General features: G+C 42.7%; 1 protein-coding gene across 1 annotated transcript; it reads right to left on the reverse strand.

Moving 5' to 3' along the window:
• Window positions 1–32,998: 32,998 nt before the first annotated feature.
• On the reverse strand, window positions 32,999–45,058 carry LOC144682903 (G-protein coupled receptor 83-like). Its single transcript, XM_078545775.1, has 4 exons — window positions 44,100–45,058; window positions 42,600–42,725; window positions 40,233–40,366; window positions 32,999–35,405 (listed from the first exon to the last, which is right to left on the reverse strand). The coding sequence occupies exons 1-4, from the start codon at window positions 44,475–44,477 to the stop codon at window positions 34,781–34,783; spliced, it is 1,263 nt and encodes a 420-aa protein (XP_078401901.1). The 5' UTR covers window positions 44,478–45,058; the 3' UTR covers window positions 32,999–34,780.
• Between the last annotated feature and the right edge of the window lie 27,031 nt (window positions 45,059–72,089).

Consider the following 72,089-nt stretch of genomic DNA (forward strand, 5'->3'; position numbering starts at 1 on the left):
ATTGAATTGCTTTATCCCACCCTTAAAATCCATGTTTTTGTGTGTCTTGTGTCTTGTATGTGTGTGTATAGGGATTTAAGAAGGGGTAGAGTTTAGGCTATAGAGTTAGAAACTAGCAGATCATATTTCTTTCTTTTGCCACTGGTTACTGACAGTTTGTTCAATAAACAGTTATTTATTTATTAAGTTTACAAACCTGGTGCTCGTATTCTGTTAACCTAAATTAAACAGTCAGGTAGAATTTGGGCAATCCGGTGGTTTGGTCAAACTTTGCACATTTGTTGCGGCTCTGGCAGCAGTGGGGCTTGATATTACAGCGCACTATTCCCAGTGAGTCGTGACAGTAGGAAAACAGTTGTTGTGGGTGAAGGCAGTGTTTTCACTCTGAAAGGATAGTTTAGGTGGTTTCAATAACTGTAGTCATATATCAGGGACTATTGTAGGATTCCCTCAAAGATACGATGTCCAGCAGCTCATGAAGTTAGTCACTTGTAGTTTCTTCTTAGCAGGAGATCAAGTTACTTTACAGGTGGGCTTGGAATAGAAATCAGGCGGGACACTTTTTAGATGTAACTTTCTCCAGATTTGATAAGGCCTGGGTGCACTGCCTTTTGTGCTGCAGACGTCTTGCAGCTTGTGGTCTGTGTAGACTGACTGACTAGTTTCTTGCTGGTTCTTGGAATAATAAAGGACTTGATATCAGAAGCTAGTTTCAGTCACATGATGGCAATTTTCAATATTTTTCATTATCCACATAATGGGTTGGAGCCATTATGGTGACTGATAGATAATGGGGGAATGACTGACAACCCATCAGCATACCAGCTATTATTAGCTCACTGGAAGACCTTATTTGATATTCCATCCTCATAGCTCTGACACATCTGGCAGCCATTGTTTGCTAGATTTCTTCCATTGAGCTGGTAAGCATTTGCACCTGAGAACATTTGAGAATTTGAGTATTTGAGAACTTTCCAGAGGTATTTTAAGACATGAGTTAATCATTTGTCTGTGCAGAAATTGCAAAAGTCACCTGATCCTTGGCAGCCATCTTAACTGTATTATTGGTGTCCATTTTCAAGTAAAATACAGTTCCAAAAAATTAAATGCTGAGTGCAGTTTATGTTTAAAGTTATGAATAGGACATGGCTTCACTGAGCATTATATAAGGTAGGAAAGAAAATTGGAGTAGAGTTTGAGTATGTACTTACCATTTCTTCCATTTCCTGCAGCAAGACAATGGACAGACTGGCCAGCTGCTGAGGGAGAAAACCACCAGCAGGAGGCCATGGTCCTGTGGGAACATTCCCTGGCAATCCAGTAGTTGGGGGGAAGTGAGAGATCAATTCTGGGGCATGGGCAGAAGAAGCCCATCACAGGAGGAAGAGAAGAAGAGATCGGGACTGCATGGAGGAGAGGTGACTGTGGAAGCAAGGGAGACATCGGGACATCTGGGCAAATGGGGAGAGATGTGTGATCATGGCAGCAGATGTAAGAAGCCTATAAAGAGGTAGGGTTGTTTGGAAATAGCTTTTAGGGAAGCTATTTTTACAGGCTTTTTATTTTTAAACCATTTTTGTGGGGCTCCTGGGCCTTAGGAAATCCAGCAGATAAAAGGAGGTGAGAGAGGCTGGATGCATAAGGTAATGCACTTATAGCACTGATTGTGGGCCAGGAGGAGCAGGAGTGTTTCTTCCCGGCTCAACAACCTTACCTGCTTTTGGCGTCGTGGCCAATGATGTTTTGAAAATTACATTGTGCATTTTGTCCACTTGAGGCTACCATACACATGCACCAGCAGGGGGAGCCATAAAAGAAATAAAGAAGGATCCATGTATTCACAGCACACGCAGTTATGACCCTGAATGCTTCCTACTTAAAATCTTACGGTTTCTTCCCAAGAACTTCGCAATGGCAGCAAGGATGGTGAGAAATAAGAAACATTGCTTTCAAGTATGAAACTTTTGGAAGGTGTTTGTCTATTCTCTGTAGACAGCACTGCATTTTAAGTTGGAGAGAGGCTGTGTACACACACAGGAGGCACTTCAGTTTGGGATTCACAACAGGGAAGCTTGCACAGTATATACACACACACTAGTCTCACCAAACTAATCATCCAATCCAAAAAAAATCTCAGATCAGTACAAAGAAGTTTTCTTTGAAAGGAACGCAATCCCAGATCCTTCATCATGCAATTTCACTGCATTTCTGATCAATATGGCATTGTCCATGCCCTATCTACCAGCTTTTTTTGTGCATTCTGAGCCATCATTTGTATTCCCACGTTGGCAAAAGTGGCTGTGACATTTCGAAGGTGCGATGGCAGTTTTTGCAATCACGATAACAAAAGAGGAAAGTGAAGAATTAGAAGATATTTTTGAGACACTTACCCCACAGCAAAATGACTACAACTCAGTAAAAATTGCTCTAACAACTACTTCATGCCCTAGAAAAACAATCTACAAAACAATTGTCTTCTGACCTGCTAAGCAAGAAGCAAATGAGAGAATTGATTAATATTGCACATGACTGAGGCAACTAGCAACCAAATGTGATTTTGATGATGTTGAACATATCAAACAGGAAATCAAAACACACTTAACCAAAGGTTGTCTCTCTAGCCAACTACACTGTAAAGCACTTGAGAAAGACAGAAAGTTGCCAGAGGTCTTGGAGTTAGCAAGATCACTATTGGTTTCAGAGTCCAAAGCTATTGAAGTTGAGGCTGCCAACATTAACTGTCAAACTCCAAGTTCAACTCCTGTAAACACTGTTCATTGCACACGTGCCAGGAAACTACCTGCAGAGCAACAGTTGCGACTTGTCCAAAGACTGTTTCCACTATGGCGATTCATATCCACACTGGACAGAGTGTCCTGCTACTGGCAAACAGTGTAAAGCCTGTGGATAACTCAACCACTTTGCTCAAGTTAGTCGCTCGTCAGCAAAATCAACTACTAAGACCAATACCAACAGAAGAGTGCCACGTATCCATACCACAGAAAAAAGGTGAGTGAAAGTAGCCAATGTAGATGCAGATGACCCTGATTATACTTTTGTGCTGTCTTTTGGACACTGCAAGCAATCACATGTGACAGTAACCATTGGCTGCTTGGGTGTAGATGCTCTGATAGATACAGGAGTGTCTGTCACTGCCATGGGAGGCAAAATGTTCAACAAACTTCAGGATTCCCCAATACTCTGGAAACTAGGGAATACAAAAATGTTCCCTTACAATAGTGACAAAGCACTAAAAATACTCAGGACTTATGAAACGCCAATCTCATTCAACGACATGAGAATGAATGCTATATTCTATATCATATCTGAAGAACGTGACACACTTATCAGTTTCCACACAGCAAAAGACCTGCACATGATTGCAGTCACATACACAATTCCTAACCATGCCAAAAACATTCTTGAATTGCATGCTTCACTGGCATAGGCAGTCAGACTGAGGTGGGGCTGGGGACGGTGGTGGTGGGGAAGTAGGGGTGACGGGGACAATCCTGGCAGAAACACCTAGAAGATATCTTTCAGTTAATATCTGCAGGATAAGTGGGGAACTATTACTCTGGGTTTCTCTCCAGAACTTCTCCCCAACCTTGCACCAAACGTGCCTCCCCATAAATATCGGGTCATAGTAAGCATTATGATAACACAAAATAGCAGATCAAAATTATTTGCTTTTTTTTTGCATTTTGTGGCTTTTTTACCATCTGATTATTAAGGGCAAGAATTTTGTGTGCCTGGGAGCTGTGAACATTTCTGGTGGAGGTAAACAAGAGGAGAGATGCCATGGTGCCTCAAGGCGCCAAGGGGACCTCATGTACCACCAGCAGAGGGAATTGGGAGCAGATGGCCAGGAAGATCAATCTCCAATGTATGGTGTCAGGAAGATATAATAATGTCCATAATGCTATTGGAATTTATTGTAAAAAAGATTCTGTGTCCATGTGTCTATATATGTCTGTGTCTGTGTGTGTGCGTGTGTGTGAGACTTAATTGAATTAGAGACAGCTAGCCTGGGTGCTTTGATGTAAGAAGAGAAGTTAGGTTTGAAATGTTGATGTTAAAAAACATGTCCCCTCATGTGACTCTCACATGAGCAGAGATATGTTATTAATGAAATGTTAACATTTTTATTTACTTTTTAATAGCTGTTGGAAACCTCATCCTGCGTGTGTTTGTGCATGCATACGCGCATGCATGCGGAGGTAAAGTTCAAAAGATATAGTGAAACAATGGGAATTTGCATTCAAAGAAGAAAATATGTATAAAGGAAGGCAGTCGGAGATTCAACAAGTGTGAAAAGCCTTCAGCATCTATGCCTCAAACTGCCGCCTTCAGGGACTAAAGTTAAGAGAACTCCCTTTCAATTCGACTGTTCAGGGTATTGTTTACTTTGCATGGGCCTTTTAAAAATGTGTGTCTTGCTGTTGCCTTAATGAAAGTGTATCTTGGCGTCAGATTACATAGGGGAATTTAGAAGTTATCATATTAGTCATTTGTCGATCTATGTCTGTATTTAAAGTCATTTCTTCTATTAATAAATGTTTAATCTAGTTTTGTAAAAACCTATAAGACTTGGTGGTCTTATTACGACTGAATTCAGGGCACGCATCTTGAAATTTATACAAATTGCGTTACAAGTTGTGGCAGTTGTTTCAAATTTCCCTTGGGATTTGAACAATTCAGCATTTACCATCAGCTGTGCCATAACCCTGGACTCAAGGAAACAGAATGTAAATGTAAAAATTTACAGTACTGAAGGAGGCCATTTGGCCCATTGTGTCTGTGCCAGCCAAAAAAGAGCTATTGAAGCTAATCTCACCTTCCAGCTCTTGGTCTGTAACTCAAAGTAAGTTATGGCACCTCATGTGCATATCCAAGATAGAAACACTTGGCAGCAGTGGCACAAGAAGTCTAATGACCTCGTGTGGGTAGTCAATGTCAGTGAATGCACCTTCACATGATATCTCCTACCCACTGCACCACAATCTCTCACAGTACTCAATATACCAACCCCCTAAAACTCACCCATCAGCAGCCCCTATCACTCTTTTCCTAACATCTAAATACTCCATCCCACCCTCACATACCTACCAATGATGTCAGCCTCACTCACACCTCTCAATGTCTCCTCATATCTCCAGCTATTCAACAAAGGCAGACACATCATGCAAACACACTGATGCAAATTCAATTACATTATCTCTTGCAGGACAGGTAGTACACAATAGAAGGGAGTAGAGCAGAGCCAGTGAGAGATAAGGACATCTCCATTTCCTTAACCTTACAAGGAGATGGGTCTCAGCATCATGGGTCTGGCTGTGACCAATCCCATGGTATCCACTGTTGCTGAAAGCATTGAGAATGACCAAATGTTCCTTCACAGCTCCTATCTCACCCCCAGCTTGCCACCTGGCATGATGAGCTAGCTGCAGATGGTGTGACCATGAACATCTTGCTACCCACTCCACCACAATTCCCACAGCCCAACCTTCCCCTTTTGATTCTCTTCTTTCAGCCACCCAAGAATTGCGACTTGTCCAGCTCACAGCAGCAGCAAGAGGAGGAATCGAGCAACAGCACAGCACTAATGAGGCGGCTCCATCCCTCGATTTGATATTTACAGCCAGCAGAACAGGTACTGGCACTGCACTTATCCTGGAGGCTAGCATAGAGTTGGGATCAGCACATGGTGAGTCAGTGCGCACAAGTGGACTGCAGCCAGGCCAGGAGATTTTTCATTTGCCAGCTTCCCAGAGGGCAGAGGATTCAGGTGAGGTCTTCAATGGGGTAGTATACAAGAGTACACTTATAGTCATGTACACCAAGGTGGCTGGCCTGCCAGACAGCCTCCTGCCACTTTCAAGGAGCATAAAAGACTCTAGCACTAAACTGGCAGAGGGCATTGCAGAGAGCTTGCCCTCTCCACAGTTTTTCCTCCATCTCTCTGTTGTACTGCAGCCTTTGTGTGGATGGGTCACCAAATCTGCTGCCCTCCCTATCAGGGTGCAGCAATACACTCTGCCAAATCCAGAAACTCACCACAACATCTCCAAAGAGACACCAAAGTACTTCCAGACACTTTGCAATTGCAGAAGTTCTTAAAAATCACCTCACAGGCAATTTAGGTGCCTGGTCCTTTATGGAAGGCTTATATAGGGCCCACTTTGCAGCTCTGCACATGTTGTTTGCCGAATGATTTACGCATTCATTGCCAGTGCCTGAGTGGCCCATATTAAGTGTAGTGGTGTCATATCTACCAGTTGGACCGTGTGGCATCAGGATAACACTTCCAGCGCATGCTAGTGATGCCCACATGGGTACCATTTTGAAGAGGCCGCGCTGCACTGGGCATTCCAGAAGCAGCTGGCAGCGCTGTACCCACCAGAAAAGCAGCATTAGGCCTCCATAGCACTACCTCCAGCAGCACCATGGAAATGAATGTAATTTCCTAAATCTTTTGCTGCAAGTGTTGACATTGGCACTGATGTTCCTTTGTGTGATTTACCAGTCCCATTCAAGCTTTAGCTACAGAAAATTGTTGCACAGGGGTTAGACCCATTTAATGCTTTTGGCATTTCACCACCTGATCAATTCTGAGATTGGCAACTTGCCACTGAGGGAAAGTCTGAGTGTCAGGAGAGGATGTGTTTCAAACGCACTGTTGTACAGTACAGTATATGAATTCATTCTTCCATTGGACCCACTCAATGACAGATGAACTGTACTTATTCTACGGAGTACTGGAAGCTGAGAACTAGGATAGTCTTTCTTTAATTTACTTTTTATGTATTACATTAATGTGTTGGGTTTGAAAGAACATTAGTTTAAATAAAACATAGTTAATGATGTTGATTGTGTCTCTCTTGCTTCCCTGAAATGTATGCTCTCAATAACCGTGTGTACTTTTTAAATGAATCTAGTTTGGGGTACCAGCAGATCTCTGTTTCATTTGTGCTTCCTTCCGATATCATAAGTGGTTGTTACTGTCACCTCCATTGTGTTTGGAAATTTGGTTCACTTTTTTAAGAAAAAGTATGGCCTACAAGTTCAATCATGTCTCAAAACAGGAACCCAAAGGGTAAGGCACACATTACACACGTTTGTTCACCTAGTGGCAAAAAGCACATTAAATTGGTGCTGGCAGCTCATTCTACTGAATGGGGTATGCAGCCAACACTGCCCATACTGCTTACTGGCTACATGCACATTTGAGGGTAAGGAAATTAGCATTTGTGATGCCCCTTAAAAGCAGACTTCAATATTTAAAGGAGTTCCCCACTGTGGCTGCAGACAGCAGGGAATTTTGTCAAAGGAGTGAATTGAAGGAAAAAAAGAAATTCTTGAATTTATATGGCATCTTTCACAGCCTCAGATGTCCAAAGCGCTTTACAGCCAATTAAGTATTTTTGAATTGCAGTCTATTATAATGTAGGAAACACAGCATCCAATTTGCGCACAGCAAGCTCCCACAAACAGCAATGTGATGATGACCAGATATTCTGATTTTAGTGATGCTAATTGAGGGATAAATATTGGCCCAGACACTGGGGTAGCTTCTCTGCTTTTGGAAACATTTACATCCACCTGAGACGGCAGACAGGACCTTGATTTAATGTCGCACCCGGAAGACGATACCTCCTACAATACGGCACTCCCTCACTACCGCACTGGAGTGTCAGGCAAGAGATCTATCAACTGAACCACAGCCCATAGGTTACAATGGACCCAGACTGGTCTTCTAGGTTCATTAATGCAATTATGGAGTCCCTGTTTCAGGTGGTCAGCAAGAGGATGGAGATGCTGTGCCTCTCAAATCCAAAAACCCCTCCAGGCAGCAAATCGGAAAATAATAAGTAGAGGCATCTGAAAAGGTCGATAGCTTCCAGGAAATGGCTGCAATGCTGAGAAAAATTCAACAACTTCACTAAAGTTGTCACGATAGGAATTCTAACTCTCGCCTCAATTGCTAGCTCCTCACACCTGCACAATCTGCACACTCACTACTCAAAATACTCCCCTCCCCTACTTCCCTTCATACCCCTAAACTCATTGCACCAGACTTCAAATCGCCCCCTCTTGCTCATAGATACTCTGCACCTCCTACTCTTAACATCACTTTCAGCACTTCTTGCAATCCCCACTTCCCTGAACTTCACATTGTACTCACACATCCATATTTAGCCATGCGCATTCTCAAAACAGCTTACGAGGCTATGACAATCATATTCTCTTCTTTAATATTGCTGATAAAAAAGGGTCATTTTTGTTGAAGCTATTCATCTTGCATTCATCACAATTCGCAAGAATTCCAAATGTAAAGGGAGCAACAAATTATACTGCATGAGAAGACAGTGCTGATTGGTTGGCAAGTGGACTCTGATTGGCAGAGGCATTGCCTCAGAGTCCATTAGCCTACCAATCAGCACTTCAGGGTCAGAAGGTGGGTCTTCCTGAAGATGGACTTGATTTGACTCGAGAAAGCACCACTTTGGAGATTAGGACCACGTGCACATTAGAGGATGGGCTGTGAAGCAGTTTCCCATAGTGAATCACTTGACACAAATGTGCAAGAAGTAGGGTAGGGGGCTAGAATGGCATAGATACCCACTTACTGGAGAGTGAGATTGGATCTTAGTCTTGAGCTGAGGACTCAGACCCTGACACTGAGAACCCAGACAACAAATAAAGCTGATAAGCATAAGAAATGCTAAGTGCACTGGGCAAGCGGCCAGTGAACTTGTGCTCAATGGTTCAGAGGGGAATCCAGTTTCTGCTTGTGTCACTGTTTAAAGCAGAGCATGGGGCCAATGGTCAGCTCCATGAACAACCTCTTGAGCCTGTTACACCATTCAAGAAGATCATGGCTGATATTCAGCCTAACTCCATATACACCACCTTTGCCCCATATTTTCAAATGCCTTTGGTTTGCAAAATCTCTCAATCTCAGTTTTAAAATTAATAATTGATTCAGCATCAATTACCAATTGCAGAAGAAAGTTCCAAACGTCTACCACCCTCTGTGTGTATAAATGTTTCTTAATATCACTCCTGGAAGGCCTGGTTCTAATTGTTTGTCTATGCTTCCAGTCCTAGGCATACCAAGCAGAGGAAATAGCTTCTCCTTATCTACCCTATCTGTTCCCCGCAGTAATGCTGTATTGGACTATCAACATAGATTAGGGCCTAAATTCTCACAAAGACGTGAGCCTCTTCATCGTTACAAAAAGAGCAGTGGTGGCCTGGATCCAGAAGTCCCATCCATGGACAGAGCACCTACTATTTTTGCAGTTGGGGGAAATGGGGTAGGGTTCTAAGTGTCACATCGGTGGTTCGCGAAGGCAGCTGCCTATATAACCAGCAACTGCCTCCAGTCATGTTGGATTTTTGTCAGCGAGGAGTGGGAAACACGATGTGTGCAAATTAGACCTGGAGGAGCATGTCTAAGCTTTGTGGAGTTGCTTGTAAATGTGGGGTATCCTTTTGGAAAGGTAAGGTACTCCTTTGGATATGTCCATGGACACCATTGGGTGAAGTTAGGTGTGCTTTGGGAGAGCTCATGTGACATTTGGGAAAGGTAAGATGCCCTTTGGGGTTGTTAAAATTAGACATGAATGTGTATAGAAAATGCATAAAGTCATTGCAACTGTTAAGCTCATTGGAACTGGCAAAAGGAACTGTCAATAGGAAGTGTCAAGCTGTCATGACATTTAAAACTCCTGCCCATAAATATTTGAAAAAAAAGTCTGCAGATTTAAAAAAAGGTGCTTGCTATTTCACTCTTTCTGTTGACAAAAGTCTGAGGGTTATCATTACTGAATTAGTACTGCATGATTGGTTTCCATTATCACAGTGGGGTATTTCTCAGTTCACAGTTTGATTGACAGCTCAAAGTAGTTGTAAACTCTTTGAAGTAGGTCTATGAATTCCAATGTTTGCTTTTGTAAGGGATTAACCGAAGTTAAATGTAGTGAATCTTTTTTTAAATTAATTAATGCGTTTTTTTAAAATAGTGAATTCTTCAATAGACTCTTAGGGCAGGATTTTTCGTTCAGCAGGCAGGCACATGCCCGACCCGCTCGAGCGTGAAATAACGGGTAGTGACGTCAGCCAAGCATACCAACCTAAACGCACATGTTATGACACAGCAGTTTAGTAAAGCTGAGTCATTTAAAAATCCCAGACGGAAACTAAACAATTGTTATAATTTATATTTTTAAGTGGTATGTTTGAGATGCAACTCTGAATTCAGGAAATGACCATCAGTTCTCGAGAGGTTTTTATATTAAACTAAATGAAACATTTTATTAAGTTACAACACATTAGACACATACACATGGCTACAAATTACTACTATCGTAACTTTTAACAAATTCCCAAACTAATCTCCACTAAGGCAACAGCAACCCATAGACTTTAAGCAGACACCAGGCGAAGCATTTTCATCCTACAAATTCAAAATGAGGTTCCGTTCACTTTGGTTCCTTTGCAGACACAGCAATAGGCTTACAGTCTTTGATCTTACATTGCCTTTGCTCTGCACACAAAAAACTGCTATCTGTTATACCGAGCACATCTCATTGAATGTAAATTCTCATTGTATCACCAGCCCCTTTTAACTCCACCTCTTCTAACAATAAAACCCCTTTCATAGTACCAATTTTATTAGTAATATAAACATTGCTTGGTCTCTGCTAGCTAGGTGCCAGATTTCACTCCCCTTCTTAAATGCTCTATTCAACAAAATGCAAATGCACTCTATCTGTCTTATATCTCAAAACTAGTATACATCAAAACACCCAGACAAGCTGACTTTAATCCAATTAAGACACACCCACAGACTAAACTTCTATTTAAAAAAATAATTTCCAATTATATACATTAATAGCTTCATGACATCCCCTTCCCTATCAAAAAACGAACTGTCATAATTCTAAAAGATGGCTTCATTTTAGTAACCCACCTCACATTATCCCCAAACTTATTACACTATTACATTACCACATGCATACATTAACATAATAATATATACATACACAAGTCCTTGGTATCAACAGAAATCACTCCAGTTCAGTGCTCAGGGTTTTAATAATGTCCAATATTCCTTTAAGCTTCAGATTCTTGATAACGCATCTGCAAACAGGTTTTCTCTTCCAGCAATATGTATAATACACAGATTAAATGGTTGTAATAATAGATTCCATTTGAAAAGCCTTGCACTTTTGTCTCGAAATTTGTCCAAAAACTTCAAAGGACTATTGTCCGTATAAACAATTGTTACTGATGAATTCTTTGTAACATAAATTTTAAATTGCTGCAATGTTAACACCAAACCCAAGGTCTCTTTTTTGATCATTGAATATCCTCTCTGTTGTACATTCAGCTTCCGTGAAAAATACCCTATCGGTTTGTCAATTCCAGTTTCATCTTCTCGTAACAGTACAGCCCCAATGCCTATATCGCTTGCATCAACGGCCAACTTGAATTGCTTGGCATAATTGCGTACTGCCAACACTGGTGTCGTAGTCAATACAATTTTCAAACTATTGAATGACTTCTAACACTCCAGTGTCGTTCAAAACTTCTTGTTCTTTTTTAATAGTTCGCTCAGCTGAAATTTGGTACAAATTCCCGGTAAAACCCACTCATGCCCAGAAATCTCAAAACTTATTGTTTTGTTGCTGGCACTGGGAAATCCACAATAGCCTTGACTTTTGCATCCCTCGGAGCCACCTTACTGTGTCCAATGGTATGGCCTAGATACGTAACTTGCACTTTTGCAAATTCACTTTTAGCCAAGTTAGCTTCTTGTAGCCAAGTAACTAATTCTTCCAGATGCTGTAAGTGCTCCTCCCATGTCTGACTGAAAACGATTAGATCATCAATATAAACAGCATAATTGCTTAGGCCTGCAATTACTTTGTTTATCAGTCTTTGAAATGTCGCAGGTGCATTCTTCATACCAAATGGCATGACTTTAAACTTATACAGTGCACTTGGTGTTACAAAAGTTGATATCTCCTTTGCTCTCTCCAACAATGGTACTTGCCGATAACCTTTTAGCAAGTCAATCTTTGTGATAAATTTTGATTGTCCAACATTCTCAATGCAATCTTCACCACATTCACTTTTCGATAATCCACACACAGTCTTTGTGTTCCATTTAGTTTCAGTACCAGTACAATAGACGAACTCCAATTACCACAACTGGACTCAATGATCTCATTTTGAGCATGAAATCATTTTCTTTTTGTACTTGTGATAACTTTGCTGGATTTAATCTATATGGTTATTGCCTTATTGAAGATGAAAGTCTATACATGCATCATGTAGAGTTAAATTTGGCTTTCCCAACTTATTTCCACAAATAGGTTTCTGAGACTGCAATAGCTTTTCAAAATCACTTTGAAACTTGCTTGGAAGGTAACTCAATATTTCATTTAAACTTTCAAGCACCCCCTCAATATCCAATGTCATTAGAGGAAAATCAATTTCAGAGTTCCGCACTTCTACCTCTTTCTCATCATCCACAATCACTAATATATCTTTTTGTTCCCCTTCCCTGTCAAAGTACTTTTTAAGCATATTTACATGACACCCACTGTTTCTTTCTTCTATCTGGAGTATTTATTAGATAATTAACTTCACTCAATTTCTTTTCAATCCTGTAAGGCCCACTAAATCTTGTACTTAATGAATCACCTAGTACTGGTAAGAAAACTAGGACTTCCTCTCCAGAAATAAAACTGCGAGTTTTAGCTTTTTTATCTGCTTTCACTTTCATCATTTGCTTGATGTCTAAACATTCCCTAGCCAACTCATATACTCTGTTCAATCTTTCCCTGAAATTTGATACGTAATCCAGGAGAATTGTTTCTGAATTTTGACCCATCAATTTCTCATGAATTAATTTCAGTGGTCCCCTTACCTCAGGACAATAAACTAGTTCAAAAGGGCTAAAACCAGTTGATGCATTAGGAGCGTCTGTAATAGCAAATAACAAAAATGGAATTCCTGTACCCCAATCCTGTGCATAATCCTGACAGTATGCTCCCATCATAGTTTTTAAAGTTTTGTGCCATTTTTCCAAAGCTCCTTGTGACTCCGGATGATAAGCTGTTGACTTGAACTGTTTTATCCCCAAACTGTTCATTACTTCTTTAAACAGCTGCGACATGAAATTTGACCCCTGAAATGATTGTATTTCTTTAGGTAAACCATATCTTGTAAAAAATGTAATTAAATCCTCCACAATCTTCTTATAATATTTCTTAAAGGTATCACTTCAGGAAACCTGGTAGACATATCCATTATTGTCAGTAAATACTGATTTCCACTTTTAGTCTTAGGGAGGGGTCCTACACAATCAATCATGACCCTGGTAAAAGGTTCTTCAAATGCTGGTATTGGGATTAAAGGTGTCGGCTTAATCACTGCTTGTGGTTTTCCTGTTATTTGACATGTATAACAGGTTCTACAGAATTTGACTACATTCCTATGCAATCCTGGCCAAAAAAAACCTCTGTATCTTTTCCTGTGTTTTCCTAATTTCTAAATGTTCCCCCATTGGAATTTCATGAGCAATCCTCAGAATCTCTTTTCTATACCCTAATGGGATAACAATCTGGTGGCACCTCCCTCCAGCTTTTATTTGCTGAGACACTTTCTCATTAAAATATCCTCCCGAAGATAATGACATAATAGAATACATTTTGCTTCTGTTTCTGAGTAAGCTTTCTGATATAACTGTTTTAATTGCAAATCATTTTTCTGTAACTCCACTAACCTCTTTGAGTTAAATATTTCAGCTGAATTTTCCTGTATTCCTTTCTCCTGAACAATGTTATCAAACACAGTGCCAGACAATTGGTTTTCAAAATCTTCTTCTTGCCTTTGAACTGCCTGCTTATCTTGTTTGTCTTGTACTTCCCTATGAGCCTTTGATCTTGTTACAACACAATCAGGAAACAATCCAGGATGTTCCTTCTGTAACACCTCTGTTGAAAACACTTCTACAGGCTGCTCAACTACTATAAGCATCACCCACATTTGCAATCCAGCTATATCATTACTCAGAATAAATTGAATCCCTGCAATGGGCAATTTTTCCACCACTGCAACTATAACTTCATCTGACTTCCATTTGCTCTTTAAATTTACCTTCCAGAATGGAATTGATTTAGCATCTCTATGAACCCCACTTATTATTACCTGCTCTTGCAATACTCCCTTTGAACAACAAATATCACTATCTCACAACATCAATGATTGACTAGCCCCTATGTCTCTTAAAATGTTAACATCTTTACCTACTCCACCCTGTACACATGGAAAGACTTTCCCTTTACACACAAAGTCTTTAAACATTTCTGCAACCTGCTCCTCAGAATTCTCTTGAGTAAACTGTGAACACATTCTGACTTCTTTACCTATCACTGATTCTCCCTATTTCACCTGTACACAAACCATTGGTTTCTCCTGTGCCTGAACCTCAGAACCCACAGTACTTATACTTCCAGAGCGTTTATATGCCTCAAAATTTCCAACAGATTTTTCCTGTAATCTCCCACACTGACTTAGTGTGCCCCATTTTATTACAATGAAAACACCTCAATTTTCGAATGTCACTTCTACCTTCAACACCTTCCTTTTTATTTTGAGAAAAAACTTCCTGGGAACTTCCAGCTATTCCTTCTCTTACCTAACTACCTACCTTCCTTTCACCTTCCCACTTTTTAACATTTTCCAATTTGAAAGGGTGATGAAAAAAGGGTTTAGCTTTATGAACTAACTCATAATCATCAGCTATCTCTACTGCTTGTCTTACAGAATTAACCCTCTGTTCCTCCACACGAGTTCTCACTACTGAAGGGATTGAATCTTTAAATTCTTCCAAAAGAAATACTTTCCTAAGAGCTGCATAGGATGTCTCTATTTTTAATGCCCATATCCACCGGTCAAATTTACTTTGTTTTATTCTTTCAAACTCAGTATAGGTTTGCTCAGGTTGTTTTCTCATATTTGTAAATTCCTGCCTGTATGCTTCAGGAACCAATTTATATGCACTTAAAATAGCCTTTTTCACCACATCATAATTCACCGACATTTCTTCTGATAGTGAAGCATATACTTCATGAGCCCTACCTAACAAATTAGACTGTAATGATAACATCCAGTTTTCCTGTGGCCATTTCATCTGTCCAGATAGCTTCTCAAATGAAATAAAGAATGCTACAATATCTTTTTCCTCAAACTTTGGAAGAACTTGTACAAATTTAAACATCTCCTCACTGGCCTCTACTCTGGAGATAAGTCCCTCCTCACCTACTGGTGTCTCTTTTTTAACTGCCAACATTTTCAGTTGGAATTGTCTCTCTCTTGTTTTCTCTTTCCTCCTTCTCTATCATCTTAATTTCTATTTCTCTTTTGAAAGCCATTTCTTTGCCCTTTGCTTCTAATTTAAATTTTATCAGTTCCCTTGCTTGTTCAAATTCAAGCCTCTTCATTTGTATCTGAAGTCTCACTACCTCCAGCTGTGACTCACTAGTGTCAGGTTTCACTTCAACTGTAGATGCTGTGTGATACTCTTAATCATATTTGATTTCCTAGCACCCTCAGGTAACCCCAATTTTAACGTATCTGCCAATTCTGTTAACTTACTTTTGGTTATGTTCTCCAACCCAAGCAGAGTTATCTCTTCTACTCCCAGACAAGTCAATTGCCAAAGCCATCTTGCAGTCTCATCACTTGTAAAATATCTCATCAACTCCTGAATTCAAAGTGCCTCTCAGACTAGTAACCTTAAGATTCACCAATTCCAAACCAATCAAGGAATTAGAATTTCTTTAAATGCCGGACGAGTCCCCAATTGTTATGACACAGCAGTTTGGTAAATCTGAGCCATTTAAAAATCCCAAAAGGAAATTTTAAACAACTGTTATAACCTATATTTTTAAGTGGTATGTTTGAGATGCAACTCTGAATTCAGGAAACGATCGTCAGTTCTTGAGAGGTTTTTATATTAAACTAATTGAAACATTTTATTAAGTTACAACACATTAAACACATACATATGGCTACAAATTACTACTATCATAACTTTTAACAAATTCCCAAACTAATCTCCACTAAAACAACAGCAACCCATAGGGAAAAATTTTCTCCCTGTCGGCAGGGAAGTGCAGGAGCGGGCGCGGGCAGACGTGCCTCCGAAAGAGCACACTGATCTCCCTGAGGCTAAGTGCTGCCAAATTTTAAAATGTTAAAGAAACTATAGCAAAATTTCCCTGGCATGCTCCCTCATGTGACTCTGTCACATGAGTTGGGGCATGTCCATCACTTTTACTGAAACCTTTACTAAATATTTTAAAATCCTCATGAAACCTCCTCCGCTCCTGGATGAGGTTTCATGCTTTTTCTTAAGCCCGCCAGGGCTCCCGGCCTGCCTACCAACCCTAAGGTTGGACGGACAAGTCCATTAATTATGTTAAGTAATTTTTAAATGGCCTCAGTAGGCCGTTGACAGATCAGCGGGCGCACAGCTGATTCGACTGTGCCCCTGCCGACCTGAAAATGAAAATAACGTGGGGTGACGTCAGGAGTTCCGCCCGACGTCATCCTGTATCATTTTACGCGTCGGCGAGCGGGCCCTGGCCCCTCCCGCCGACCGGAAGATCCTCCCCATAAACTTTAAGCAGACACCAGGCAAAGCATTTTCACCTTACAAATTCAAAATGAGGCTCCTTTCACTTTGGTTCCTTTGCAGACACAACGGTAGACTTACAGGCTTTGATCTTACATTGCCTCTGCTCTGCACACACAAAACTACTATCTGTTATACTTAGCACATCTTATTGAATGTAAGTTCTCATTGTCCCTTTTAACTCCATCTCTTCTAATAATAAAATCCCTTTCATAGTACCAATTTTATTAGTAATATAAACATTGCTTGGTCTCTGCTAGCTAGGTGGCCAGAATTCACTCCCCTTCTTGAATGCTCTATTCAACAAAATGCAAATGCACACTACCTCTCTTACATCTCAAAACTAGTACACATCAAAGCACCAGCCTAGTTGGCTTTAATCCAATTAAGACACACCCACAGACTAAACCTCTATTTAAAATTTTTTTTTCCAATAATATACATTAATAGCTTCATGATAGCGCACTCTCAGAATATTTCGCTAGGCGGGTGCACGATAGAGACCGAGGTGTGCCTGCCATTGATTAAGCGGCCAGTTAAGGCCCTTGATACACCAATTGTCTCTGACTTTACGTAGCCTATGTGATTTTTTGGCCATTGCACGGGCAAAATGGGCAGGCGGGCAGGCTGCAATTAGCAAAAGCTCATGCACAGGCGGGATAAGAACGGTCAGTGGCATTGTCAATGCGAGTAGTGAGGAGTTTTGGATATAACTTGCTGCTAGTTGCTTCTGTGAACTGGACAGCTTCATCTTGCTTCAGAGATGCATTCTGAGCATTTCTAGGCTTCATTTCAGGACTCATTGTTGTCTTCCAGGCCCCCGGAGAATTCAGACTGCAAGGAGCCTTCCAGGCATCAGACAGCCTTCCATAACCCTGGTAATGGGGATTGTGGTCTCAGCTGATGGCACCTCCTCGCGGTGAGGTTGGGTTGCACTCTTACCTTCGCCTAGCACCCCAACCTCACCGTGGCCACTTGACTGAGGTGCATGGCATCTCTCCAGCTCCACAGCCTCCTGCTCATAACACTTGAGGAGTAGGTTTGGGGGTCCCCCGCCAGCCTGCAACCTCTCAATATTGTTATGGGATGTCTTCTCCGAAAGGATAGAGGAGCATTTATTCTGGTGGATACTGGGTGAGTTGGCACAGTAGGTGTAAGGGCAAAGGGTGATGATTTTCCCATTTTTCACACGCACCCACCACCCCCTCATCCCCCATCCCCAAAATAAAAATCTGACCTTCCGCGGCACTTTCTCCCAGGTCGGGTTTGTGGAGCTGGGAATTGTCGTGACTCTGTGCTCCTGAGCTGGGAGCAAAAATTCAGGCCAATGTTTTATTGGCATTGCATTTTCTATAATAAAAACAAATGGTCTCAATAGCATTTGAAGGCTATTTTAGCAACACTGTTGAAGTGGGGTAATGGTTGTGTTTAGTGAACACCAATTGAATGCGTGAGTGGCTTCAATAAACTGAAGATATGTTATGCAATTACTCTTCTATTTGTAAATGTGTAATGCATTTAGTGGATAACCAAAGTAGCACAGAACATCAATCCGTAACCATTTCAGTGTACTGACAAATTTATCTCATATGGATCTATTTGGTTTGAATGCCCAGCTTCTCCAGAAATTTAAGTCCACGTCTTTGCTTTGGGATTTGTTGGAACTAGATTATTATTGATCTTATCTATGTAAAGCCCATGGGGCCTGAATCCTTTTCTGAACCATCTGTACAGTTTGTATACTGTGCGGCCAAATTATTCAAGGTCAGTTTCTAATTGGTTTGGATAATAGAATCTAATTTTAAGGGACCCAAATGTCACTGACTTTGTGACTCACTGGCACTCTACATGGCAAGATATACTATTTCATGGTGCTTTCTACAGTCACCTAAATGATGTTTGATGAATCGATCATCTTTCTTCAACAATTTTGGCTAATTGTTTCAAATTGTGCCAAAAAAATGCTAAATTATGCAATTGCCCAAAGTTATTTGCTGATCTTGAACATTTTCATAAATATTCTGGAAAAGGAATTTGGACATTAAATGCCATGAGATGTTTTTATAATCACCCTCTTTTGCCTATAAAAATCCCGTAGCAAAGAAGTTTGTGCCTGCAGTGACCTTCACCATCTGTCAGAAGCTGTCAGAAAGGCAGTTTTCAAGTCTGTAAGCCACTGGTGACATATATCAATGCTACTTCTGCACTGAGGTGAGAACAATGCAGGCACGTCTGTTCAGTCAGTAGCACTACATTATGTTTTGGACAGGGAATTCTCTGAAAAGTATAATTTGTCATCATTTTGGGTCGTCAATCTCTACTCCCCAGCTATCAGTTACCACCAAGCCAATGCCAAATACCACAATAAGATACAGCTTTCAATAACATTCTTAATATAGTTTGGGATTTAAGCTTATATCAACTGTGCATACATGAAGTTTATTTAAAAAAATAACCAGATTAGTCACATTCAGCCTACATCAATAATTTAACTGGCTCTTTAACTTTTTGGCTGTTAATCCATACAATTAAGTTTAGTTCACTGTGGAAAGTGACAGTGGCACTAATTATGTTAAAAGTAGGACCACTAAGAAGATGTACTGTACCTGTATAGAGTATGGACACATATTGCCTAATTCATTGAATCATGGATTGGTTATTGTACAGGAGGAGGCCATTTGGCCTGTCATGTCCATGCCAGCTCTCTGGAAGAGCCAATCATCAAATCCCACTCCACTGTCCTTTCCCCATAGCCCTGAAAATTCTTTCTCCTCAGATAATTTTCCAATTCTCTTTTGAAAGCAGCAATTGAATCTGCCTTCTCCACATTTTCAGACAGTGCATCCCAGATTCTAACCAGTCACTGCGTAAACAAAGTTTTTCTCATGTCGCCGTTGCTTCATTTGCCCATCACCTTAAATTAGTGTCCTCTGGCTCGTAAGCCTACCTCCAATGGGAGCAGTTTCTCCTTATCTACTCTGCTTAGACCCCTTGAATACCCTTCCAGACCCCTCATGGTTTTGAACACCTTGCATAAGTGCCATTGAGAAGGTGGTGGTGAGCTGCTTTTTTAAACTGCTGCATTCACTGTGGTGTATGTATACCCACAGTGCTGTGAGGTAGGGAGTTCCAGGATTTTGACCAAATAGCAATGAAGGAATGGTAATATATTTCCAAGTCATGATGGTGTGTAATTTAGTATCTGAATCGAATATTACCATAAGCAATATGGTAAGAACCTCTCCTTTAAGGAATTTTCTCAGGTTAGAAGTTAAAGAATTAGACAGAGAAGTAACAGATCGCATCATCTTAAAAATGTTTGCATTTAGGATTGCCATATTTTTGGGATATAGAACAGGTATTTCAACATTTGTACCAAATATTGCATGAATATCAAGGGTGCACAAGCCCTCTGGGGCACGCAATGCCAGAGGTCACTTCTGGCATGGTCCACACAGTGCACCATCTGAAGAAAAGCTCCTACGTACACATCCTCTGCAGGCGCTGGAAGCAGCAAAACTGATGATGTCCTTACACCACACAGCCCTATTTATTGAAGCAATGCCTATTGTCCAAATTTGGACCACAAAGATTCATTGTATGAGCTTGCATGTCCCTCAACAAGGATCAGGCATTCAGCTGTAAGAGGGGTCCAGCACTCATGTTTCTTAAAGGGCCAAGCATCCAACTTGCAGGTAAGGTGATTTTTAAGAACTTTTACCTATTATAAAAGCCGGGAGTACTTTGGAATGTTGGTAGAGGTGTGGTGTATTCCTGGATTTGGCACAGAGTGTTGATGCATTGTCACAGGAAGGGCAGAGGATTTGATTTCCTGTCCACACAAAGCCCGCAGCAGTTATGAGAGCAGCAATTACAGTGACTCTGGTCTGCAAGATGACAAGGGGATGGAGCAGAGGCTGCAGAGAAAGCCAGCTCTGCATGATGCATCTGCCAAATTGGAGCCAGATTCCTTTCTGCTCCTTGACAGTGATGGAAGGATGTCTGGCAAACCAGCTGGTGCACCCAGCATCTTATTGTGCATGCTGATCAGTTTTCCCTGTATGCCACCTTATTGAGGTACTCATCTTAGTTATCTGTAGCATGACTGGTCTGCAATCTCACTCTCCAGTGAGCCGGTGCAAAAACCAGCCTTAACCCCTAGTCTGGCTGCTGATCACTTATGCCTGCTGATTCACCATGTGCTGAACTCAACTCTAAACCAGCCTCCAAGATATGTGCAATGCCAGTATCCAAGCTTATGGCTGCAAGTGTCAGATCAAGTGACAGGGTCTCTTCATCAGCGCTGTGCTGTTGTTCTCTCTGTCTTGGGACTGCTGTGGCTATGTGCACATGACAGCCCTTGGTTGTCTGAAAGTAGAAAATCAAGAGAGGAGTGCTGGAGTGAGGAAAAGGGAATGGTGGTTGGGAAGTGAAAAATGCATGGTCACACCATCTGCAGCTTGCTCATCATGCCAGACAGGAACATAAGAACCTAGGAATAGGAGTCAGCCATTTAGCCACTAGAGACTGTTCTACCATTCAATGAGATCATGGCTAATCTGTGGCCTAACTCCATGTATCTGCCTTTACTTCATGTTCCTTAATACCTTTGGCTAAAAAAAAAATCTTTCAATCTCAGTTTTAAAAATAACAATTGGTCTAGCATCAATTGCCAGTTGTGGTGAAGTGTTCCAAATTTCTACCTCCCTATGCATGAAGAGATGTTTCCAATTTCACTCTTAAAAGACCTGATTCTAATATTTATATTATACCCCCCGACCAACAGAAATAATTTCTCCCAATCTACCCTACCTGTTCTGTTTAGTATCCTGAAATTTCAATCAAATCACTCCTTAACTTTCTAACTTCCTGGGAATACAATCCTAGTTTGTATAGTTTCTTCTCATAATTTAACCCTAGAAGTCCTGGTATCATTCTGGTAAATTCTTGCTGCACTCACTTCAAGGCCAATACATCCTTCCTAAGGTGTGGTGCCCAGAAATATTCAAAGTACTCCAGATATGATCTAACCAGGGCTTTGCATAGCCTAAGCATAACTTCTACCCCTTGTATTCTATTCCTCTAGATAGAAAGGTTGGCATTCCATTAGCCTTTTTGATTATTCTCTGTATCTGTTAATGTGATACTAATGATCTATATACCTGGGCACCAGGTTCATTTGGACCTCCACTGTTTCTAGCTGTTCACTATTTAGAAAGTACCTTGTTCTATTTTTTTTAGGTCCAAAGTGGATGATCTCACATTCGCTGACATTGAAATGCATTTGCCACAGTTTTGCCCTTTCATTTAATTTAGCAATATCTCTTAGTAATTTTACACTTTCATCTACACTACTCACATCCTGTCAATCAGAGCACCTGCCCATTATCTCTACTCTCTGTCTTCTTCCACTCAGCCAATTTCCTAACCAGGTCAATAATTTGCCTTCAATTCCATGAACTTCAACTTTAGCTAATGATTTTTCTTGAGGGACTTTGTCCAATGTCTTCTGGAAGTCCATATAAATAATATTCATAGACATCCCCTATCCACACCTTTAAGTCAACTCTCTAAAAAATCCAATCAGATTCACCAGGCATGACCTACTCTTTACAAATCCATGTCGGTTCTCTCTGACAGCCAGGATGTGATGAATTATGAGTTGAGAAGGGAAATAAGAGTATAACATATTGTCATCCTTAATGAAAACAAAACATGCTAGAAAATCTCAGCAGGTCTGGCAGCATCTGTGGAGAGATAAACACAGTTAATGTTTCAAGCCCATATGACTCTTCTTCAGAGCTTGTCTTCCTTAATGTTCTCATCCAACAGTAGATGCCACACGCTCTTTTGCTGCAATCTCGATGACACAGAGAGACATCTTTTCTGTAGGGCTCAGGAGATGCAGGCATCCTTGTTACCCATTGGTTTCACTCTGCTTCCTTCTATTGTGGGTGACCTTGTCCTGCATGAGAGAGGAAAAAATGTCAGTGACTGGGTTGCACAATTTTTGGGTGATGTGTCTGCCATGACTGAATAGCTGGGATATATGGAGGCAGCAAGAGGTGGATGTGAGGCTGGCAGCATTATTAGGTGTGTGAGGATGCGTGAGAGTATCTGGATGTTAAGGCATGAGTCCTGAGTCCCAGGGACAGTGTTAGGTGAGTGATGGAGGTGTGGTACATTAGACTATGTATTTTTAAATGCTCTGCTATTACATCCTTTATAATAGAATCTAACATTTTCCCAATGGCAGATGTTAAGCTAATTGGCCTATAGTTACCTGTTTTTTGTCTCCCTCCCTATTTGAAGAAGGGTGTTACATTGGGGCTCTGGGACTTTTCCAGAATCTAAGGATTCTTGGAAGATTACCACCAGTGCATCCATTATCTCTGTGGCTACTTCCTTTAATATCCTAGGATGCAACCCATCAGGTCCAGGAGACTTATTGGCCTTTAGCCCCATTAGTTTCCCTAGTACTTTTTCTTTAATGATATTTATTGTATTTATTTCTTCCCCCCCTTTTTCCCCTTGATTATTTAGTATTTTTGGAATGCTATTAGTATCTTCTACCATGAAGACCGAAGCAAAATATTTATTCAACTCCTCCGTAATTTCCTGGTTCCCCATTATTATTTTCCCAGCCTCATTTTCTAAGGGGCCTATGTTCATTTTGGCCTCTCCCTTCCTTTTTATATGTTTAAAGAAGCTCTTACTGTCCGTTTTTATATTACTTGCTAGTTTACCCTCAAAGTTTATTTTCCCCCTCTTAATTACTTTTTTGGTCACCTTTTGTTGATTTTTAAAACTTTCCCAATCCTCTGGCATACCACTAATCTTTGCCATGTTATATGTTTTTTCTTTCAATTTGATACTGTCCTTAACCTCCTTGATTAACCATAGTTGGTTTATCCCCTTTCTTGAATCCTTCTTCCTCACTGGGATATACTTTGAAATGTCCTAGCTAGCCAGTCAGTTCTATCAAACTGCTAAAAAGCCTAAAAAAGGAATGAAACTGGACAGACCACCCGGCATTGACCTAGGCACTGGAAATGACAACAGCAAACTGAGCCCTATTGACCCTGCAAAGTCCTCCTTCCTAACTTCTCGGGACTTGTGCCAAAATTGGAAGAGCTGTCCCACAAACTAGTCAAGCAACAGCCTGACAAAGTTGTACTCACGGAATTATACCTTACAGACAATGCCCCTGACACCATCACCACCGGCAGGACAGGCCCAGCAGAGGTGGTGGTACAGTGGTATACAGTTGGGAGCAAGTCGCCCTAGGATCCCTCGACATTGACTTCGAACCCCAAGAAGTTTCATGGCATCAAGACAAACATGGACAAGGAAACCTCCTGCTGATTACCACATACCGCCCTCCCACCTCTCCCCACCCCCCCTTCTCAGCTGATGAATCAGTGCTCCTCCATGTTGAACACCACTCGGAGGAAGCACTGCGGGTGGAAAGGGTGCAGAATGTACTTTGGGTGGGAGACTTCAATGTCCATCACCAAGAGTGGTTCAATAGCACCACTACAGACCAGGCTGGCTAACTAAAGGATATAACTGCTAGGCTGGGTCTGCGACATGGTGAGGGAACCAACAACAGGAAAAAACATACTTGACCACATCCTCACCAACCTGCCTGTTGCAGATGCATCTGTCCGTGACAGTATCGGTAGGAGTGACCACCGCACAGTCCTTGTGGAGATGAAGTCCCCATCTTCACATTGAGAATACCCTCCATTGTGTTGTGTGGCACTATCACCGTGCTAAATGGGATAGATTTCAAACAGATCTAGCAACTCAAGACTGGACAACCATGAGGCGCTGTGGACCATCAACAACAGCAGAACTGTACTCGAGCACAATATGTAACCTTATGGCCTGGCATAGCCCCCACTCTATCATTACCACCAAGCCAGGCAATCGACCCTAATTCAATAATGATGCAGGAGGGCATGCCAGGAGCAGCACCAGGGATACCTAAAAATAAGGTGTCAACCTGTTGAAGCTACAACACAGGACTACATTCATGTGAAACAGCAGAAATAGCAAACGATAGACAGAGCTAAGCAATTCCACAACCAACGGATCAGATCCAAGTTCTGCAGTCCTGCCACATCCAGTTGTGAATGGTGGTCGACAATTAAACAACTCACTGGAGGAGGAGGGGTATATTCCCATCCTCAATGACAGGGGAGCCTAGCACATCAGTTCAAAAGATAAGGCTGTTGCATTTGCAACAATCTTCAGCCAAAAGTGCAGAGTAGATGATCCATCTCAGCCTCCTCCAGAAGTCCCCAGCATCACAGATGCCAGTATTCAGACAATTTGATTCACTCCACGTGATAACCAGAAATGGCTGAAGGCACTGGATACTGCAGAAGCTATGGGCCCTGACAATATTCTAGCAATAGTGCTCATGACTTGTGTACCAGAACTTGCGGTGCCCCTAGCCAAGCTGTTCCAGTACAGCTACAACATTAACATCTACCCAACAATGTGGAAATTGCCCAGGCATGCCCTGTACACAAAAAGCAGGACAAATCCAACCCGGCCAATTGCTACCCCATCGGTCTACTCTCAATCATCAGAAAAGTGATGGAAGGGGTCATCAACAATGCTTTCACATGGCACCTGCTTAGCAATAACCTACTCATTGACGCTCAGTTTGTGTTCAGCCAGGGTCACTCAGCTCCTGATCTAATTACAGCCTTGGATCAAACATGAACAAAAAAGCTGAACTCCAGAGGTGCGGTGAGAGTGACTGCCCTTGACGTCAAGGCAGCATTTAACCAAGTGTGGCGTCAAGGAGCCTCAGCAAAACTGGAGTCAATAGGAATCAGGGGTAAAACTCTTCACTGGTTGGAAGATGGTTGTGGTTGTTTGAGGTCAATCATCTCAGCTCCAGGACATCACTGCAGGTGTTCCTCAGGGTAGTGTCTTCGGCCCAACCATTTTCAGCTGCTTCATCAATGTCCTTCCTTCCATCATAAGGTCAGAAGTAGGGATGTTCGCTGATGTTTGCACAATGTTCAGCACCATTCACGACTCCTCAGATACTGAATCAGTCCCTGTCCAACTGCAGCAAGACCTGGACAATATCCAGGCTTGGGCTGACAAGTGGAAAGTAACATTCATGCCACACAAGTGCCAGGCAATGGCCATCTCCAACAAGAGAGAATCTAACCATCGCCCCTTGACATTCAATGGCATTACCATCACTGAATACTCCACTATCAACATCCTGGGGCTTACCATTGACCAGAAATTGAACTGGACTCACCATACAAATACTGTGGCTACAAGGGCAGGTCAGAGACTCAGAATCCTGCACCGAATAACCCACCTCCTGACCCCCCCAAAGCCTGCCCACCATCTACAAGGCACAAGTCAGTAGTGTGATGGAATACTCCCCACTTGCCTGGATGAGTGCAGCTCCAATGACATTCAAGAAGCTTGACACGTTCCAGGACAAAGCAGCCCGCTTGATTGGCACCCCATCCACAAACATTCACTACCTCCTCCACCGACACACTATGGCAGCAGTGTGTACCATCTACAAGGTGCACTGAAAGAACTTACCAAGGCTTCTTAGACAGCACCTTCGAAACCCACAACCACTACCATCTAGGAGGACAAGGGCAGCAGGCACATCAGAACACCACCACATGGAAGGTCTTTTCCAAGCCACTTACCATCCTGACTTGGAAATATATCACCGTTCCTTCACTGTCACTGGGTCAAAATCCTGGAGCTTCCTCCCTAACAGCACTGTGGGGCCTAGTCAGCAACACCCACATCCCATGAATGAATTAAAAAAACACCTAGAACTAATGGAGGTCCGAAGAGACTTGAGGGTCCAGGTACATACTTCATTAAAATGTCATAAACAGATGGAGAAAATAATCAAATAGGCTAATTGAATGCTGGCCTAGATGACTAGAATACAAGAGGATAGAAGCTGCACTAAGCCCTGGTTAGACCACACCTGGGCCTGAATATTGCCGCCGGTGTGTGGGGGCGGGCCTGATACTCTGACGGGCAAAATGATGCGCGGTGATGTCGGGCATGCATCCCGACATCATCGCACATCATTTAGATCTTTCGTTCGGCAGGCGTGCGCCGGAGGTGGCTGCGCATCCGCCGAACTGTCAAAGGCCTATTAAGGTCATTATGGAAGTAATTTGGATAATCAACAGCGCTGCCCAAGCGGCCTTTGCGTTTTTCACGAAACCTCAGCCACAGGCAGGATGAGGTTTCCTGAAGGTTTTATGAAATTATAAATTAATTTTTGCACAATTCATAAACACGTCCCAGCTCATGTGACACTGTCACATGAGGGGACATGTCTAAATAATTTTTAACTTATTATCTCCAAACTTTTATTATATTTTTAATCTCCCTGAGGCAGCTTTGTGCCTCAGGGAGATTTCTGCGCTCTTTCGCACACATGCGTGAAAAAGCCCAGGCCCCGACTAACCCTCCTTCCCCCGCCTGCACAGGTAGCGAGCGCTACCAGCCGTATTTCATGCTGGGCTCGCCCATGTAAAATGGCGGCGCGCAGTCGATTGCGGGCAGCGATCAGCTCTGCGCCCATCCCCTTCCGCTCCTGCCCAGCCCACCCGACACAGGTAAGTTTCTGGTCCTGGAGTACTGTGAGCAGTTCTGGACATCACTCCTTAGCTGGGATGTGTTGACCTTGAAGGGAATGCAGTGTAGATTTGCCACAAAGATACCTGGATTCCAAGGGGTAAATTGCAAGGAAGGTTTACACAAACTGGTATTTTATTTCCTCAAATTTAGTAGGTTGAAAGGTGATTTGATTGAAGCTGTAGAATATTAAGAGAAACAGGTAGGGTAGACTGAGAGAAACTATTTCCAGGTTGGGAAGTCTGGAATAAGAGAACCTAGTCTAAAAATTAGAGCCAGACCTTTCAGGCGAAATTGGGCCACACTTCTACGTGCAAAGGATGGCAGAATTTGGAAATCTCTTCCACAAACAACATTGATGTGGGATCAATTGTTAAATTTAAGGCTGACTCTGATAGATTTTTGTTAACCAGAAGTATTAAGGGACAAAGTTGGGTATATGGAGTTAGATTGCAGATTGAATGGTGGAACAGGCTCGAGGAGCAAAATGGCCAACTCCTTTTCTTATGCTCCTACACATTAGAAAAAGATTTTGAGCCAATCGGCAAGGCATGATGTAGGATCAATAGGATGCTGCCTGATGTGAGGGAATACAAACAAGAATATTGGGACCATTTTCATTATAATAGAGGGGATTTAATTGAAGTTTAAAATTATGAAGGGATGGAATAGAATAAATAGTAACAAGCTGTTTCTAGTCGTTTAGGAATCTGCAATATGGAGCGATCAATGTAAGAGATTTGGAACAGAGAGTAAAAGAAATGTTTCACATAGAGGGCTGGGAGATTGTGGAATGTACTCCCAAAGTTAGTATTTGAAGCTGCAATCCTGGCAACATTTATGAATAAGTTTGCTATGTTGTTCAACAAAAGGAATTGAAGGGATACATACGAACATGCAAACATACGAACTAGGAGCAGGCATAGGGCACTTGGTCTTTCAAGCCTGCTGCACCATTCAATAAGATCATGGCGGATCTGACTTTAACCTCCCACCCACCCCCGGTAACCATTCACTCCCTTGTTTATCAAGAATCTATCTAGCTTTGCCTTAAAAATATTCAAAGACTCTGCTTCCATTGCCTTTCCAGAAAGGTAGTTCCACAGACTCACTATCCTCTGAGAGAAAAAATTTCTTCTAATCTCTGTCTTAAATGGGTGACCCCTTATTTTTAAACTGTGACCCCTAGTTCTAGTTTCTCCCACAAGAAGAAACATACTCTCCACATCAATCCTGTCAATGCCCCTCAGGATCTTTTATGTTTCAATCAAGTTGCCTTTTATTCTTCTAAACTCCTGTGGATACAAGCCTAGCCTGTCCAATGTTTCCTCATAAGATAACCTGCCCATTCCTGGTATTAGTTTAGTAAACCTTCTCTGAACTGCTTCTAGTGCATTTACATCTTTCCTTAAATAAGGAGACCAATACTGTACACAGTGCTCCAGATGTGGTCTCACCAGTGTCCAGTACAGCTTATGTATAACCTTCCTGCTTTTTTATTCAATTCTCCTTGAAATAAAAGATAACATTCTATTAACTTTCCTAATTCCTTGCTGTACCTGCATGCTAGCCTTTTGCAATTCATGCACTAGGACGCCCAGGTCCCTCTGAATCTCAGAGCTCTGCAATCTCTCACCATTTATATAATATGTTTCTTTTTTATTCTTCCTGCCAAAATGGATATGGGAACGGGCCAGGCACATTTGATTAGAACTGGTTTGCTTTTATTTTCTAACTGCATTCTGCTGTTCATTAGAATACTCTTTTGGGATTACAAGCTAGAGCATGCTAGACGTGAAAAATGTATTTAACAACAACAACTTACATTTATATAGCATCTTTAACATTAGTAAAACATTTCAAGGTGCTTCACAGGAGCATTAACAAACAAAATTTGACACTGTCACACACAAGGGATGGGTTTCCTGCCCCGCTGCCAATTAGGTTATTAATGCCCACTTAAGGGCCTTATCCCATTCGCGCTGGTATTCACCCAGTGGCAGGCAGGGGAATCGCCATGCAGGAAGCCTGAAGGTAAACCCTGTCAGGGTTGCTTGCAGTCTCCCAAAGCTGCCCATTTTGCTGCCCATTTAAGTGCTTGCTTGATACTTAATTCGGCAGGCTTTCCTGACAATAGGCAACATGGGACTCTCACCTGCTCTCCAGCCTGTGGGCGAGACCCTGTCACCTCTATTAAATACCACCCAAGGAGATATTAAGGCAAATAATAAGAGGCAGTTTTTAAGGATCTTCTTAAAGGTGGAGAGTGAGATGGAGAAGTTGAGAGGTTTAGGATGGGAATTCCAGAGTTTAGGGCCTTGGCAGTTCAACATACAACAGTCGATAATTAAATGTAAGAACATACAAAGAAGGAACAAGAACAGGAGTAGACCATTCGTCCCCTCAAGCCTGCTCCACAGTTCAATAAGATCGTGGCTGATCTGATAGTAACCTCAAATTTGCATTCCGCCTACCCCTGCTAACCTATCACCCCTTGATTACTAAGTATCTAGCCATCTCTGCTTTAAAAAGTTCAAAGACTCTACTTCCACCTCTTTTACAGGAAGAGAGTTCCAAAGACTTACGGCCTTCTGAGAAAAGAATTTCACAATATCTCCATTTTAAATGGGCGACCCCTTATTTTTAAACAGTGACCCCCTAGTTCTAGATTGTCTCACAAGAGGAAACACCCTCTCCGCATCCACCCTGTCAAGACCCCTCAGGATCTAATATGTTTCAATCAAGTTGTCTCTTACTTTTCTAAACTCCATCAGATATAAGCCTAGCCTGTCCAACCTTTCCTCATAAGACAACCCATCCATTCCGGGTATTAGTCGTGTAAGCCTTCTCTGAACTGCTTCCAATGCATTTACATCCTTCCTTAAATAAGGTGACCAACACTGTACATAGTACTCCAGATGTGGTCTCACCAATGCACTGTATAAATGAAGCATAACCTCCCTACTTTTATATTCAATTCCCCTTGCAATAAATGGTAACATTCTATTAGCTTACATAATTACTTGTTGTACCTGCATACTAGCCTTTTGCGATTCATGCACTAGGATACCCAGATCCATCTGCATCTTAGAGCTCTGGAACCTCTCACCATTTAGATAATGTGCTTCTCTTTTATTCTTCCTGCCAAAATGACAGTTTTACATTTTTCCACATTATACTCCATTTGCCAGATCATTGCCCACTCACAACCTATCTATATCTTTTCGTAGCCTCCTTATTTCTTTTTCACAACTTACTTTCCTATCTATCTTTGTGTCATCAGCAAATTTGATAACCATCCCATCCATCCCTTCATCCAAGTCATTTATATAAATTGTAAACAATTGAGGCCCCAGCACTGATCCCTGTGTCACACCACTTGTTACATCTTGCCAACATGAAAAACACCTATTAATGCCTACTCTCTGCTTCCTGTTAGCCAGCCAATGTCAATATGTTACCCACTATACTATAAGTTGTTATTTTATGCAATAACCTTTGATGTGGCACTTTATCAAATGCCTTCTGGAAATCTAAGTACAGTATATCCACCAGTTCCCCTTATCCACAGCACATGTTACTTCCTCAAAGAACTCCAATAAGTTGGTTAAACATGATTTCCCTTTCACAAAACCATGTTGACTCTGCCTGATTACCTTGTACTTATCCAAGTGCCTGTCTATAACTTCTTTAATAATAGCTTCTAACATTTTCCCTATGGCAGATGTTAAGCTAACTGACCTGTAGTTTCCTGCTTTCTGTCTCCCTCCCTTTTTGAAGTTACATTTGCTATCTTCCAATCTAATGAGACCTTCCCTGAATCTGGGAGTTTTGGAAAAAGCCACTTCTTTTAAGACCCTAGGTTGAAATCCATCAGGACCCGGGCACTTGTCAGCCTACAGCTCCAACAATTTACTCAGTGCAACTTCTCTGATAACTCTAATTTTCCTGAGTTCCTCCCTCCTTTCCATTTCCCGATATATAGCTGCTTCTGGGATGTTACTTGTACCCTCTATCGTGAAGACTGATGCAAAATACCTGTTCAATTCATCTGCCATCTCCTTGATTTCCATTATCAATTCTCCAGATCATTTTCTATAGGACCAATGCTCAACTTTGCTAACTTGCTTCTTTTTTAAATATTTATAGAAACTCATTATCTTTTTTTATATTTCTGGCTAGCTTTCTATTGTACTTTAATTTTTCTCTCCTTATTAAACTTTTAGTCATCCTTTGATGTTCCTTGTATTCTGTTCAATCTTCTGACCTTACACCTGTCTTTGCACAATTAAAATTTGTTACTATCTTCAACCTTTCTAGTTAACCACGGATGGTGTGTATGTCTCCTGGACTTTTTCTTACTCATTGGAATGTATCTATTTTTTGTATTCTGAAATATCCCTTAAATGTTTGCCACTGCATCTCTGTTGACCTATCCCTCAACCTAATTTGCCAATTCACTTCAGCCAGCTCTGCTTTCATGTCCTCATAATTGCCCTTATTGAAGTTTAAAAACATGGTCTCAGACCCAGTCGTCTCTCTCTCAAAGTGAATGTAAAATTCAATCATTTTTAAAATTCATTCATGACATATGGGCATCTCTGGCAAAGCTAGCATTTATTGTTTATCCCTAATTGACTTTGAGAAGCTGCTGGTGAGCCATCTTCTTTGAACCACTACTCTTCTTGTGATGTAGGTATTCCCACAGTGTTGTTAGGTAGGGAGTTCCAGGATTTCAACCCAACGACGATGAAGGAATGGCAATATTTTTCCAAGTCAGGACTGTATGTTCATATGCACCTTGCCCTCCTAGGCAGCAGGTATGATGCGTTTGAGAGGTGCTGTTGAAGAAGTCTAGGCAAGTTATTGCAGTGCATCTTGTGGATGGTACACACTGTAGCCAATGCGCACTAGTAGATGGTACATACTGCAGCCAATGCGCACTGGTAGATGGTACACACTGCAGCCTATGTGCACTGGTGGTGAAGGGAGTGAATGTTTAAGGTGGTGGATGGGGTGCCAATCAAGCAGGCTGCTTTGTCTTAGATGGTGTCAAGCTTCTTGACTGTTGTTGGAGTTGCAGTCATCCAGGCAAGCGGACAATATTCCATCACACCCCTGATTTGTGCCTTGTGGATGTTGGAAAGGTGGATGGAAATTGGGGGTGCACAAGAGGCCAGAATTGTAGAAGTGCAGATATCATGGACAGCTGTATGGCTGGGGAAGGTTAAAACAATAGGGAGGGACAAGGCCATGGAAGGATTTGAAAACAAGGATGAGAATTTTAAAATTCAAGCATTCCTTAACTGGAGTGTTGATCAATGAGCATGAGGGTGATGGGGGAATGGGATTTGGTGCAAGTTCAGACATGAGCAACAGAGTTTTGGATGACCTTAAGTGTATGGAGGGTGGACGATGGGAGGCCAGCTGGGAGTGCATTTGAATAGCCAAGTCTAGAGATTACAAAGGGTGAGGATGAGGGTTTCAGTAGTTGTCTCTATAGCCAAAGCTGTGAAAAGAACTACCATTCATCGCTGCTGAAGAATAAATCAATATACAGTGATATTTATATTCAATATCAATTTTAGCAGCTGGAATGTTAGAAACCTCTTAAACAGAAGGCATTGTTTAATGTTTTTATTATTTAATAGTATTGAAAGAGCCATAGTGAAAAACAAGGAGAAAACTTAGACAATGAATTAACACATTAAAACTTGGGAGAAATGTTTTAAATTATGGACCACAATTTTGAGGATTGCTCACATTATCTAGGAGTGTAGGTGTCATCATATTGGCCAGCACATTTTTCAGACTGGCTGATAATTGGCCTTTGGGTGTGTGCCCACTGAAATCATCATCAGTGAATCAAAAAAAAAACAGTAGTTAATTAGCAGCTTTCACCCTTTGCTATGTGCCTGAGACCTGAGACAAGAACTTATTTTTCAAAAGGTGTAGGTGGTGCAAGAGATATTTACAGTTTTATAAATTAATAAAATAACTATGGAAAAAATTCCACACAAAGAATTTTGCATTATACATTAATAATAAATTTAAAAACTGAATTAGCCTCTTGGAGTTTGGCTTCAGCAATCAAGTACAAGTTAAATATGATTCCTGAAGCTTGTATGGGTGGATGCTACAAATTCACAATTCCAGCTTCAAACTTTGAGCACCAGAGCACATATCAGGAATCTAAGCTTAGAGGTCAATCAGCCTCATTGGATTTTCAAATCATTAAAATAAATCGTTGGAAAATCCAAGGCGGTTTGTTGATATCTGTGCCTGAATTCCCGATACATGCTCCTGATACTTGAGTTTTTACAATGAAAGCGCAACATTGTAACATCTACCCTATAATACTGAATGACCTGCTCAAAACTTCGGTATATCGTCTACACAATTTATGATCCTGACTTCACCTGGCATGCACCATTTCCAGTAAAGGTTATTGCCCTAACTAGGCAATGAGACTAATTAATCTTCATATTATTGATTATGTTTGAAGTAAATGTACACATTTTGATATTCATACAATAGATTAAAAAATACTATCCTCAAGTGTGTAGCGTTCTTAGTAGAGCTTAAAAGATACTGTACAATGGCACTATGATGGAACAGCTTTTTAGAACCAGAAACAATGGCCCAGATTTTGTGGTCAGCGGTGAAGTGATATTGCACACCACTGACCTTGAATAAAGCTTCCCACAAAGATTTGGTAAACTCTTTTGCTGATGTTAATTTCATTCTGGTGCCAGCTATAGGGGATCTAGCAGTGGTGTCTTGAAGCAGGCTAAACAGCCAATCACACTGAAGAATTTTCACTGATGGAAAACCAGGGAATAACAGTAGGTTTTATCATTCACTTTTCATAATTTTACAAAAAGCAAAATAAAGATAAGGCATACACATGGGACAAAGATAGAAACTAAATATCATAAACAAACTTAAAAAAACTTTAAAATCTATGTTGTTTTAATTATGGAATGGATAAGTTTAATATTCCTCAAATATAAAATTAGTTTTCAGGGCTGTAGAGGCTATTCAACTATAATTATGACTCAAGATGCTGTTAAAAACCCAGTTACATCTCATTCAAAAAGGTGTAACTTTTTCAAGGGTTTTTACAGCAAGAATAATATTGTAAAAAGCAGAGCTTCATGTCAATTCAGTGAATTCCATCTGCGAGGATGTCAACAGTGCACCCTATAGAGGAGCAGGGAATCAGTGACAGCAACATCTAGATTTCCATATTTAACTGCACATGTGCGGACAACAGAGGTTGCTGTCAGTTGCACAAAAGAATGATGTCAAACATTGACAGTTTTGCAGCCATTATAAGAGTTAAATCCAAATCATTACTACTTGCTTCTAACATGATATCAGAAAATGGCAGGACTATCTGTCCTAGCTCACAGCAACTATTGGCTCAACCGATGAAATATCTGTCTTTCCCGATTGGATGTTGCTATTGGAGCGCAGACTTTGAGGATCTTGTCCCCTCTTGAAGTTACTCTGTTCAGGCCAAGCTAGCCTGTAAGAAGGGGCCGTGGAGGGAAGGATATGCTCCTGCACTCCATGTTCCCTTCTGAATATATTCAAGAGAGATTTAAGTTCTGAACGAAAACTCTCATTCAACCAGCAATAGATAAAGGGGTTATAGCAGGTACTGCTCATGGCAAGCCAGTGGAAAGCAAAATAGAGAGCATTGTTGGTGTGAATGATGTGACTTGAAATAAAGACAACATAACAGTTCAGTGGAAACCAACAGACAGCAAATACTACTACAACTAGCATCAGCATTTTAATTGTCTTTTTCTTTTTCCGTCGGTGTGCAAAATACTGTTCTGTTGTCACATCCCCAATTGCGTTGCGAAGCCATAACTTCTTAGCAACTGTGGTGTATGTGATAGTGATGATTAAAAGGGGAAGTACATACAACATGATAAATGTGGCCAAGTCCAGATACTTCCAGAAGAGGTCTGCTGGCTCTGGGAAGTTTGGTACACACAAACTCCGAATCTTTTCTTTGCTGCAATGTAAAATAAAAGATATGATGTCATCAATGGGATCAATGGTTTGTAATAACTGAATAAGTAAATAGTACATGAGTTACAGAACCTTTAGTGGTGTTTTGAATTTTCTGTTGCATGGTTCCTTCCATTTTCCATGATAACCAGGAATGAATGATTTAGTTATTAGCACTTAATTTGATTTTGTGGACAAACTCATTAGTAGAACTTATGATGATGGTAATAATTTTTACATTTAGTTCTAACAGTCTCTGGTGAACAAAGATAATTCAATTGAATGGATTCATTCATTTGACAGTGAGTATACACTCAAAAGAGAGCAATTAACCATTATTATATATATATATATATATAATATATAAACTACTAAGGTTACATGTTGGGTTTGTTTAGTATTAACATTAAAAAGAACAGTTGTCATAGGATATTGTGCAAAAATTATGGTACCTTCTTGAAGACTTTAAAGTTTCATTCATTGAATGAAATAAAATGGAGAGAACTAGCATCTCATGTAACATCTAGCCATTCTTCAGACCTTTACAGCCAATGAATTACTTTTAAAGTGCAGTCATTCTTGACATGTGGGGAAACACAGTAGTCAATTTGTGGCCAGCAAGATTTCACCAATAGCAGCACATGACCAGATAATCCATTTTAAATTATGCTGGCTGAGGTTTAAGTATTGCTAGGACATTGAGTGAACACTTCTTCAAATAGTACTGTGGGATATTTGACAATGACCTGAGAAAGGGCCTTGGTTTAATGTCTTATTTAAAATGGGGATCACTGAAAGTGCCAACTTGAATACACTTAAATCTTTGATTTATAGGAACCTTCCTTCTCCAGTCTTGGCAGTGGCAGGATACCACAACAATGGTATTGCTGACTAATCATGGCAATTCATCTCCGATACCAAAGACAGGGGTGGGAGCCTTTGCTGCTCGGGCAGGGGGACGTGCTGGAGCCAGTTATTCAGTTGCAGCCGGCTAATTAATTGCCAGAGACAGAGGAGTTGTCCACTCAGGCATTGCAGGCGGCATGAGATCCTGCTATGAGAAGTGCTGATGTCATATTTAAAGGGTTTCTAATAGTCTATCAATTAGACCTACCCACAAAGACAGCACATAGTGAAGCCCCGGGAAAGACAGCAACAGGAGGAATAGTTGAAGGAAATTCCAGGGTGAACCCACGGTTCAATTATGCCTCCCTGCAGGTTCTCCTTCAAGCTGCTCAGGCAAGGACAGATATCCTCTTCCTGTGGAATGGGAGGAGGATCCCAGTCTCCAGACAAAGCCAGTCTGGATGGAGATCACAGAGGAGGTTAACAGCCATGGGATCATCCAGCTGCAGTGCCACAAGTGAGTAAATGACCTTGTGCAATCCGCCAGGATGAGTGCAGCACATATTGCTTACCTCACAGCCTTACATGTGAATTTTTAAAAATTCTTTCATTGGATGTGGGTGTTATTGCCCACCCTGAATTGTCCTTGAACTGAGTGGCTTGCTAGGCCATTTCAGACTGGTCCAGGTAAGGATGGCAGATTTCCTTCCCTAAAGGTGCATTAGTAAACTAGGTGAGTTTTTACAACAAATGATGATAGTTTTATCGTCACCATTATGGAGACTGGCTTTACTTTCCTGATGTATTAATTGAATTTCAATTCCACCAGCTGCCATGGTGGGCTTTGAACCTGTGTCCCCAGAACATTACCCTGGGCCTCAGGATTACTTGTCCAGTGATATTAGCACCTACACTACCTTCTCCCTCACTCAGTTATATGTAAATATGAGATTGGTATAAAGGGAATGCACTTGTGTATGAGGGCCTCAATATGCCGGGGCCCTTCAGGCTTCAGGCAGCTAGAAGATGACCACCGAGCTAGTTGAAAACCATAGGGTACCAAAGTCAGTAGCCTCCATGTCAGCCGGCAACACAGGGGGAGCACCACACAGGAGTATGCAGGAGAATTTTAAGATGACCATGTAGCTGCACTGGGGATTGGTGGGTTTATTTTTTGTTAATGCATGCTGACTTGCAATCTTTTCTTTCCCAATAAATGTGGAATGTTGCAAGGCAAGAGAAAGTCTTTCATTTGGCGTGAGCTGCTGGGCCTTTGAAAGTACCCTGGCTCCCTCCAGGGGTGGATGTGAAGGACCAATCTACATGAAGTCACTGTATTCCCCATGTTGCTGTCTAATGTCTTAATGGGTGCACAAAAATGTGAAGCGCTGTCAAGAAAACAGCAAAATGGCTCCAGAAGGCTGTAGATTTATTGGATGCACGGAACTGTCAGCAAGGATCATGTGAAACGTGTCTATATTAGTGAGTCGCAATCCTCCCTTGTGCATATCTCACTGTGCCTTGCTTGCAGTCTTTGGGGTTCTCCATAATTCAGCACCTGGTCAGCATCTTCCTCCATATCCTCATCCTTGCAGGAGGCATCGCACTCCATGATATCCTTATTATTCAAGGCCTTTACCCTCTGTAGTGCCAGGTTTTGCAGAGCACAGCACAGCATTATGACACTTGAGACCCCTTTTTTTATTCACTTACAGGATGTATGCTTCACTGGCTAGGCCAGCATTTATTGCCCATCCTAATTGTTCTTGAGAAGGAGGTAGTGAGCTGCCTTCTTGAACCGCTGTAGTCCCTGTGGTGTAGGTAAACACAGAGTGCTGTTAGGGAGAGAGTCCCAGCAACAGTGAAGGAACGGCAATATATTTCCAAGTCAGGATGGTGAGTGGCTTGGAGAGGAACTTCCAGGTGGTGCTGTTCCCATGTATCTGCTGCCCTTGGCCTTCTAGATGGTAGTGGTCATGGGTTTGGAAGGTGCTGCCTAAGGAAGCTTGGTGAATTCCTGCGGTGCATCTGGTAGATGGTACATGCTGCTGCCAGTGTTCGTCGGTGGTGGAGGGAGTGAATGTTTGTGGATGAGGTGCCAATCAAGCGGGCTGCTTTGTCCTGGATGGTGCTAAGCTTCCTGAGTGTTGTGGGAGCTGCACTCATCCAGGCAAGTAGGGAGTATTCCATCACGCTCTTGACTTGTGTCTTGTAGATGGTGGACAGGCTTTGAGACGTCACGAGGTGAATTACTCACTGCAGGATTCCTAACCTCTGACCTGCTCTTGTAGCCACAGTACTTATATGGCTAGTCCAGTTCAGCTTCTGGTCAATGGTAACCCTCAGGATGTTGATAGTGGGGGATTCAGTGATGGTAATACCATTGAATGTCAAGAGGAGATGGTTAGGTTCTCTCTTGTTCGAGATGGTCATTGCCTGGCACTCATATGGCGCGAATGTTACTTGCCACTTGTCAGCCCAAGCCTGGATATTGTCCAGGTCTTGCTGCATGTGGACATGGACTGCTTCAGTATCTGAGGAGTCGCGAATGGTTCTGAACATTCCCCCTTGCTGGCATCAATCCAGGCATCTGAACCATATCTTCAGAAGGCCTGTGGCCTGCTTGATGGTCATTCGAGTTGTCCCAAGGCTGGTGTTGTACCTCTTTTCTGCATCAGTGCTTGGGATTCTACAGGCGTCAGTAGCCAATGTCTTCAGTGGGTAGCCCTTATCACTCAGTATCCATCTGATCCATCTGGTGTCCTGAAAAGACCTGGCATCTGGGACTACCTCAGTGTGTCATTGCTTCCTGGGAACCATGCACACACCTGAACGAAGTGTTTGCAGTGGTTGCAAACCAGTTGTACACTGAGTGAGTAGGTGAAGGTTGTTGTCTGGTCTGAATGGAGCCTTGATGGCCATATGAGTACAGTCGATGACACCCTGCAATAGGGGGAATCCAGCAATGACTCTGACCCAATGGCTCTCTCAGTTTGAATTTCTGGGTTAGTATGAAAGCCTATGTTCTGGCTGCCCCTCTTGAAGATGACACTGATGACCATCTTGATGCAGCAATAAGCCACAAACTGAGAAATCACAGACATATTTCCGGAAGATCCCTAGAACAATTCTGAGCCATAGAAGTTCAACACCATGGGGACCTTTAGTGTCTCAGATATTGCGTGGCTACCATTTCCTTTCAGGCTCAGCTCTTCCTCCATCATGGCACATGGATCTGCAATCGCCTCCCTGAAGAAACACAGTCCTCTGTGACACGGCCACTCTAAGACTCTGATGGTCGACCTCTCTGGTGGGTAACCTCTTCCACATACAAGTGGCTGGCTGCATGCCCCTATGTACCCTTCTCCTCCTTGTCTCCTCAGAGGCTCATGCTTGACCCTCAGGTTGTGGCTGCCCAACTGCCTGTGGATGCAGTTCCCTCCCTCTCTGATGCTCCTCCTCACCAGAGGTCGCAAGGCTTGAGTGAATGAGGCCCATGTCAGATAGTTGCACTTTGTTTCCAAAGATCTCATAGATCTCCTGCTTATTCACAGCCTCTTTATACCTGCGAGAATCTGAAGCCCTTTTGTTCCCATACACACATTGTAAAATTTGAAATTCCTGTAAACTAGCAGTTAGTTGCCTTTTAAACAGGCTTAATTACCCTTCCACAACATTTCAGCACAAGGACCCCCTGCCATGCTGGCCACCCTTTGGAATATCCAGTTGTGACGTAAAGATGTCAGGCTTCCCTCTCAGCACTTTTTGTTGTGAGGTTACAAATTCTCCCACCTTCCAGAACATCTCTGAAGGGCTGGTAAAATTCAGCCCGGTAAGTCCTCCAGAGCATGCTACACTTGCCACATCTCATATATCCTATTAGCAGTGTGGGAGCTACCACTGAGACAAGCAATCTATTCAAATTCCACATTTATAGAAGGTAAACAAGAAGCTCAATCAAGAAAATCAATCTCTAAATATTTACCTGTATTCAAATTTGAAGAGCTTCTGATAGATAGCATGTGGGAGAGAGAAGCAACTGGCCATAATCCAGATGATGATGATGTAAAGTACACCCTTTGCCGGTGGCACACGTGGCTTCAAAGGATGCATGATAACCTACACAAGGTAGAATCATTCATTTCTAATATAGATAAAAGATTTATGCAATATTACGTTACATGGTTACCTCCCCAAAACTCCCCCTTTAGCTTTTCCGACCCACTTCTAATCTCACCTTCACAGCAAATGATAGAGCCTTTAACACTTTTGACTAAAATTCCTCCCTCCAGTATTCTGCTGGAGATTCTGGCACCGTTTAAACGAGTAACTTTTTATTCATTCATGGGATGTGGGCGTCGCTGGCTAGGCCAGCATTTATGGCCCATCCCTAATTGCCCTTGTTCAGAGGGCATTTAAGTGTCAACCACAAACAGGGCAGGTGGGATTTTCAGATGAATACTGTAAGCATCAGTGCATATTTCACACGCGGCATATTTCAGAGCCTTTCATTTCCTTTTCAAAGTGAAATCATTTACAGGTCACCTGACTCCGAGAAAGAAAAAAAAACACTCTGGTCAGGACATCACCTGGTCTGAGTATTTTTTAAAAAACGTATACCCCGAGTCGATTTAAATGTCGAGAGTGTGTTACTGTAACTACGCGTGCGCAGAGCTCTGCAGAGGTCTGGTTGAAGCAGTGTTTCTCTGATATGACAGCAGCTCCGAAATCATTCGTTGCTGTATCGCTATGTTCACAGTCTCAAAACCAAACATTCAAAGAACCCGCGGCAGAAAGTCGCCTCTTACTGCTGAATTACTGTTAAATGACTTCTTGCGATGTTGCATGTCTTTATTTTACATTTAGTTGGCTAAACTCCAAAATAATACAATTACAACAAGGGAAAAGAAGAAAAAGTACGCCCAAAAAAGGGGGGAGAGCAAGCGGAGAAATTGCTTTCAGGGACAGTTGAATTAATGGACAATTTAATGTGATGAAGCTTATTTAACACTGCTATCAATAACTGCTGCTTCGTGTTGTAAAACATTTTACAGTTAATAACTACAATTGATTCAAGCGAATCCAGAAATATTCCGAGCACCTGCTTCCATTTAAAAATAGAGAAACTATTTTAGGTCTATTTTAAAATATTTGAGTATTTTAGAAACAGTGCAAGATAACCAGCACCGGGTAGATGAACAGCGCCGGAAACGGATCCGTGGGCACTGGGCGTTGCCTGAGGTCTCAGTTCTGAAAGTATGAAATGCTGCAAATACTGATTGCTTTCCTTTGCCTTTAGCTTGGTAACCAAACGCAAACTGTTCAATGAATGGTTCACACAGCACGTTTTAGCTCGGAAAGGGTTAAAGGGGGGATTGGGTTGCAGCGAGAATAAGTGATTGTTCTACAGCGACGGGGGTTTGATTCACGATGAACCTCTCACAGCATTCTTGTGAGGGAAGAAGCACTATGGAGTTCAGATCCTATGCCCAAGAGATTCTATACAATTATGTGGTATTTTTAGGAGACTCCTTAGAATGTGAGAATTTTAAAAATCTATGGTTATAGTTGTTCCGTAGCTACCCACCTCAGATCATAATGTGAAACTGCATGGGAGTTAAACTACAAGTGATGTCAATCACAGGCGATGGCGGAGCGCCATCCCCCAAAGGGATTGGACACCTTTTTGCTTTGTTTGGACCCGACTCCGGGACTATACAAATACTTTTGTATTGCTTTCAATTGAACATCACTTTGCAATGACAGAAAAGTTGCTCTGTTATACCACCACCTACAGTTCTCTGGAATTGGCTGGAAATAGGGATTTTAGAAGTCTGTCCACTTGTGGGTTACGTTATGCAACAGTCAATGCAAAATCAGCTTTTGTATCTTCATTATGATTACAAAATACGCTAATTATTGACTTGAGTCAACTACTTCCAGTATGATTCATCCTGCTAATTATCCACCAAACGGTGTTTGTTCTGGCGACTTGATCAAGCTTTGTTTCACTTTAGCAACCTGAACAAACTCTTACTTAAATACTTGTGTTGGGGGGCGGGGTGGTGCTAAATTAAAGAATATTATTATAGGACAACATTAATTCTATACCGTAAGCTAACATGTGAAACCCCTTACTCACCTACTTTAACATTTGGTCCTTTTTCGTGTTTGTTAAGAAAAGCAGGCTTTAGGATTGGCCAAATAACCGTGGAAACTTCCGAATACAATACATTCTTTTTCAAAGACCAACAATCTGTTAAAGTCTTTATTGGTGGCTGGAAACCACAAAAGGTTTCCAAAGGAATTAGAGTTCTTTGTAATTTGTCCTCATACAAATTTGATTAGTTACCTGATGCCTGTCTAGGGCGATGGCTGTTAAGGTGAGGGTGGAGACGTGCAAAGAGCAGTACTGAGCAAAGCGGCTGACGTGACACATGACCTGCCCGAAAACCCAAGTGCTGTTAACGAACCGAACCTGTCAATCAAAAATACCAGAAGATTATTCATGCAATGCTTCATATGCTACAAACAAATACAGTTTATGTCTGTTGCCTGAAACTGTGGTGTCCTGGGAGTCATGACATATATAACCAGGGAACAACACCTTTAAGTGCAGAAAGGTTAAAAATCCACCTTTTTGTATAAATTACCGATAGGAAAAATACAATTTACTAAGGAATGATTTTAATAATCGCCCTCTAATTGTTTAATTATACTATTCATTTTGTCGACAGTTATAGCAATGACATTTGCACGATAATTAAAAATACGCTGCCATACTCTGCATAACAGAATTACCCAAATTTAGGAGTTAATTCAGGACAAGGTTGTACTTCAAGCTGAATGCCATTTGCTGTTTGTCGCTATTGTATTCACATATGCTGTTCGTTTACACGTCAATTTACCATAAATTCAGTCAAAGACGCTTAAAATGGAAAACGAACCCTGTCAGCGTGTGCTTGTTACATACAAATGTTTAAATAACTTGTTCAAGAAGCAAGGATTAACGCTTTATTCAGGTAATCCAGAGGTTCTAGAGCTTGAGTGTTACACAAAACAGTAACCTCTAAAGGTTCTGCCGAAGGGTCATGAAGACTCGAAACGTTGACTGATTTCTTCTCCACCGATGCTGCCAGACCTGCTGAGTTTTTCCAGGTAATTCTGTTTTTGTTTTGGATTTCCAGCATCCGCAGTAGCTTTTAGCTTTTTGTTTTTAACCTCTAAAGGTTCCAGTTAAACGCTTCAAATTTTTAATTTTTTAAATTGAGATTCAAATGCAGTAAAGGTCCGGATTGGGGTGGAAAAAACACGTGCAATTAACAAGATGTAGTATTAGTTGAGCTGGCTATACCATCACAGCTACTGTAAGGAACATAACTGGAAGTTTTAGAACATTGTCAACACTTAGTTGTTATCAGAAGTGTTTGCACGTGGTTTGGACCCATTCACCTTTGTGCTCAAGCAAACTGGTGAACCATAGACAACGGTACAGTCTGGTTATTTTGTATAACTCAGTGTAAAAAAATCTATGGCATGTCATCATTTTACATGTAAGTTGTCCTCAACTACTACTGTTTCCATGGCAGTTGTATAGTTAGCATGTCTGACCAAGTCTTTTAGTCATCTGTCCTAATATCTCTGGATGTAGCTAGGTATCACTTTTTATCTGATAACGCTTCTGTGTAGTGTGTACATATGTGAATGGGATGGTTTACTATGTTAAAGGCGCTATATAAATGCACGTCGTTGTTTGCATTTCCGATTTGGTGCAGCGTTCTCAGTACACATGAAAAATGCAAGGAAGAAAGTGTAAAAACTACACCCCCTCCATAAATAATTAATGTCTTACCAGTGTGAACGGAGTGTTAAGAAGGGTGATCATGATGTCCGCTACGGCGAGATTAACAATGAACAGGCTGGTGGCAGAATGCATCCGCTTGTTCTTTATTACGACCTGGCACACCAGGATATTCCCAAACAGAGAGATCACTATAATAACTGAGTATGCCACAATAAGCAAAGCTTTGACGGTTGCATTTTGGGATTCCGCTTCGTATTTTGCCGAGTCCACAAAGCTCTCCCAATCGTCCAGAGTAAAGTTACCCCAAGGAAAGAAAGTCCTGTTCGACAGAACGGGTAACTGGGGGAGGCTGGCGTTAAGTAAGTTGTATGATCTTTGAAAAACCTTGGCTAAATAGGGAAGAGAGGGCCACATGTAACGGCTCATTATTCAAAAACTCCCTTGTATTTTCAACAGGTCGGATGTTGGCGGAATCCGGCTCTTTGATGCTTTCGGGAAAAGTTGCTACGATGCAGGCATCCGAACATTCGGTGCTAAACAAAGGAATCGCTTTGCTAACCTTTCAAAGCACTCATTTTGCCTTGAGAGTGCTGAAGGTTTACTCCATCTGTGGCGCGTCAGTCTGGGTTTTGGTCGCCGTGTATCTTCGCAGTGCCGTGGTGGAAGATTTTGCTGCTATCGGGTGACTGTTGTGGGAGTTTGTTTTATATGAACTAAGCTGAAACCCACGCACATGGTGACACGCACTTGTAGCCAATTGATGCTTCGGGTTGTTGAATACGGTGACGTCTCCTCACCTTCAAAGAGGCTGTGTGTTCTTTCTTTAGGACCTGCATGACACTTTGTGCTTTATTTTTGTGTTCAGTGTTGTAGACACATATCATTCGGTTTCATTCGTCTTTCCCGATTCGGTGATTTGCATATTTCATCCTTTCTTTAATTTTCACTTTCGGTCATGAACCCAAAAAATACAATTTTTCCCTAAATGGAACGAGCGCGGGTTTTTAAATCTCTCACTAGAACCTATAACAGCAAATCACATATATCAGGGATTTTATTTTTGTCTATCCACAGTCATTCATCAATGATACTGGTCTCAGGTTGAATTCTCCGTTTTTAGTCGCTATCGACTTGCTCTGGATTTGGAAAAAAAGAAACTAATTATAAAACTCTGCAACGGTCTCGCCTTGGTTGCTGTCCACAAACCAGCGCTTCATTTTGTTCACAAATGTATTTCGGTGTATTTTGCGTGGGAGTGCAGGCAAGCGGGAATCCAGTTCCTAATCAAGGCTTCTTCGTTCGTACATTTTAGGATGCAGCAGAGTCTTAGTAAAACTAATAGATGGGGCCAGACATCAGTAAACCTATGATAAAAGCAAAAAACTGCGGATGCTGGAAATCCAAAACAAAAATAAAAATACCTGGAAAAACTCAGCAGGTCTGGCAGCATCTGTGGAGAGGAACACAGTTAACGTTTGGAGTCCATATGACTCTTCAACAGAACTAAGTAAAAATAGAAAAGAGGTGAAATATAAGCTGGTTTAGGGGGTGGGGGGTGGGACAGGTAGAGCTGGATAGAGAGCCAGTGATAGGTGGAGATAACCAAAAGATGTCACAGACAAAAGGACAAAGAGATGTTGAAATAAAAACAAAAAGCTAAAAGCTACTGCGGATGCTGGAAATCCAAAACAAAAACAGAATTACCTGGAAAAACTCAGCAGGTCTGGCAGCATCGGTGGAGAAGAAATCAGTTAACGTTTCGAGTCTTCATGACCCTTCGGCAGAACTGAGTATAGTTAGGAGAAAGGCGAAATATAAGCTGGTTTAAGGTGGGGGGGGGGGGGGGGCGGGGGGAGAGAGAAGTTGAGGGTGGGGTGATTGTGAAGATAAGCAAGCAGTGATAGGAGCAGATAATCAAAAGATGTCACAGACAAAAGGATCAAAGAGGTGTTGAAGGTGGTGATATTGTCTAAGAAAAGTGCTAATTAAGAATGGAAGACAGGACACTCAAGGTACAGCTCTAGTGGGGGTGGGGTGGAAAGACTAACAAAGTTTTAGTTTTAGATTTAAAAATAATGGAAATAGGTGGGAAAAGAAGAATCTATATAAATTATTGAAAAAAAAGGGAGGGGGGAGAAACGGGGTGGGGATGGGGGGAGGGGGAGTTTAAGATCTAAAGTTGTTGAATTCAATATTCAGCCCGGAAGGCTGTAAAGTGCCTAGTCGGAAGATGAGGTGCTGTTCCTCCAGTTTGCGTTGGGCTTCACTGGAACAATGCAGCAAGCCAAGGACAGACATGTGGGCAAGAGAACAGGGTGGAGTGTTAAAATGGCAAGCGACAGGGAGGTTTGGGTCTTTCTTGCAGACAGACCGCAGGTGTTCTGCAAAGCGGTCGCCCAGTTTGCGTTTGGTCTCTCCAATGTAGAGGAGACCGCATTGGGAGCAACGAATGCAGTAGACTAAGTTAGGGGAAATGCAAGTGAAATGTTGCTTCACTTGAAAGGAGTGTTTGGGCCCTTGGACGGTGAGGAGAGAGGAAGTGAAGGGGCAGGTGTTGCATCTTCTGCGTGGGCATGGGGAGGTGCCATAGGTGGGGGTGGAGGAGTAGGGGGTGATGGAGGAGTGGACCAGGGTGTCCCGGAGGGAACGATCCCTATGGAATGCCGTCAGGGGGGATGAAGGGCAGATGTGTTTGGTGGTGGCATCATGCTGGAGTTGGCGGAAATGGCGGAGGATGATCCTTTGAATGCGGAAGCTGGTGGGGTGATAAGTGAGGACAAGGGGGACCCTATCATGTTTCTGGGAAGGAGGAGAAGGCATGAGGGAGGATGCGCGGGATATGGGCCGGACACGGTTGAGGGCCCTGTCAACGACCGTGGGTGGAAAACCTCGGTTAAGGAAGAAGGAGGACATGTCAGAGGAGCTGTTTTTGAAGGTAGCGTCATCAGAACAGATGCGACGGAGGCGAAGGAACTGAGAGAATGGGATGGAGTCCTTACAGGAAGCGGGGTGTGAGGAGCTGTAGTCGAGGTAGCTGTGGGAGTCGGTAGGCTTGTAATGGATATTGGTGGACAGTCTATCATCAGAAATTGAGACAGAGAGGTCAAGGAAGGGAAGAGAAGTGTCAGAGATGGACCATATGAAAATGATGAAGGGGTGGAGATTGGAAGCAAAATTAATAAATTTTTCCAGGTCCCGACAAGAGCATGAAGCAGCACCAAAGTAATCATCGATGTACCGGAGAAAGAGTTGTGGGAGGGGGCCGGAGTAGGACTGGAACAAGGAATGTTCCACATACCCCATAAAAAGACAGGCATAGCTGGGGCCCATGCGGGTACCCATAGCCACACCTTTTATTTGGAGGAAGTGAGAGGAGTTAAAGGAGAAATTGTTCAGTGTGAGAACAAGTTCAGCCAGACGGAGGAGAGTAGTGGTGGATGGGGATTGTTGGGGCCTCTGTTCAAGGAAGAAGCTAAGGGCCCTCAGACCATCCTGGTGGGGGATGGAGGTGTAGAGGGATTGGACATCCATGGTGAAGAGGAAGCGGTTGGGGCCAGGGAACTGGAAATTGTTGATGTGACGTAAGGTGTCAGAGGAATCACGGATGTAGGTGGGAAGGGACTGGACAAGGGGAGAGAGAAGGGAGTCAAGATAACGAGAAATGAGTTCCGTGGGGCAGGAACAGGCTGACACGATCGGTCTGCCGGGACAGTTCTGTTTGTGAATTTTGGGTAGGAGATAGAAGCGGGCCGTCTGAGGTTGGGCGACTATCAAGTTGGAAGCTGTGGGAGGAAGATCTCCAGACGAGATGAGGTCAGTGACAGTCCTGGAAACAATGGCTTGATGTTCTGTGGTGGGGTCATGGTCCAGGGAGAGGTAGGAGGAAGTGTCTGCGAGTTGACGCTCAGCCTCCGCGAGGTAGAGGTCAATGCGCCAGACAACAACAGTACCACCCTTGTCAGCGGGTTTGATGACAATGTTGGGGTTGGACCTGAGAGAACGGAGTGCAGTGAGTTCAGAGAGAGACAGATTAGAATGGGTGAGAGGAGCAGAGAAATTGAGACGGCTAATGTCACGCCGACAGTTCTCAATGAAAAGATCAAGAGAAGGTAAGAATCCAGAGGGAGGGGTCCAGGTGGAGGGAGAATTTTGGAGGTGGGTAAAAGGATCCGTTGTGTTGAAGGTGGTGATATTATCTAAGGAATGTGCTAATTATGGGTAGAAAGCAGGACAAGCAAGGTACAGATAGCCCTAGTGGGGGTGGGGTGGGGTGAAGGAATTGAAATGGGCTAAAAGGTAGAGATAAAACAATGGATGGAAATACATTTAAAAATAATGGAAATAGGTGGGAAAAGAAAAATCTATATAAATTACTGGAAAAAAAGGGGGGATCGGAAAGGGGATGGGGATGGAGGAGAGAGTTCATGATCTAAAATTGTTGAACCCAATATTCAGTCCAGAAGGCTGTAAAGTGCAAGTCAGAAGATGAGGTGCTGTTCCTCCAGTTTGCGTTGAGCTTCACTGGAACAATGCAGCAAGCCAAGGATGGACATGTGGGCATGAGAGCAGGGTGGAGTGTTGAAATGGCAAGCGACAGGGAGGTCTGGGTAATGCTTGCGGGCAGACCGAAGGTGTTCCGCAAAGCGGTCACCCAGTCTGCATTTCGTCTCTCCAATGTAGAGGAAACCACATTGGGAGCAACGAATGCAGTAGACTAAATTGAAGGAAGTGCAAGCGAAATGCTGCTTCACTTGAAAGGAGTGTTTGGGCCCTTGGATGGTGAGGAGAGGGGAAGGTGTTGCACCTTCTGTGGTTGCATGGGATGGTGCCATGGGAGGGGGTTGAGGTGTAGGGGGTGATGGAGGAGTGGACCAGGGTGTCACGGAGGGAACGATCCCTGTGGAATGCCACCAGGGGGGGTGAAGGGAAGATGTGTTTGGTGGTGGCATCATACTGGAGTTGGCTGAAATGGCGGAGGATGATCCTTTGAATGCGGAGGCTGGTGAGATGATAAGTGAGGACAAGGGGGACCCTATCGTGGTTCTGGGAGGGAGAGGAAAGTATGAGGGCGGATGCGCGGGAGATGGACCGGACACTATTGAGGGCCCTGTCAACCACCGTGGGTGGAAAACCTCGGTTAAGGAAGAAGGAAGACATGTCAGAGGAACTGTTTTTGAAAGTGGCATCATCAGAACAGATGCGACGGAGGCGAAGAAACTGAGAGAATCGGATGTAGTCCTTACAGGAAGCGGGGTGTGAGGAGCTGTAGTCAAGGATCAGTAAACCTATCATTTGCTTTGGCTCCAAGTCTGGGTTTAGTGGAGGGGGCGGGTGTGGTTTCTGCAGCTCAGTAGATGAAAGTACAAAGTTTTTGAGGATTAGCTGGTAAAATTCTGAACGCGGATTTTGTAGCATATTATGTATGGCTGCCACACCTCCCTCAAGATTACTCTAATTGGTGTAATGGTTGCAGTCCTGTGCTATTTTGGCTTGTGCCACTGCTGCAAACACTTTATGAGAATAACTGTGACCAAGTATGGTCATTATTCACTCTCATCATCCATTACTATCAACCCTAAGTCCAATTTGTTTAGATCGAAGAGTTGCTGTCACCTTCTCAAGGGCATTTGGGATAAGCAATAAACATGCACCATGCCAGCAGTATCTACAATCATCCGGAAACTAAATCGACAACTACTTTGGAGCTAGTATGGTTGGTGTGCAGGTAAGGGTAGATCAAGATGAAAGTTTTGAGTCTAATTTAGAAATATTTTTCTCTGGACAGATGTGTAGTCACAGTCTAAAGTTTCAGTAACATTGTTTGTAATGGCTTTAAGAATAGAGGAAATCAACATGTTAATCGGACTCTCTTCAGAAAGGCAACTAAATTAGGCACTTCCCATTCATATCGGTTCTTAAAGTACCTTAGTGCAGAAAATGTTTTTTCTTAATTCAGTATATATCAGACAAGAGTCAGAAGGTTTTACAACTTTTCTTCTGGAAATGAAATAAAGTTTTAGAACGAAAATACTGTTTTAAAATAATTGAAGGAAGATTCACTACCGGACCAAAATGTTTCCTCTGCACTTCTACATATTACCTCAGACTGGTCATCAGTATAACTACTGATACTTTGAATGAATCAAATGTTGTATTATCTAGGCCCGGGCGATTGACTATGCAATTTAAAATGGTGATTTATTTCAAGACTCATCTTGAGTTGCCCAAGTGACAGTAAATGCTCAAGTCAATTTCTGATTAATTACATCAAGCTCGAAAGCATGGGGGGGGTAGTTTTCCCAAATTTGCACTAAGTGCGGTAGCGGGCGGGCAAAATGGCTTTCCACCCGCTGACGGTGATGGCGGGTTTTCATACAGTGTCATCCTGAGCCCAGCCACATTACTTATGCATTCCCAGGAAGCACACCATTTCCATGGCAGGTGGGCTCTTATTCGTCTGCCCACCATCACCCCGCCGTTGCATCATGCTGGCCGCCATGTTTAAAAGGCAGCTGCCAGCACAGCGCTCATTGCCACCAACTCACCACCACTGCCTGGGAGACATGGCCAGCAAAGGAAAAAAGACCACAGCCCCCTCTTCAACGACAGGTCCCTCGAGCAAATGCTGGATGCGGTGGATGTTCTGTACCCCCACTCTGATCGTGGGATGGGCAGCAACATGACCAATCCAGCTTTGGAGGCTGTGGCAGAGGTGGTCAGTGCCAATGTCCTTCAGAAGAGGACAGCCACCCAGTGCCACATAAGGATGAATGATCTCCTATGTTCTGCCAGGGTAAGTAACTCCATCAATTTGCGAGCTGCAGCATGAGCCTCATTATAGCGTCGCACTGCTGCAGTCTGAGGCCACCGCATGGGTGTCATCAGCCATGTCCTCTGCGGGTAGCCCTTGTCCCTGAGGAACCATCCCTGCAGCTTCTGTGGACCCTGGAAGACTCCAGGGATCTGTGACCGACTGAGGATGTAGGCGTCGTGCACACTCCCTGGAAACCGTGTGCACGCCTGCAGGATGCATTTCTGGTGGTCGCACACCAGCTGCACATTCAGCGAATGGAACCCCCTGTGGTTGATGTTGTCCACGTGTGTAGCGATGGAGACTGAGCACCACATAGGCGCAGTCAATCGCACCCTGCACCTGTGGGAATCCCAAGATCCAGGACAATCCAATTGCTCTTACATCCTGGCTGTCCCGGTCCTGGGTGAAATGCACAAAGCTGTGTGCCCTCCTGAAGGTGGCATCCATGACCTCATGGATGCATTTGTGAGTGGTGGATTGTGATATCCCACAGAGGTCACCTTTGGAGCCCTGAAAGGAGCCACTGGCATAGAAACTGAGCGCCACGGTCACTTTCACAGCCACTGGCAGTGCATGCCCTCCATGTCCCCTTGGTGCCAAGTCCTGCAGTAAGTGGCAGATGTGAACAACCAGATCCCTAGACATGCGCAGTCATCGGCGACACTGGTTCTCAGTCATCTTCAGGAATGACAGGCGGCATCTATGGACCCTGGGTATCGCTATGCACTGACCAGCCATGGCTTGCTGTCGCTCCTGGGCAGCGTATGTGCGAGCCCCAGCATCCCCTTCCTGAGGTTGCTGCCCCTGCCTTTGTGTGGCCAGGAGCCTCAGTCGCTCTCTCCTCCAACTTCTTCGCTCTCTGTAGGTCATCAGGCATACAGCTTGGTCACCAGGCTCCATGCTCCTGATATGGTCCTCCTGCAGCATGAAAGAGAGAGAGAGAGAAACGTGGTTAGCATGGGTGTACTTAGCACCATTCCAGGCCCTGTATGATGGTCCCTTAATGCTTCCCGGAGAGTGCTGGCCACCCTTGGATGGCCACAGATGAGTGCGCTGCATGGCTTCCCTGTCAGCCTGTAACATGAGGGAGACTGCTCCTACCTGGGATGCTGAGATTGCAAGCGGCTGTGAGTGGCTCCAGCGGTGACTGCTACATGCCTCGTTGGCGAGGAGATTGTACAATGTGTGCAGTCCAACTGCTCCGCGGTCCAGTAAAGTGGTCATGGATTCACAGTCTGTGCTAGTGGTGTGGGGGGGCGGGGGTAGGTTTGGGTTGCTTGGTGGCACTTTGGTGGCTCTGCGTTGCTTGCATGGGTGGGCAGTCTAGGAGCCCGACCCCAATGATCACTGTGGTTGTGCCTGATCTGTCTCAGTTGCAGAGGGATGGTCAGTTTATACAGGTGTTCCTACTGCATGGCCACTTCCTTCGCCTACCCTGCCCCCCACCTCGATTTCTTGTGCGTGGGATCCAATGTCAGGGCAGCAGTTGCCCCCCCCAACCCACCGACAACAGTTGCCTCCGAGGTTGGGCAGCACTTCACCCTGGTGCCCCTGAAGCCTGCAAAGCAACAGGTGACCCTGGTGAGCTCTGCAGAACGATGCTGTTCACTCACTCCAGTTCCCCCAAAGTGAAGGCTGCACATTGTGTTGTGTTGTGAAACGTCAACGTGCTTTCCCACTGATGTGGACAGACGACCCTGCGGGGATACAAGAGCCTGGCGGGTTAGCCTTTTAATGATATGCTGATGTATTACAATGAGCTCCCCAATGACCGTTGGCAGGAAATGCGACCCGCCATCAGCAGGCTGAGCGGACGATTGCGACCCGCCTTCCCGCTGTTGTGTCATATCGTCCGCCCACGCCACCTATCATGCCCGCCACCAGTTGGAACGGAAAATTTCGCCCATGATGTTTTGACTCGAACATCCTGGACTTTTCCCCTTGATCCCAATGCTATTCACAATCACATATTATTTGTTGCAATGTCCTAATGAGATTGTAATGGAATACTCACCACATTCCGGTTGGGTGCAGCTGAACATCACTCAAGAAAGTCAGCACCATCCAGGACAAAGTTGTCTGCTGATCAGCCAACTTGCCACTGAAACCAATATCCAACCTCTGCACCACTGTGATTACAATATTTATGATCTACAGGATGCGTTGCATCACTAACCAAGTTGACTTAGACAGCACTTTGCAACCCATGATCTCTGCTATCATAAAGGATAAGAATAATAATATAAAGGGAATATCATCATGTCCAAGTTCCTTCCAAGCATACAACATCCTGACCTGACTGTTTATCACTGTCCTTTCATTGCCTGGAATTTCTGTTCATTAAATTCAAGGGATATCATGAGCACAATGCAGTGGTTCAAGGAGAAGGCCTAGCATTGCCTTTTCAGACTAACTAGGGGTGGGCAATAAAAGCAGCTTTACCAGTGTCACCCACATACAGGGAGCATTTTTTTTAAACTGACCTCTTTCTGAAATAAGCAAACATATAGACAGAAAAAAATCAGCTGAGACCAACATAATTCAAACTGATTTATATCTAGTGTAAATTATTACAAACTATTGAATACCTGAACAAGAAGCTTCTCAAAACTAATCTCTCTGAGGCCAGATGTTGGCATTACAGGCAAAGCCTTAATATGGGAAATACCAGGAAAATATCAAACAGAGACACAGCAATGAAAAATTCCTTAACATTCAAGAAAACACAAGACATCACAAATGGGCTTTTAACTCTCAAATCTGTGTACAAACTTAGAACAATAACTGACTTTACATCATCTGCATTTAACTGGACTCAGGCTTGACAGAGGTACAGCACTTAATGTGAAGTATAGCTTTTCTGTAGTTTGGTCAATATTCTGTAGTGCCAGCTCACAATTCACTCTGCACAGAATTGCTATCGTACACTATCGTAGAGGATTAAAATATAACAAGTCATTGCAGAAAATTCAACTCTTTCCGCTTAATTATTGAACATTCTATTCCATAACAGTTTAAGCACTCACCATTTCTCTCATTATTTACAGGCAATTAATTCAATATATATGTACCTTTGTATTTGCCACTTATTCAGAAATAATTACAAGGCTTTAGATTGACTGCTAACAACTTGTTTCTATATTTTATGATACCAATCAAAATATTGTACCCTGACACCAAAAAACTTCACTTGAAAAAATTTAAAAACAGCATAAATTGAGTAACAAAATCAAGAATTAAAGTATTTAGTTATTTTAGTAGTCTGTAAGTGTTCTTTTCATTTATATTTTACCTTGCAAGCTTTCTCCCAACATTTTTCATTATTTCTTGATTTAAAAAAATGGTAGGCTTCCAGAAGCAGATTTGAGTTTCTTACAAACCAATATCGGCACCCTTAAAATTATCCATTAATGGGCATATAAAGATTAAGAAGGATGCCTACTATTCCCTCCTGACTCTTTTGGGAATTATCATCCTCTACAAAAATGCATACAGGGTAAAATCAATGGTCAGATTTATCTACAACTTGAGTAATAGAGAGGAGCAGGAAGACAAGCAAAATACTGAGTACAATAATTCATGAAAATAGGTCCACAGGGTGTTAAATACTCTTTTTGGAACACATTTCTCATATGTCTTGACTGAAAGCCTTTTAGAAATTCAGGACACAATGTTGTGTAATAGAAGTAAGACAAAGCATCAACAGTAATCGAAATATAAAATACTCCAAGGGGAAAAAAAGAGCAAAATAAATACCGTATTATGCAAAGAATAGTAACTTTAAGCATGATTTATTTGAGGAGAATTTATCTAGAGTCCATTCAAAAGCAGATACATGACATCAATTTATAATCTTATGAGTATTTTTTCCCAAATTCCATCCCTTGCACGAAGGTTCTGGTTTTTGTTGAGGCACTGTGGATCAGTTTCCAAGTCTGCACTATCTGTGAGGAGTGTTGCAAGCTGTGCATATTGGGAAATCACATGCTCTAAGATTGCACTGAGTGGGAGGTTCACAATTGATCCAACTCCTATCCTCTTTTTATGCCCCATCCATGCATGTTTTTCAAGACTGGTTATTGGGTTTAAATCAGGGTTAAAAACCCCAGGATCAATAAGATGAACTGAAGGTCCTCAACTCCTATTGTACTGACATAAGCTAACTGGGGAATCAAACTTTGGATTCTTTGTGATATGGATGGCACAATTCTATATGAGGAGTGCAGTCACTTGTTGCACCAACAGGGAACCCCCTTGCTTTCTTTAATAAAGCTTTAATATTTATGTGGACAATGCATGTATTTTCAGTTCTAAAGGTGCAGTTCCACACCAGTGAAAATTACAATAATATTGCATATTTGGCCAGATATCAGAGGGTGGCTAGTAACCATTGCCCTGTACCTTGGAGACTAGCTTGCATGTATTAACCTGTACCTCAGAGGCTAGCCGTACTTGTTGACTCATACCTTAGAGACTGGATAGTAACTGTTGATCTATACTTCAGAGCATTGCTGGTACATGTTAGTCCATACCTCAGAGACTAACTAGTACATGTTTACCCATACCACTGAGGGTAGCTGCTACACGTTGACCCACATCTCAGAGGGTGGCTGTTACATGTAGACCTGTACCCCTGCATGAATCAGCACAAGGCTGAACAATATAGAAATTATCCCATTGTGACCACCTGTACATACATTCAATGAATTATCTGAGGTTCTTATTGAATGTGAAATAATTACAGATTTGCAGTTATTCTTATGACAGTGCAGTCTTAATTACTGACAGTGTTAAACTTGAAAAAAGGAGTGAATCAGTTAATGTAATACTGCTGCTATCCGTCATTTCTTAGATGTATAAGTTCTTTTTAACTGAGCTTTCTCATTGGTTTAGAGAAAAGATTTCATGGGGTGCCACCACTAAATATAAAAGAATGATTTACTTAATCAAAAGGCAGTGCTGGTATAAAATAATCTGTCAGATAATCTGTACATGAATTAAACAAGTGACTGAGTGAATTCAATCTTGATTATTTGTACTATCTACTAATCCATTAGGATCAGAGAATTTGAAAGACCTGAGGAACAGCAATTATTACGAATAATGATGTTATTTTTCTGGTTCACTGCAATCATTCAAATGTTCATCAAGCTTGTTAAATAATAAAAGGTAAAAGAGTATTTCATATAAAATAATTGTGAAGTAAAATTATCATAGAATATCAAAAGATCATTCAGCCCATCATGTCTGTGCCAGTTATCAGCAAGGGAAGTTCAGCAAGTCCCACTTCTCTACCCTTTCCTTGTAGCCCTGCAATTTTTTTTCTCTTCGGATAATTATCCATTTCTCTTTTGAAAACCAGAATTGAATCTGCCTCCACCACACTCTCAGGTAGTGCAATCCAGATCTGAACTACTTGCTGCATAAATAAGTTTTTCCTCATGTTGCCTTTAGTTTTTTTTCCCATTCGTCTTAAATCAGTGCCTTCTAGTTCTCAACCCTTCCACCAATGGGAGCAGCTCCATATGGTCACATATGGGATTAACAAAGGCATTATTAAGTACTCTTTCTAGACATATATGCATAAACAACTTGCGGACTGATCAAATTAATTGTCTGATCAGAGTTAATTTAATCACGCTTACAGCAAGTGGTTCTCAGCCAGTTTCTAACATCTTCAATGTTTGTGAAGGAAATGTAGGTAAATTTTCATTTTGTTAGATTATTTTTTGTATTACAATTCACAATTTTAAAAAAACTGAATACTCATGCAAATTGCTATTTCAGTGGCGCCCTCCTGAAGTACTATGGATTTTGCCTCTCAGTCCTGTCTAAACTTCATTTGAAAGATGATACTGGCTTTGAGCTTTAAAAAGTATGGTGCCCAGGAATGTAAAATAAGTCACAATTTTTGGAGAAGTGCATCATCTGTGGACTTGTTTGATACTTGTGTATTTACCACTTCTAATCTGAGTTACTCTATCACTTTTGATTGTAGAAGAGCTGAATTAAAAACACAATTTACATTTCTAGTTTTCTTAAATGACAGTCTCTTGTAGGGATCATATGATTGGACTGCATGGCAAATTATTTCTATAACGTGCCTTAATGGCTATGATAGTAGACTATAAACCCAGAGGATGTCAGTTCAAATCCCATTGTGGCAAGTTGTAAAATTGAATTTAATGAAATTTGTGGGCTAGCATCAGAAAAAATAAACGTGAAAACTGACAAATTGTTAGAAAAGGCCAACTGGTTCATAAATATCCAACAGGAAGAGAGTGTGCCACTCCTACCTGGTCTGACTTGCACGTGATTCTAGTACCACACTATGTGATTGGCGCGTAATATCCTCTGAACTGACCAAGAAAGTCAGCAGTCAGCAATTACTGCCAAATCAGGTAGACCTACCAGTAACAAAACAGACTTTATGCTAGGGTTAGACTGAAGTAATCTTTGCCTAGTCAAGCCTGAAAAACCCTCCTCATTAACATTTTGGAAGAGGTGCCCAATTAAGGAAAGCTGTCAGACAGTTTAGTTAAGCAACAAACTAATGTAATCATGGAATCACATCTGTAGAATCATAGAATGATGTAGAATCATAGAATGATACAACAGAGATGTGGGCCACTGCACCCTGTGCCGTCTCTTTCTAAGAGCTATTTTTCTTTTCCTTTAGTCTTTAACAGGTTGTGGGCATCGCTGGCAAGGCCAGCATTTGTTGCCCATCCCTATTTGCCCTTGAACTGAGGTCGTGCTGGTCCATTGCAGAGGGTAGTTAAGAGTCAAACACATTGCTGTGGGTCTGGAGTCACATGCAGGCCAGGCCAGAGGCTGCAGATTTCCTTCCCTAAAGGCCATTAATGACAATCAATGATAGATTCATGGCCACCCTAACTGAGACTAGCTTTATATTCCAGATTTATTAACAGAACTCCATGCTGCCATGATGGTACTTGTTCCCAGAGCATTCACCTGGGCTTCTGGATTACTAATATAGTGACATTACCACTATGCCATCACCTCCCTATAATCTAATTAGTGTCACTCCTCAACTCTTTCTCCATATCCATGCACTTTTTTCCTTTTAAATATTTATCTAATTCCCTTTTAAAAGTAGCTCTTGAATCTGCTTCCACCAGGCGAGAGGCAATACATTTCAACTTACTATATAAAAAGAAATCCCTCATGGTGCCTATAGTTCTTTTGCCTATCAGTGTAAACCTTTGCCCTCTGATTTAATCTCGTTGGGGGAATCTAGAACTAGGGGACACAGTTTCAAAATAAGGAGTCTCCCATTTAAGGCAGTGATAGGATGGATTTCTTCTCTCATAAGGTTGTCAGTGTTTGGAATCCTCTTCCCCAGTGAGCATGGAGGCTGGGTCATTGAATATATTTATGGCTGTTTTTTGATTAACAAGGGAGTCAGAGGTTATGGGGGACAGGTAGGAAAGTGGAGTTAAGGCCACATCAGGTCAACTGTGATCTTAGTGAATGGAGTAACAGGCTCAAGGGCCTGAATGGCCTACTTCTGCTATTTCTTATGTTCTTATGTTGGCACCTGATCTTTCTGAAACTGGTAACAGTTTCTCTGTCAAAATCTTTCATGATTTTGAACACCTTATTAAATCTCCAGTTAATCTTCTCTGCTCTAAGGAGAACAATCACAGTTTTTCCAGCTTCTCCACATAATACAAGCCCCTCATCCTTGGTGCCATTTTAGCACTCTCTCTAAGGTCTTGGAATCATTCCTAAATTATGGTGCCAGGAAATGCATATTGAGAATAACCTATTTTTTATTTTTCTTGGAGTGTGGCTTTAAAATTAGTCTGTGGCTTTAAAAAACTATCATGGCTGCAGCTGAAAGATATGTTCGCTGGAACAGGATGAGGAATATCTACAATGTTGCTATCATAGGGTGTCATAAGAGAACAGGATGGTGGCGGAAAGGAGTTCTGGACTAAGGGGAAATGCCTAATGACAGTATTTTAATTGGCTCCTGACCAGGTGACCAGGGTTTGTGTGGTAACAGTGCAGGCAGAACAGCACCTAGCCTGCAAAGAGGGAAGACCTGAAACTTCTCTCTCCTGTGCTTGTAAGATTCCAGCAATTTTGCCATAATAGCTAGCTGGCTATCCCTCACCTCTCTGTAACATGCTTTCTCTGAAAACCCCTGTCAAGAGGAAAAGGGAAAAATCACCAGTAGAGATATTCAAAAGAAAGTTTTTCAACCAGTGAACCACAGACTGAAAGTGCTGGGAGACCACCTTGTATCATCAACAACAAGCTGCAAGGAATTTGGGAGACATCAATTAAAATCAGCCCATCTAATCCTGTACTCCAGATTGTTGCAATTGAACTGTTTTATCTCACCCTTAAAATCCATGTTTTGTGTGTCTTATGTGAGTGTCTGTGTGTTTGTGTATAGGGGTTTAAGAAGGGGTAGAGTTTAAATTATTGAGTTAGAAGTTAGCAGTTCATATTTCTTTCTTTTGGCACTAATTAAAGACAATTTGTTCAATAAACAGTTATTTATTAAAAACCTGGTGCTTGTATTCTGTTAACCTAAACAGTTCGGTAGAATTGGGACAATCTGGTGGTTTGGTCAAATGTTTCACATTTGTCGTGGCTCAGGAACAGTGGAGCTTGTTTTTACAGCGCCCTATCCCCACTGAGTTGTGACAATACAATAATCCATCTGAGGCCTAATCAGTGTTTTATAAAGGTTTAGCATAACTTTCTTGCTTTTGTATTCCATTCCTCTATTTATAATGTCAAGGATCCCACATGTTTTTTGACCAACCTTCTTAACTTGTCCTTTTGCCTTCAAAGATTTGTGTACATGCACCCCCAGCTCTCTGTTTCTGTAACCCCTTTAAAAGTGTGTCACTTAATTTATATTGCTCAGAAGAGCTTGTAATCTGCATGTACACAAAAAAAACTGGAAGGAACCATGCCCACCAGAAGTTGGGACACATTACTGTGCAGTCAGCAGGTAATCATCTAGGGAGAGACTCAGAAATACCAGCACTGATTGAGCTGGCTAAATCCTAAAGAACATAGTTGCCAGGTTGGGCCTGCATCAGGTTGTGAGAGAACCAGCATGAGGAAGAAACTTCACTGACTTATCTGACACAGATGTGTCTGTCCACATTAGCATTCGTAGAAGACACAGTCTTATCTCCACATTGTCCTCCATCATATAGTGTAGAACTACAATGCTAAATAAGATAGAATAAGGACAACTCTGGCTGCCCAAAGCTGACAATCTTAAGGCACTGTGGCCAAAATTGTGTACAATCGCAATCTGCAACCTCATGGCCCAGCACTTGCATCACTCCTTGATCACCATCAAGCCAGAAGAATAACCTTGGTTCAATGCCTAGAGCAGTATCTATTATACATTAGAATGAGGTATGAACTTAATGAAACCACTATAGAGTTACTTGCAAGTTGAACATCAAAAGCAGCAGGCTAGACAGAGCTAGGTGGTTCCACAACCAATGAATCAGAGCAAAGTACTGAAGACGAATCACATCCAGTCGAGAATGATGAAGACAACCAGGCAACTACCAAGGGGAATGGGCTCCATGAATAATCTTTCTCAACCAGGGCAGGGCTCAGCAGATGAGTGCAAGAGACAAGTCTGAAGCGGTTTCAGCCAAAAATGTAGAGTAAACAATCCTTCTCAGCCTCCTCCACAGGTTCCCATCATCATAGATGCCACTTTCCAACCAATACCCACTTGATATAAGCAAATGCTGAGTGCACTGGACACAGCAAAGGCTATGGACCATGACAATATCCTGGCTGTAGTGCTGAAGACCTGCAAATCAGAGTTAGTCACTGCCCTAGCCTAGCTACATAGCACTGCAGTTATGGTACTTGCATTTATCCGACAGGGTGGAAAATTGCTCAGGTATGTCCAATTCCCCAAAACCAAAATAAATCCAACCAGCCCAATTACAATTCCATCATCAGTAAAGTGATGGAAGGGACCGACAACAATTTCATCAAGTGAAATCCACTTACCAATAATCTGTTGCTAATCACTTCAGGTTCTGCAAGAACCACATGCCTCCAGATTTCATTAAAGCTTGAATCCAGACATGGACACAGGAGCTGACTGTCAAGTAGCTATCCTCAATGATTGAATTTGGCACCAAAGAACTTTAGCAAAACTGAGGTTAAGTGGGTCAAGACCTCCAGTGATTAGAGTCATACCTAACACAAAGGAAGATAGTCGCGGTTGTTGGAAGTCAATTGTTCTAGTTTCAGGTCAAAACTGGTCTTTGATTACCTCTGATTCATCAGTCTCAGCTCATTCTCTATCAGGACAGTTTAGTTTTCTTGATCAATACCTTTGCAACTATACTGAATACCCACCACCAGTGTACTACACCAACTCATCAAGATTATTTTGGCAGCACCCCGTGATTTTTACTACAGAAAAGTACAGGAGCAATAATGTCATGGGAACAACAACATCTCCAAATTGCTGTCCACATCACACATCATCCTGTGTTGGACATGTATTATTTTTTCATCAAGACTGGATCAACATCCTGAAACTCATTTTAGATTTTAAAGATAACCTTGAAAATAAGTAATTTATATAGTATAAGAATTAAAAACTTTACTGTGGATTGCAGCTGTCATGTACTAAAAGGTAATGAAATGACTTTTCATCAATTTGCTTTAGGATTACTATTTCTTCACCAATTACAGGTAATTACAATTAAAGTAACTTCAGTCATATCTGTAAACATTCATGCATTCTAATAACACTTATAACCACCCTTTCACATTTAATTGAAAACACCATCACTGCACTTCCTACTGTTACTCCCTTGAAAGGAAAACAGAAGAATTTTTTAAAAAGATGGGAGAGTGGATTAACTCTTAGGAGGTCAGTCAATGGAGTGCACTGGTCAGTCACCCAACCTGTCAGTGGAAGGTCCAGTCTCATTACCATATCATGTGAACTGCATGAATACAGCAACTTGCTGGGTTTCCAGGCCAGTGCAATATCAAGCAGCCTGGCTGATAGGTTTCCGAGCTGGAGGAGGGAACAGAATAATGGCAGCCTATATTATTCTTGTAGAGCCCCAGGGAGCACCTTCTGCTCCTCCTGGTCTGACAAAAATAACTTAAATCTTGACGCCCAAATCCCAAAGAATAACAAAAAAAACTGCTCAATACTTGATATTCCACCAAATACTACCAAATGATGGAAATCATGGATATGTTTTATGATGCATTTTGTTTTGACTCAAAATTTATTAAGCTAAAGTAAAAACGAAAACATGGACTTTGAGGGAAGGCGATGGCGTAGTGATATTGAATTTGAATTCAATTTAAAAAATCTGGAAATAAAAATCTAATGATGACCATTGTTGTAAAAACCATCTTGTTCACTAATGCCCTTTAGGGAAGGAAATCTGGCCTACATGTGACTCTCTTAACTGCCCTCTGAACAAGGACAATTAGGGATGGGTAATAAATGCTGGCCCAGCCAGTGATGCCCATCCATGAATGAATAAAAAAAATATACCTTTATCTTGTTACATGTTCATCAGATCCAGCTATAATTCAGTCACACTGCACCACCTCCTGGTACATAAAGAAGACTGCATTCAAATAGTAACAAAAATTGTACCTGTAAAATAAAGACTCTGGGGGTAAAATGCAACCTCAGTGGGGGAGCACAATGAACAAAGGCAGATTGGCTGCATGTTAAACACAAGAGCCATTATAGAGAACACCAAATTTTCCTTCCCATTGAGGGAGCAGTTAACAATGGGTCAGAAAGATAATTGCATAATGTTTACAAAGCAGATTTAATATACAAGGTTTGAAATAATTTGTGGAGCACAGGAGTGTAATGCATTTGTAGGAAATTTATTCTTTTTCTCTGTTAATGAAGGGATTATCCCATTTTAAATAAAGCATAATGTATGTGTGTATGGCTGTGCTTGTGCATGTATGTGTACATATTTGGATTTGGAAAGATGTTTGTGAAGGTGTTTAGATAGATAAAGGATTTGTTTTTTAAAAAAATGTATGAAATAGGTAAATAAATAATTGTGTTCTTCTTGCATGCATACTTGTCTAAATAGATTTTCACATGTAGGGCCGGAACTTAGCGCCTTCTGAGGTCAGGACCAAAAGTGGGACCTGAGTGGCAAACCACTGGCCTGTGTAATCTTATCGGAGGCAGCCGACAAAGAAGCTTCCCCGGTATCACAGTCTAATTAAGAGCAGCGGTTGTAACAGACACCCAGCTGTCCCAATGGGAAGGTTTTCAAGGTTGTCCTATTGGCAGGAAGTTGGGGCTGCGACAGCAGGTAGGAAAACATGAGCTGCATCAAGATGGAGGCATTCTACGAAGATGTGTGAAGTTTTTAAAATTATTTGTGGCCACAGCTGCCAGGCTATCATTGTGGAGGAGAAGCACCTCCACAGGATGGCCTTTGGCTGCAACTGTGGCCTTGTAGCAAAAGTGGCTCAGGGTGGTGGGGAGGGGCTTATATAAAGGAGGCCTTGCTAAACACCAGCGTACTGCTAGGAGGCCATCTACAGGAACCTGTCAGGGTTTGGCCACAACATGGGGCGGGTCCACTGCCAGTATGATCCAGCGGCATGCCCAAACTGGCCCCATGCAGCCAGTTAACTGCCATTATTGGCTACCCGCTGCTGCTGGGTTGGTAGCTGCTTCTGTTGCTCACCAACCTCCAATAAGATTGATCAGCGACAGGAACGCATCAAGTGGGCACCCTGAGGCACTACCCTGCAAATTTCACCACCCTGTCCCACACCCACCTTCATGCAGCTGATAAGATCCCACTCCTAGCATGGGAGGGAATGCAGTTTAGAGCAGGAAGGTGGATCAGGACTATCTGGTTACATAAATCACTTCAGTGAACACATGGTACATTAATAAATATAAATTGCATAAGTAAGCAACAAAAAGGATTAGGATTGAAGAAACAATCTGCAACATCTCTTACAGCATTGTCATCACCACAGCCTTGACTCTGTTTCTGCCCATGATAGCTAGCACACTCAAGGCTTGGGAGAGGGGGGCTGCACAAGATGCAAAACACTGGGGCCCATGCCCTTAGGGAGTCCCAGGCTCACTGCCAGAGCAACAACAATCATTGGCTGAGTAGCTTGTCAATCAGGATGGTGTACGCATCAGATTGGCTGCTTTGGTCACAGCCAGAACAGCAATCACTGGTTGTGTGGGACGCACCAAATTCCCCAGTTCCCGCTTTCTTGCTTGCCTCGTGTGAGGAGGAGAGTTCTGTTTGTTGGGCATAAGTGGTGGGTTTTGTTGCCATTGAGGTGGAGAACACAGCAGGTGCTTTCTTCAGAACTGGAGTGCAAGGTAAACAAAGTAAAGTGCCTGCCTATGTGTTCAGAAAATTGCAACCATGACCTTTAAAAAGCTGCAGGGCACCATGATTGCGCTGAGGCATCATGTAGCCTTCCCCCCTCACATGTTAAATCAACCTCCACACAATTTAAACTCTTTCCCACCACAGCCACTTTGAGGGCAGTGTGCCATAGCGCTGAGATTTCAGGTGTACATGAAGGATCTGACGGGGAGTCCCCTTCTCACCACCAGCCAAGCTACGTCTTGGTGCTTGTTTGAAAGTTCTGGTGAGGAAGCATTCTGCCAAATTACATTGACAGTCTGCTCAGGGAACCATCTGACAGGATCCACCATCTCCTTTTCCCACAAGGCCTGGAAGTTGGTACTTGTGGACCACTGTCTGATGGACTTGTAGTCAATGACATTTTTCATGTCTTAAAATCTTGATGCCCTTTCAGTGTTTGCTTCAGCCATGTTCTTACTTGCAATTCTTTCCCTGGCATCTTCAGCCAGAGTGCATCTCCCCTTTAAGAGGTGTTGGCTAGCTTTAAGTTATGCGGCATTATAAAGGTTCCTGAAAATCCAAGTGTACAATGTGTACCAGACTACCTTCATCCACCAAATTGTTGATGCTGATCAATTTGGAACATATCCTTGCTTTTGCAGCTGATTGATTGATATACAAAATTACATCACCTTTATTCCGATTTCTTACAGCTATTTGGAAACTTACGCAGGTTTCTTGGCCCAGGTTTTGCTGTGGTAATGACAGTGAAACTGTCAGCATCACCTTCATTACTCCCCTGAAACTGACAGCAACATGGGAGCCTGCACATGCTTGGAATAACATGAAAATCCGGTAGTCGCTGACTGTGAGTTTATGCTCCTCCATCAGGCGGGTGGTAGAGGTTCCGGCAGACAGCCATCTCCTCTGCAATCATGATTTGATGAGAACTTCCATTACCAAGCTGTTAGTCTCGGTGTAAAGACTGTTGAAAATATGTAACTGGGGTAATAATGGCATAATAACTTCAGAATGACTGCTAAACACGCTATTGGCGCTGAAAGACTAATTTTATATTTGTAGATTGTCAAATTTCTCCATAATAATACAAGATATTCATACTTTAAAAAAAACATTTTTTCCATTTTTCTTTTATTTTACTTTATTTATCTTTTATCTTAAGCCAATCACAATTATTTATTGCAATAATTGAAAATTTAAAGTGAAGGGTAAAAAGGGCTTTTAACTTCCTGATTTGCTGTGGGAATTACTTCAATGTGTTTAGCTGCAGACATCACTGCTGCTACATGCCAGGACATGCCCTGACTTGCCATTAGATTTAAACTACTGTCAGGAAAGGGAAAACTGCTACAGAGAATGCTAGATCTTTGTGGAAAGCCTTTTTTGAAGTCAGCGGCAAGTGCCCTTGCTTTGTTGCTGACTGCAAATTCTGGGTCATATATAGTTATTCACTCCATAATTGATGGAAAAGTTAGTCTGACAAAATGTCCACGACCTTTTTTAATATCAAAATAAGGTTTTAAACAAAAGCGTCACTATATATTGTTTTCCAACATTAAATATATCCACAGAATTATCCTCTGTCTAATTTTCTTCCAAATTAAGGTGCTTACATTTTACCGCAGAAAGAGACAGATAAACAGTAGAGGTACTTTCTGTTATTTTTACTTAAATACCAAATGATGAAATTATCTTGCCTTCTCATTTTGGCTTCATATATAGATAAGAGTTATCTAATTTAAATCAATGTGCAGTGAAAAAAAGTCTGAAGTTGCAAAATAATGGATTTTGTTTGGATAAAAAATTGAAACATAAGCCAATTATGAAATGTGGAACTTTTACCTAAGGCAACTTTTCATACTGCTAAGATTGTAATGTCTGAATCAGTTGGAAGGCTATTGTAAGCATTAGAGAAAGAAGAGAAAGTAAATGAAACAGTAGCAGTAAAAAAGAGAGAGACAAAGAGAAATACTCAAAGAGGGTGCGAGAGAATGAGACCCACATAATCTGAGCCACGGTGAGAAAGAGACAGACAGAAAATTAACAGGAATGTGAGACAGCAAAGGAGAACTGAGATTAAGGAATGTGAGACAGACAAAAAGTAAAAGAAGAAATAGAGGGAAAGAAATGATAAAGTGTGAGATGGAGCCAAAGATAGCAGGCCGAATTTTCCAACAGGCATCAGTTCCCTGATAAAAACAAAAAGCTAAAAGCTACTGCGGATGCTGGAAATCCAAAACAAAAACAGAATTACCTGGAAAAACTCAGCAGGTCTGGCAGCATCGGTGGAGAAGAAATCAGTTAACGTTTCGAGTCCTCATGACCCTTTGGCAGAACTGAGTATAGTTAGGAGAAAGGTGAAATATAAGCTGGTTTAAGGTGGGGGGGCGGGGGGAGAGAGAAGTTGAGGGTGGGGTGATTGTGGGGATAAGCAAGCAGTGATAGGAGCAGATAATCAAAAGATGTCACAGACAAAAGGATCAAAGAGGTGTTGAAGGTGGTGATATTATCTGAGAAAAGTGCTAATTAAGAATGGAAGGCAGGATACTCAAGGTACAGCTCTAGTGGGGGTGGGGTGGAAAGACTAACAAAGTTTTAGTTTTAGATTTAAAAATAATGGAAATAGGTGGGAAAAGAAGAATCTATATAAATTATTGAAAAAAAGGGAGGGGGGAGAAACGGGGTGGGGATGGGGGGAGGGGGAGTTTAAGATCTAAAGTTGTTGAATTCAATATTCAGCCCGGAAGGCTGTAAAGTGCCTAGTCGGAAGATGAGGTGCTGTTCCTCCAGTTTGCGTTGGGCTTCACTGGAACAATGCAGCAAGCCAAGGACAGACATGTGGGCAAGAGAACAGGGTGGAGTGTTAAAATGGCAAGCGACAGGGAGGTTTGGGTCTTTCTTACGGACAGACCGCAGGTGTTCTGCAAAGCGGTCGCCCAGTTTGCGTTTGTTCTCTCCAATGTAGAGGAGACCGCATTGGGAGCAACGAATGCAGTAGACTAAGTTAGGGGAAATGCAAGTGAAATGCTGCTTCACTTGAAAGGAGTGTTTGGGCCCTTCGACGGTGAGGAGAGAGGAAGTGAAGGGGCAGGTGTTGCATCTTCTGCGTGGGCATGGGGAGGTGCCATAGGTGGGGGTTGAGGAGTAGGGGGTGATGGAGGAGTGGACCAGGGTGTCCCGGAGGGAACGATCTCTACGGAATGCCGCCAGGGGGGGTGAAGGGAAGATGTGTTTGGTGGTGGCATCATGCTGGAGTTGGCGGAAATGGCGGAGGATGATCCTTTGAATGCGGAGGCTGGTGGGGTGATAAGTGAGGACAAGGGGGACCCTATCATGTTTCTGGGAAGGAGGAGAAGGCGTGAGGGCGGATGCGCGGGATATGGGCCGGACACGGTTGAGGGCCCTGTCAACGACCGTGGGTGGAAAACCTCGGTTAAGGAAGAAGGAGGACATGTCAGAGGAGCTGTTTTTGAAGGTAGCGTCATCAGAACAGATGCGACGGAGGCGAAGGAACTGAGAGAATGGGATGGAGTCCTTACAGGAAGCGGGGTGTGAGGAGCTGTAGTCGAGGTAGCTGTGGGAGTCGGTAGGCTTGTAATGGATATTGGTGGACAGTCTATCATCAGAAATTGAGACAGAGAGGTCAAGGAAGGGAAGAGAAGTGTCAGAGATGGACCATGTGAAAATGATGAAGGGGTGGAGATTGGAAGCAAAATTAATAAATAAATAAATAAATCGTCGTGACCTGGAAAAATTTATTAATTTTGCTTCCAATCTCCACCCCTTCATCATTTTCACATGGTCCATCTCTGACACTTCTCTTCCCTTCCTTGACCTCCCTGTCTCAATTTCTGATGATAGACTGTCCACCAATATCCATTACAAGCCTACTGACTCCCACAGCTACCTCAACTACAGCTCCTCACACCCTGCTTCCTGTAAGGACTCCATCCCATTCTCTCAGTTCCTTCGCCTCCGTCGCATCTGTTCTGATGACGCTACCTTCAAAAACAGCTCCTCTGATATGTCCTCCTTCTTCCTTAACCGAGATTTTCCACCCACGGTCATTGACAGGGTCCTCAACCGTGTCCGGCCCATATCCCGCGCATCCACCCTCACGCCTTCTCCTCCTTCCCAGAAACATGATAGGGTCCCCCTTGTCCTCACTTATCACCCCACCAGCCTCCGCATTCAAAGGATCATCCTCCGCCATTTCCGCCAACTCCAGCATGATGCCACCACCAAACACATCTTCCCTTCACCCCCCAGGCGGCATTCCGTAGGGATCGTTCCCTCCGGGACACCCTGGTCCACTCCTCCATCACCCCCTACTCCTCAACCCCCACCTATGGCACCTCCCCATGCCCACACAGAAGATGCAACACCTGCCCCTTCACTTCCTCTCTCCTCACCGTCCAAGGGCCCAAACACTCCTTTCAAGTGAAGCAGCATTTCACTTGCATTTCCCCTAACTTAGTCTACTGCATTCGTTGCTCCCAATGCGGTCTCCTCTACATTGGAGAGACCAAACGCAAACTGGGCGACCGCTTTGCAGAACACCTGCGGTCTGTCCGTAAGAAAGACCCAAACCTCCCTGTCGCTTGCCATTTTAACACTCCACCCTGTTCTCTTGCCCACATGTCTGTCCTTGGCTTGTTGCATTGTTCCAGTGAAGCCCAACGCAAACTGGAGGAACAGCACCTCATCTTCCGACTAGGCACTTTACAGCCTTCCGGGCTGAATATTGAATTCAACAACTTTAGATCTTAAACTCCCCCTCCCCCCATCCCCACCCCGTTTCCCCCCCCTCCCTTTTTTTCAATAATTTATATAGATTCTTCTTTTCCCACCTATTTCCATTATTTTTAAATCTAAAACTAAAACTTTGTTAGTCTTTCCACCCCACCCCCACTAGAGCTGTACCTTGAGTATCCTGCCTTCCATTCTTAATTAGCACTTTTCTCAGATAATATCACCACCTTCAACACCTCTTTGATCCTTTTGTCTGTGACATCTTTTGATTATCTGCTCCTATCACTGCTTGCTTATCCCCACAATCACCCCACCCTCAACTTCTCTCTCCCCCCGCCCCCCCACCTTAGACCAGCTTATATTTCACCTTTCTCCTAACTATACTCAGTTCTGCCGAAGGGTCATGAGGACTCGAAACGTTAACTGATTTCTTCTCCACCGATGCTGCCAGACCTGCTGAGTTTTTCCAGGTAATTCTGTTTTTGTATCAGTTCCCTGATATCAGGTCCATGTGGAGATGCCAAGCCAGCCCATGTTACCAGCACACATCAGCGCAACCTTCTGGGAGATCTCCTAACCTGCCACCTCGGCGCTCACTGTCCTTTTAAGGACAGTGGGAGGGTTCCCGATGCTGGTAGCTCAATCAGAGGGCCAGTAACAGTCAGTTCGACAGCCCAACAAGGGAAGTGGGCACAGCCGAGGAAGGCAAGCGAGCGTGTGGGCTCCTTGACATCAAGGCACCCTCAGTTACCTGCAAAAAAGCCATCAAATAAAGAGGCCCAAAGCCAGTAGGGGCATTGGGGTGAAAGTAAAACCCTTTTGCAAGAGGGGTGATGGGGACGGTTGTGGCCTTGAATCCTTGTGGCCCTATCATTGGGGCATGGAGACTCTGGCTCCGATGGCCACTGGGATTGCTGCTGGGAGGTTACTTCCAATGAACTGGTGGCCTCTGCAATTGGTGGACAGCCACTCCGATGGAGGGAACGTACCACTGCTGTTATAAAATGGCCTCAAGTGGGGCCATAATTGCTCTAATTGGCTGCCCATCCTTATGGAGTGGCCAGCCTACCCTGGTGCTAGCAGACTCCTAGGAAAGTCCTCTGGAGGCAGAAATGTGTTGGGGAGCCATCTGGACATAGCTTCCCCCTATTTTCTCTCCTGATCTAGATCCTGCCTCCAACCCCGTCTGCACAGGGCCAGGAAAATACAGTCCAGGGGAACAAAGATAGTGACAGAGAAAGAAGACAAGACATAAAATCACAAAAAATATGACAGAGTAAGGAAGAAACAGGAGAAAGAGAGGAACACAAAACAGATGCTTGTGTCCAATATGGTAGGTAGCGTGTGTTTGTATATACTGCAGCAGCTTCACGTCCTAACTGGAATGCAATCCAATTTCTATGTCAGAGAATAAGAGAGAGAAAATGAAAATAGAGGGTGGAATTTTCCATTCTGGAGACTAAGGGTAAAATTTTTCGCTTGGCAGGCAGGCACAGTTCTCTGCCTCAGGGAGATTATGTAGTACACTCGCGCACAAACAGCTACGTCACATGCGTCCGGCTCGCACTACCCTACCCCCCCCACCCCCGCCCGCACGGGCAGCATGCAGCGCTGCCCCTCGCATTTCACGCTGGGTGGGTCTTAATTGGCCCGCCAGCATGAAATTGCCTTCAGGGTCCAATTGCAGGCGGCGGTCGGCTTCCCAACTGCCCCCGCCAAGCCAGCACGCCAAGGGCAAAATTCTGCCCTAAGTGTGGTGGCGAGTGAGAAAGTTGGCGTGATTCCTGCTGGGTGGTGGGTCGGATTTATCCGCCTGATTTTCCACTTATCAGTTCATTAATTATGCATCAGTGAGGAACTCATTTGAGTCTCATGGTGGGGCGGGTAGGGATTTGTCCACCCTGCCGTTACCTCATGGGGTCAGAGGTCCTGGCATCATATTTAAAATGGCACCCACACAAACATTCACTCACTGTAGGTCAGGTGCTGTGTAAAGTTCTGCTTCACAATGGCGCCCAGACAAAACCGTCAGCTCAACAGTTCAGCAAGGCTGCCCTCGGGATTTTCCTCCAGGCTGGCCAGGAAAGGTGGGAAGTCCTCTTTCCTCAGGATGGGAGCAGGAGGCCCTCCTACCTGACCATGCTGACTTGGGAGGAGGTCGCCAGTGGCCAACAGGAAGGGACCACGCTACAGTGCAGGAAGAGGATGAATGATCAGACGTGCCCCACCGGCGTAAGTGAAACTTCTACTCACTCCAAACTCTCACTCTCATAAGGGCATCAGGCAGTCTAAGGGTTAGAGTCCATAGAGATGCACACACGACCAGCAGTTGGGACATCAGCACTGAATGTCTACCAGCCACTTTAAGCTCACCAACTCAAGCACAATCCTGCACAAGCAGCTTCTTAATCGCTCGTTGGGGAGGGCTCAGCACTGTTAGAATCATATCTCTCAAGGCAGAATTTTTCTTTTACAAAATGGAAGGACATGGCATTTTCTGTACGTGGATGCTAACCTGGGATTTTTTTTTAAAAAGGTCATAAGTTCACCTTGGAATTGTCAACAAGCAGGCCTCTTCCAAGAAACCACCTGATCTATATGGTACTTGAGAAGAAGTTGTTTGTTTGTGTTGAACTGTGAGCACTTTAATTAATGAAAGGCTGGGAGACAAAAAGGCAATCACATGGGAGGGAAAAAAAACTTAAGTTGTGAACCTGCTTGTTTTGAAGGCAGTCTTGTTGGAGAACAAGCTGAGAAAGGAAGGCTACCTTGACTGGTTCCTTCTCTCTACCTTGCCTAAGATTGTGTGTGGTTATCAACCTGTAGCCAGAGAACCATCATTTGAGTGTAACTAGTCTGTATTTGGACCTGCGAAGCTGGACCAGTTGGTAAGAACTTCCAGGCATCCACCAGGACCAGCACACGACAGCGTCGAGACCCTGTGGACTTTATCCTTTATTTTACAACTCCCATCCTCTAAAGCCCATCTCTGCAGAGAGACTTTATCTGTTTGTCCTTTATTTGATGGTATGTGTATCTGTGTGCTGCAGAATTCTTTAGGAAGAGATG

Source organism: Cetorhinus maximus, chromosome 7 (assembly GCF_964194155.1).
Source record: "Cetorhinus maximus chromosome 7, sCetMax3.hap1.1, whole genome shotgun sequence".
NCBI lineage: Eukaryota > Metazoa > Chordata > Chondrichthyes > Lamniformes > Cetorhinidae > Cetorhinus > Cetorhinus maximus.

What these genes read in the sequence shown, in the direction of transcription:
- LOC144682903 (XM_078545775.1), bottom strand. Translation starts at nt 44,477, where the DNA reads ATGAGCCGTTACATGTGGCCCTCTCTTCCCTATTTAGCCAAGGTTTTT. An exon ending in TTAACACTCCGTTCACACTG is followed by an intron (nt 42,726 to 44,099) that starts GTAAGACATTAA and finishes TTTGATTGACAG; the next exon opens with GTTCGGTTCGTTAACAGCAC. An exon ending in TCGCCCTAGACAGGCATCAG is followed by an intron (nt 40,367 to 42,599) that starts GTAACTAATCAA and finishes TACCTTGTGTAG; the next exon opens with GTTATCATGCATCCTTTGAA.